The 72,089-nt window shown below is 40.1% G+C and overlaps 3 protein-coding genes across 3 annotated transcripts in view; all 3 read right to left on the bottom strand.

Moving 5' to 3' along the window:
* Positions 1-2,693: 2,693 nt before the first annotated feature.
* LOC137291366 (trypsin-like) lies at positions 2,694-18,702 on the bottom strand. Its single transcript, XM_067822683.1, has 6 exons — positions 18,542-18,702; positions 11,934-12,111; positions 5,720-5,853; positions 5,186-5,341; positions 3,931-4,100; positions 2,694-3,303 (listed from the first exon to the last, which is right to left on the bottom strand). Exons 1-6 carry the CDS (start codon positions 18,606-18,608, stop codon positions 3,103-3,105), a joined length of 906 nt encoding a protein of 301 aa, XP_067678784.1. The 5' UTR covers positions 18,609-18,702; the 3' UTR covers positions 2,694-3,102.
* An 8,883-nt stretch (positions 18,703-27,585) lies between these two features.
* LOC137291698 (patched domain-containing protein 3-like) lies at positions 27,586-50,266 on the bottom strand. Its single transcript, XM_067823136.1, has 19 exons — positions 49,905-50,266; positions 40,929-41,175; positions 40,404-40,477; positions 39,812-39,928; positions 39,435-39,558; positions 38,903-39,000; positions 38,526-38,646; positions 37,967-38,090; positions 37,543-37,715; positions 37,009-37,257; positions 35,542-35,719; positions 34,729-34,851; positions 33,586-33,716; positions 33,002-33,148; positions 32,574-32,699; positions 31,969-32,113; positions 30,803-30,924; positions 30,498-30,665; positions 27,586-29,899 (listed from the first exon to the last, which is right to left on the bottom strand). The coding sequence occupies exons 1-19, from the start codon at positions 50,015-50,017 to the stop codon at positions 29,717-29,719; spliced, it is 2,763 nt and encodes a 920-aa protein (XP_067679237.1). The 5' UTR covers positions 50,018-50,266; the 3' UTR covers positions 27,586-29,716.
* Positions 50,267-61,596: 11,330 nt separating this feature from the next.
* Positions 61,597-72,089, bottom strand: part of LOC137291390 (uncharacterized) — a 15,253-nt gene continuing 4,760 nt past the window's right edge. The window contains exons 2-3 of the mRNA XM_067822709.1: positions 70,316-70,465; positions 61,597-65,023 (exon numbers count right to left, since the gene is read on the bottom strand). Of these exons, the coding sequence (XP_067678810.1) occupies positions 64,779-65,023; positions 70,316-70,465 (395 nt within the window). The 3' untranslated portion in view covers positions 61,597-64,778. The remainder of the gene's footprint in view (positions 65,024-70,315; positions 70,466-72,089) is intronic.

Here is a 72,089-nt window from a genome sequence, read left to right on the forward strand (position 1 = left end):
GATAGTAGATTGTGAGAACATAGAGCTTTCATTTTTCTCAACAGCTTTCGCGATTTCAGGTTTGTACAAAGCTGTAAACGAAATAATTTAACCCTTGAAATGTAGATGAATTCTGCACAGACCCTCATTTCTATACCTACTATTACGTCGCGGAGACGCGCCGATCTGATTGGTTGAAATTTCGTATGCGACTGAGAATTGTGCACTGTTGACAAAAAGGTCGATTTAAGGTAATTAAAGATCGAAATGAGCAGTTTTAATGACGGGGTTTCATTTATAACGATGTCAGCAAGTGATTTTGCATTTGTACCCTATTAGAGTATAATGTGACCTTTAAGTGTTTGTCTGTAAATATATGCATACTTAGTGAAAAATGTACTTCGCTATCCTACCTAAATGGACCCTGTTTCACTGATGTACAGCGCCATTTTAGTTTGTTCAGGGATACTCTATATAGGCTCCCTGGTTTGTTTAAAACTTGGAATGTGTGAACCGGAGTGAGAGTTTTTTTCCTCTGCTTGTTTTAACCCGTTGTCTCTTATTACATTTGATTACTTACATAGCAGAGCTCCAAATAAGCTGCGTATCTGCGTAAAATACGCTACAGAAAAGTTTAAGTACGCAAGAAAAATAAATGCTAGCGTATGAAGAAACACCAAATAATTATGTTTACGTTCTGTCAAAGTAACAATGCGTATCTACCCAAAGCATCATAATCATGTTGCCTATCACATCAAGTCAGTCGAACTTAAAGCCTCTTCGTCTCTAAATAATCATGATTTAAAAAGTCTAGAATAATTCTGAAGGCAATTGAGATGTGCAACAGACACAGAATACCAATCGTGGTTTGTCTCCCTTCACTGATTGGCCCATCTAAAATATCGACCTATCAAAGAGCGACTTTCTGTAAACAAATTGAAAATGGTGAGCAAGCGTCATACGCTTCCACTTTCAAAGTACAAATCTAGCTTTTAATACCTTGCAAACAGGACTGCTAGTTGAATTAATTATCAAGTACTATGTTTCACAATCAGCATCAATTGCCGGCGATATTTAAATGAACTTGTAACACTAACTATTTGCAGCGTGGAACTGAAACAATACGATGGGAACAAGATTTGGCAGAAAAAGTAACCGACAGAGTGAAGATATAGCTATTATATCATTAAAGTGCCACCTTGGTATCTTGTATCACATCAAAACGGATGCAGACTAAGAAATATTTCTTCAGCACACATGGGTAATGAACGAGTGATTGAGTGACTGAGTTAAAGTTTATATTCACTGCGGCACTATTTCAGCCATATCTGAAATTAAGTGTAAATTCATGGTAAATTCATGATAATTAAATAAGTGTAAATTCATGATAAATTCATGATAATTATTGAATTAAACATGACATGTTTCGAAAGTTTTATTACAAGAAATTCAATGTTTGAATAGATACCTACCTTCACTTAATGCACCATATCCATGGTGTGTAATAATAAACTGTTAAGTAGTGAATGATTGTTTCCTTGCTGTTTCCAGACAGCATGTAGACTCATATCGATATCACGTATTGCCCTTCAGAAGCTGTGCCTTGTTGCATGTAAGCGAGACAGTAGCGTAGCCTAATGGTTAAATCGTTCGCTCGTTACTCCTAAGACCCTGTTCGATTCTCCACATGGGTAAAATGTGTGAAGCCCATTTCCATATTTACTCATTACGCGATCAATGAAGACCCGTGTTAGCATTGGTCCTGCAACACGTGTCTGTCGTATAGGCGACTGGCGAGATCGGGTTGTCATGCTGAAATTTATTACGTATTACAAACAGAAAATGGTCCACATTCGAATGTCCTTTAAGCTGAGTCAGTACTTAGAAATTACTTTGTCACGTAAAGTTACTACTGAGAGGTTTTTAGATGTGTATATTTTCGTATCCAAAATATTCCATATAAATATATTTTACGAGCCCTCGATGAAGCACACCCAAGCATTGGCAATCATAGATGCTTAAGCCCTACAACCTTGATCGATATTTATTAGGCTAAATAAAAAAGCGAAATGTTTAGACGGGCATCGGCGCCTCACTTTTATTTGTGCACGTAACACTTTTTATTGCCATTAGAAAAAAAATTTGTCCGCGTCCCGATCATCCATTTGTCCGCTATAAGGAGTGTCCGTAAGAACGAGGGTGACTGAATCTACAACTCATTAACACGTGCTATACTTGCCAATCTGTATTTCTGAGAGAAAAAAGATAAAATGTGTTCCTCCCTCGTTACCTTTTTCTATCAATTTTTTTAAAAGCCCTTCTGCCCTCATCACTTTTGGAAAAAACTAAAATTTAAGTTTCTTTATGCAGCCATACCGACTGGAGTTATGAGAACAACGCAGATGTACCCTTTGTATTTGTGTAATAAATGTACTGACGGTTAATGTGGAAACATATGTCCACTTTCAGTAAACACAGCGCTGACGCGCTAACGGTATCTGCTCCGGAACAATGCCTCCAAATGACTTGCTGTACAGTACAATAATACAACATATTGTCACTTTGGTACAAATGTTTTCATTTTCATTGGTATGTATATATATTATTATTATGAGGTATTTAATTGCAGCATGTCTATCCCAATGTAGATACTGATGAATTTCTGTCAGCTATCTCATAAAAACACCTGCATAATTCATGTGCAAATAAAAAAACCGGTTCATATTTTATTTTTACTTGAAACGGATATGAGCGATATCATGCGGAAATATGTCTCTCCATTCCAGATGTTAATAGTTAAAATAATCCGATCTAAAGGAATTTTCCAGACTCATTTCTATAAGGCAGAAAACTCATTTTGGTATTTTCAGAAAAATCTAAAAACCAAACAATATGCACTCTGCAAAGAAAACTGATTCAACAACAGACGATAGTACACGTTTTATAAGAAAACAGATCTATTTTCTGAAAACAATTGAAACTCTAAGCTCTCTTTTTACGCTTGACCTCTTAGCTTTTTTACAGCATGTGATAGTTTTAGAATACATCAAGATTAAAGTAACGGTTGATACTAGTAGATTCCGTGATATAGCTGATTAACTTGTCAATGTACTGTGTTCCATTTTACACCTGAATCTTATCCGTGTGGGGCTGGCCAGCCTGGTCTCTACCACCAATGACGTCGTCAATCCAGTCCTTCAGAAGAGACACCCTAGTGTAGATTCCATAAAGGTTTTCTCTGGCACAGCCATGACCGTGAGAGACGATACCACTGACGACCTCGGCGACATCGCAAACACACACCAGGGGCCCTCCGGAGTCGCCCTGAAGTAATCAACACGTGCTTGTTTTACATGCAAGCTGATAATCGTTTTTTATTCAGAAAAGTAGGTTCGAAACTTTACCTAGAAGCAATGGAAAGCAACATTTCCATCAGCACTTTCAAAATCACCAGCTTTTCCCTGTATTTTGGGTGAGCTGTATCTGTTTCAAGGAAACACGGTCACTGTCAGAGACACTCGCTCGTCACAAAGACTCACTGGTGACTGACCAAGCCTACGATGTAATCAAATGAACTCAGGCGGTGAAGTCAGTAAAAAAGGTAAACAACATATAGTTTTAACACAGGTTCATGTCCTGTCGAGGAAACAAGAAGGTTTCTCTGAGGCTATGGTACAACAAGAACATTCCTACTGGATGTGTCCACACCAAGCCTTGTGTGTACGAAAGAAGCATACGTAAAAGAAAACAGTACTGCCTCGTCGCAATTGATACGTACAGAACAAGACGAAAAGTTTTCTCTTAGCCAGACACAGATGCAATCACTTTGCTACTATTAAACGTCAGCTCCAGAGAACAGCCAGTTTCGGTTATAAGGATGGACACTAATAATATTATGAAATGACCCATTGATGGATGTCAACATGCGCCTGGCTGTGCATATATCCTCACCGAACAAGCATCCACCTCTCCCTCCACGTGTCCGGCACATACCAGGCTGTCGTCGATGGCGATGGTGCGGTTTTCCACGTTCTCTGGCTTCATCGCCTCCTTGCACGTTTCTGTGTCCACAACTGGCATCTCTGCCACCACTGGGATATACATCCCGTAGCCATAGGGTTCTGAGAAACAGAAACAGAGTGGGTGAGTTTAGTTTTCCGTCGCTTTGGCAATATTCCAGGAATATCATGTCCGGGAACAGCAGATACGGGCATTAAACATGGTACCGTGTCTGGAGTCGGCCCCAGCTTTTCAGCGTAACGTGTGAACGCTTTAACGACTCGGCTATTCCATTTTAGTTTAAGACTCTACCGAATGTGTTGCGAGGGTTTACGAAGTACACCTGTAGGGTGAGTCCTGATAACCTACAGGTGAATGTGGGTTTCATTTTTCACCCAGGTTTGTGTAATACATCCCATGTTATCGCACTTCATTTCTTGATAAACAACACCTAAGTCACACAGATCTATATAGTGAATCACCGTCAAGCCGAAGTTCAAGGTACATAGTAAATACTTTATGTTATCCGATTTTTCACCTAACTCATAAGAACTTCATCATAAATACTCAGGACAAACGTTCGTGCGACATATCAAAATATGTCACAACGGTGTTTGAATGTATTCAGGTGGATGACCGATATTGTATGACAAATCGATAGTGTTTCAGCGATACATAGACTTATAACATTGGCCTCGGCGTTAACCCAGTCCCAATCCAAGCGCTTCATTGGTACACATCGGGTCAACCCCATCCTCTCCCTATGTCACTATTACATGCTCATAACGTACGAAGGGCTATTTAAAAGTTCCAGTTATCACCAAGAAGTTGCTGAGCAATCAGTATAAAATTTTGACTGTAACATCAGTGATCCTGGTCTAGTTAATGGACCAAGAACTATCTACTTCACTCTATCCAGTCTTGTGCTATCTGCCCCTACACACCACTACCCCCAAGTATGGAGAAGATTGAGGCACGCAGTGTAGTTAAGTTTCTTGCACTTATAGGGCTGCACTGCATGACAAATTCACGATGTGATGAAATCTATTAATGGCGATGATAACCCATCCTATGACACTGCTGAAAGATGGAAAAAGGAATTCTCAAACCGTTCACATGTCGCTCACAGATAAGCCACGTAGTGGACGTCCCTCTCTGATTAATGATATGGACACCGTGAACAACGTCATCCCATTAATATACTCACCCTCGGTTACCTGTCCCCACCCCACGACATAACAATCAGCTCCTGCCACGGCGCACGATGGGTCGGTATCTGGCTTGATAACGGATACATCTTCCCTAGATAAGTCCACTGGTTCGTTCAGCTTCAACAAGGCAGCGTCTCCGAGGAGCTTTTTAACTGCAAGTTATTTTTTAACCGCTAGTATTTGGTTTGGCTTGCTTCTTAGTTAGTTGTGTATGCTTGTTTTTAACGCGGCACTGTATCGACATTCAGATTCCGTTAGCTGCTATTTGTGACAAGCATACTTCTTACTACTATTAGTATATATACCATTATTGCTATTTTATTTAATAGACACATACAATTATATCCATATATAATACATATATGTGCTTGTGTGTATATGCGTGCAAGTGTGCGCGCGCATGTTTGATCAGAAAATCCGTATCCACAAGAAGCCTATTTTACTGACAATCAATGTTTAAACATACAGTAGTGATCATGAGCCATATATAATCATTTGAATTCAATGATATTCATTTCACTGATACCCACTGTTCCAGCCCTTGTACTTATGGACCTCTGTGATGGTGCGGAACTGGTCCGAGTCTTCATCAGCCACCTGGTTGAATTTCCCGGCAACTACCTTCCACGACTCCTTCACGTCAATACCCGGCAACACCCGAGCACTATTTAGGGAGACAAAACCAGTTGTACGTAACACAACAGACTATTTTCCATAACTACTTAAATTCACCTCATGACCCCGTATCACCCGAGCACCATGTAGAGAGACAAAACCAGTTTTGCGTTACACAACAGACTAGTTTCCACAACGCCTTTACATCATGGCCCCCGTTTTACCCGAGCACTGAGTAGAGAGACAAAACACATTACTGCGTCACACTGCAGACTGTGTACCACTTAGAAATGACTAACGGGTGACGGGGAGTGGCAGATTATCTTTCCCGAGTTATATTAATTACATAATTCGCGAGTCTTGGCGAGAGAATAACATAATTAACATAACGAGGGAAAGATAATCTGCCATTCCCCCTCACGAGAGGGTTATTGCTTTTATATACATATGGAAATTAATTAAGCAACACCAAATTCAAAGACACATAAAAACTTAACAAAGTTTAACGAAGTAATTTTGATGATTGATTATTCAATTTTGATGTATTGACATACAGCATGAGCTTTTCATGGGTTGATATGACGCGCGTGAAGCTTGCACAGCGCACGTGCATTGCTTTAACCTCAACTTTCGAAAAATGCACTTTTTCCCTGGGGTGTTTACAAGCGCAGGTTGTCGATTGCATTCGGTTTTTCATTCATTTCAATGTCATGGCACGTAGGAAATTATCAGAGGCCACTCGTTGGCAAATAATCGGCATGAGGAATGCTGGTATGTCTCTAAGACAAATCGGGACTCAAATCGGACGACATCATTCCATAATTTCAAAACTTTTGAAAAAATACCGGGCCACTAATGAAGTTAAAGACCTGCCTAGACCAGGAAGACCCAGGAAGACCACAGTCCGGGAGGACAGAGCTTTACTGAGACTTGTACGGCGCAGGTCCTTCGACTCGAGCTCTCGGTTGAGACAGGAGTGGCTTCCAGGGAGACCCATCTCGAACAGGACTGTTCGGAATCGTCTGAAAGCTGCAGGATACCGGGCAAGGAGGCCAATCAAGCGACCCAGACTGTCTCCAGACCATAAGGCAGCCCGACTGGCCTGGTGTAATGACCGTTTGCACTGGAACATTGCCTCTTGGAGGAAGGTCCATTTCTCAGATGAGAGCCGGTTCTTGCTGCACATGGTGGACGGTCGTACTCGGGTCTGGAGGCAGAGGAACACAGCAATGGCTCCACGGAACATCCAGGAGACTGTGGCCTTTGGGGGAGGTTCCGTTATGGTATGGGGGTGCATTTCCATGAACTGCAAGTTGGATATCATTACCATCCGTGGCAACCTTAACGGTGTTCGTTACCAACAGGAGGTTCTTGACAGGGCTGTGGTACCTCATTTTGAGAACCATCCTCTGGCAACGAGACCCATATTTATGGACGACAATGCTAGACCTCACAGGGCGCATGCTGTAAATGATTTTTTGCGGCAAAATGCAATTGACAGAATTCCATGGCCTGCCATGAGCCCTGACCTCAACCCCATTGAACATTTGTGGGACTTTATTGGCCGTCGTGTGAGGCAGAGAGACCCACCAGTCCATAATCTCAACGAATTGACGGCTGCCCTGCATGAGGAGTGGAACAGGATCCCCCAGAATCAGATCCGGAGACTCATCCAAGGAATGAGGAGGCGTCTGGAATCGGTGGTGCGTGCGCAGGGAGGACACACTAGATATTGATGAAAGTCGGTGTGCAGACTCTCAGATGACTGTTCTTTCTTTCCATGTGACATTTGTGTTAATACACCTGACAACAACGTCTGTGGATGAATAGTAAATTGTGTCCATTTTTTCATGAATTTAAGACAGTTTTAAGAATTTGGATTTCGTTGCAATAAAGCAAAGTCTTGATACTTTTTCCCTTTAAGTTGTTTGTCAGAGATCGTCTGTTGAATAAAAAAGTGTCAAACTATATCAACCCGGCATATTTTGATTGTCAGAACACTTCAAAGTTGCTCCAATAGAAAAAATTGGGGTGTTGCTTGATTAATTTCCAGGTGTATATATTACCCATATCCGTTTTCGATTAAAACAAAACCGCAAAAATGAAAACACCAGTTTTTTTTCATGAGGAAATCCCCGTATTCCTTCACGTGATACGGTTTCATCTTTAAGAATTTATTATTAAACGGGTGTATTACGCTAGACTAACGCGTGATTGAAATTCAAAGATGATTGAAAAGGTGTAACCTCCCTTGGGACTGTCAGGAAAAATACTACCCTATGTCCTCTTTTCCATATGGATAACATATGTACATTACTACCCGAAAACTCTGTGGCGTCATCAGTCATGTGGATTGTATTGTCCAGACTGGGCTGCTGATAGATCACTTCCTATACCTGTAAAACTGCTTAATATGGCGTCAAACAAGCACAGATGCAAGACAGTCAAAACTGTACAATACCCAGCTTTCAGCGGACAGTCTTTATGAAGGCTTGTCGTCTGTTCTCGTTTACCCAGCTACATACCCGCGTTTTAGGTATATAATTGACCAACCTTTACATGTGTTTGTGACGCTAGACCATTAGCATTTTAATACTAAACTAGTGTCCAAAAGAAACGATACCACTTGTTTGCAACGACATAAAATGAAAACAGAACAGTAGACACGGTTAAGATTGGTGTCGTTCTTTTGATAAATCATTTCTCAATATTTGTAAAAGAATTTATTTCAGTCACATTTGAACACTGAAGTTGACAAGACTTTAAAGATGGGTGGGGTCCAAAAATGAACATTTCCTAAGAGCACTAATCAGAGAAACAATATGAAATGTCAACTGAAACGTCTCAAAGTCAAGTCAGTAGCGGGTATGTCCACCGTCAGCCTCAATACACGCCAGAACACGCCTGCGGACTGATGACGTTGGGAGTAATGCGTTGCCTTTCCTCTAGAAAAATATCGTTCGAAGTCCTGAACGTTTACTGGAGGCACACGGCGACGTCGGATTTGCCGATCGAGGTGGTCCCATAAGATTAGATTATCTTTATTTCCTCCAAGTATATGAAGATTATTACATATTACAAGATCTTGCCTAGTTAAATATACAATGAATCAATAAACAGTTAATTGTGCAGATATTTTAGAGTAGCAGATAGACATAAAGTCAGCCACTAATAACATTAGATTTTCCCACTCGGTCACATCTAACTTGCCAAGTGTTGTACAAGATCCACAAAGCAAGTCAGCAATAATTACATCATCATCATTTTCCCAGAAATCAACAAAATCAGACATTGGTATAACATCACATATCCTTTCAAACATTTCATTTCTCAAATCATTAAGATGTGTGCAGGACGTAATAACATGTTTAGCAATATCAGAGGCTACTATTCCCCATATACACTCTCTGGATTCAATCTTTTTTACAGCCAATGTGAATAATATGAGATATTTTGTAAAATTTAGGCTTATTAATCAGGGCTAGTTCCCACAGTCTACTTGGATTAAACGGTTCTCGGATAAGGAAATATCTGGAGAGATCCTCTCTCACTGCTATCTGATGACACAACAAACTCTCATAAACGTCACAGATTCTGGATTTAACAATATCATTCCATTTTGCTTTGGAGCATATACGACCTGTTGTGATATACGTATTAATTACGTCAGACAAACCGTATGTGTTCACGAGATTAACCATGCACAGGATAGGTGACGGGGATTTACCAATGATGGTCATACATCTGGATTCAAATAGACGGTGGAGAAATAATTGCTTAACAACATAGGCATTGTTTAGACGGCAGATTCTACCAAACATAAGCAAACAAGATTTTTCTATAAACCCTTGAATTGGTAATTGACCCAGGGTATCTATAACCACAGGAGAAGCAGTGCGTTTGGGGAGGCCTTGTACCTTTCTAGAGAAATATCTTTGCGTTGACTCCAACATGTCCAATTCTTTTGATGTTAAGCTGCTCCAGACAGTGCAGCCGTATAAAGCACATGGTAAAATGACATTGTTCCAAATACGACCAGCACAAACAGGATTGAGTGGACCATACCACAAGCCAAGGTCATGATACATATTAACTAGTTTACGGGCTTTTTCACAAGATGACATTGTTCTATCACATGATTCATTACATGAAGACAGCTGAACTCCAGCATACGTAACAGACTGCATGAGAGGGATGGCCGCAGAACCAAGGTGCAGACTATCTGGTGAAAGAGATCTGTGTGTATTGAATACAAGCAAGGCGCTTTTGCTGACGTTATACTTCAACTTCCACTTCGCACCATAATCATATACAACTTCAAGAAGAATCTTGGAATTACGTGGATTACTGGAGGTTAAAGTAGTATCGTCAGCAAGAAGAATACCTGGACAGTGTCCCCATGGAAGCTGGAGACCTAGCCCTGAGTTATCTAAACTCTGTATTAGATCGTTGATGTATAGGCTGAATAGCCAAGCTGAAATCACTCTCCCCTGCCCTACACCCTGCCTAATTCTATAGACATCAGACAGGAGACCAGCATAGGAAACACATGATTGCATGGACAAGTACGACATTCGAAGTAGTCTCCAGATTTTACCTCTTATCCCAAGGTTATACAGTTTAAGAAACAATCCATCCAGCCAAACACGGTCAAAGACCTTTTCATTATTGAGAAATACACAAAAGACTGGAGATTTTCTTTCTCTAAAGTAAGATATGGTTTCTTTCAAGGTCAGTGCGACTGTATCAGCTCCAAGATTTTTCTGAAACCCAAACTGGAGGCGATGTGGATAGTTACTTAGCTTAAGTGAAGCCCATCTTTCAATTCTAGACAAAATGACACGTTCAAATAGTTTACCTACAGTTGACGTGAGGGTTATCCCGCGGTAATTGGAGGGGTCACATTTACTTTTCCCTTTCCCTTTATGTATTCGTATGATATGTCCAAAATTATATATCTCTGGAATGTAGTCATACTTCAAGATGTTATTAAACAGGACATAGAGCTAGGATGGTTAATGCCACCCCAAACCATTAACCCTCCACCTCAAAACGGCCGGACTTGATGAACACAGTTAGGCGCCAACGTTCACCAACTCTTCGGTAAACAAGCTGCCGTCCATCGTTTCTGAAGATGAGTAATCTGTTTCCATCCGAGAACAGAACACGTGCCCAGTCACGACGTTGCCAGCGTCGGACTCGCCTGGCCCACAGCAATCTGTCGTGCTGATGTCGAGGCGTAAGGAGCGGTCCGCAGTAGGGATGACGGAGCCTGATACCAGGGGCCTGATACCATACTACTGCCGTAGTCTCCTGTAGACAGTCTGTCGACTGATCCGGTGACCCCGTGCTGTAGCCGCCGTGGACGTCGCTGTTGCGGTGCGATTCCTCAGGTGAATTAACCGGATGTAACGATCTTCACCGAGTGTGGTTACTCGTGGTCTTCCACTCTTGGGCCTGTCTGACGTGTGACCTGTCTGTCGTAGCCGCTGCATCAATCTGGTGATGGTGATGCGTGCACAGCCCAACCTTGTGGCGACGTCGACGTGTGTCGCTCCTTCTTGGATCATTCTAACGTCTCTCTCTCTCTCTCTCTCTCTCTCTCTCTCTCTCTCTCTCTCACTCTCTCTCTCTCACTCTCTCTCTCTCTCTCTCTCTCTCTATGGCTGTCACACGTGGCATGTCTTGTGTTCTCTTTGTTGCTTTGATATCAACGGGTAGACCCATCCGTGTTATACAGTTTTATGCACGTGCAGAACATGCTAGAGCGAGAAACGTCACTTTCACGAAATTTACGTTTTCCCCGGAAGTGGTAAAGTGTTCCCGGTATTTTCCATCAAATACGCGTTGTTTGGGATATGCAATACGGATTGACACGTATTTGTACCCCAAAAATCACTTAGTAATAAACTAACCTGAAAAAAAAGTTGGTATCGTTTCTTTTGGACTCTAGTTTATATTATGATAGTAATGCAAAATGCATTTTCATGATTAAATCGCAATGGTACAATGGACTGTTAACACGGTTTTAACAAAATGAAAATTATTTCTGTGATATTATGTGCTCTTATGCATTCATTGTATTGAACATTGTACTATACATGTATGTGTCCATGAAGGCATACATACTCGAAGCAATGAGCCGCAGTCAGCACCCAGCTGGGGTCTATCAGAGCTCCTCCGCAGACGTGGTGCATGTTCGTGTTGTTTGTGAAAGGATTCTCCTTCATGTACCACAGGGAAATGAGGAATGGGTAGTCTCCCTTGGACGTCAACTCTCCGCCAACCACACGTCGCTGTAATGAGACTGAAAATAACGTTAAAACATCCGGAATCATGGCGTGATTCGCTTATCTACAGCATTGGTTAACTCCTTGAAGGGCATTTAGAAGTGGAATGCGAGAGAAAAGCAAGATTTATGGATGACAACTTCTTTATTGTGAATAACACGACGTTCCTGTGCGTATTTTTTGTTCCTTCATCACACGACGTTTCGGAGCGTATTTTTTGTTCCTTCATCACACGACGTTTCGGAGCGTATGATTGTTCCTTCATCACACGACGTTTCGGAGCGTATGATTGTTCCTTCATCACACGACGTTTCGGAGCGTATGATTGTTCCTTCATCACACGACGTTTCGGAGCGTATGATTGTTCCTTCATCACACGACGTTTCGGAGCGTATGATTGTTCCTTCATCACACGACGTTTCGGAGCGTATGATTGTTCCTTCATCACACGACGTTTCGGAGCGTATGATTAATAATATTGTTCCTTCGTAACATGACGTTTCAGAGCGTATGTTTGTTCCTACGATATTTAGGAGTGTATACTTACTAAGTCTTGTGGTGATGAAGGAGCAAGCATACACTCGGAAACGTCGCACTAATCACAATAAAGAAGTTGACATCCATGAATCTTGCTTTTCTTAAAAGTCACATGAAACCAAAAAATCAAACATAATTAAAACACATCTATCACTTATTCATGACATATAATATACATTTCCGCTTAAAAAAAAAAAAAAAAAAATCATAAGCGTACAATCGGGATTCAAAAGTGTAATATTTTGTACTTGGGCTTACTTCCCTGGTCTCTGAATTTGCGCTCGATCCAATCAAAAATCATCTCAGTAGAGATGGTGATCGAACTACTGCGTGGCTGGAATCTGTCATGGTTAGCATCATTGTTTTATATTTGATCAGAGAAACATCAACGATCTTTAACAGTGACGTATCCCTATATTTTATATGATAATTTATTTCCAATGGGTTTCTATGTATTGTTTACAGTTCAATTTCCTTGCTGTCTTTGTATATTCTATGTATGTAAGAAACGAAATCTTCACTTTTCTTCAGTAAAAATTCTCTTACGGTTTCCATAATAAGATCACCATGAAAGAAATCAGTCCTTTATTTTGACACTATGACGCTATGATGACCTACGAACATGACTGCGCTACGCTAAATACACTCAGCGGGATATCTCGTTAACTCACTGCTATTCGCCAAGTGTCAGTGAATTATGGCACCGCGGAGAGGACGTTATTGCGCTGTCGCCCACACATTTGTTCAGTTTTTAAGGTGCTGCTGTTCTAACTACCTGACGACGGTCTGGAAATGACGTCATGTGTGAATATGGTTTGACGCTTCTTATAGCAGTTTTCCAGCAATATATAGAGAAATCGCATCGCACCGTGACATTCGCTCTATGTATGTATCCTTTGGCGTAACTGAATGAAATAATGTTTTAGCGTTCGCTTGCCTTTTCGTGTAATGAATTTTCATTCCTTCTCACATAAAGTATCATTATGGAGACTCACTCTGTGTGAATGAGTGAGTTTATTTTTACACCACTTCTTAGCATTGTTCATACATTGCTTCATACATAATGATTGTACTCATGCGGGGAATGGGTCTGGGGTCTTCGTCGTGACGAGCAAACGCTTTAACCACATTAACCACAAGGCTAGTTTCCCCTGGAGATATTGCCAAGAGAGGCGTAATTCCAGTCAGTCATTACAGAAAGGCGAATGCAGACTTGTGTACATGTGCATTGTTCTCATTATACAACACGCCTTGAGTGAGTTTTCTATGACGCTTTAACCCCGGTATTCTCACGTAGTTTCCTTCGCAAATTAACATAACTGTGATCACGGGTGGTCGGGCATTTCGTGGGATAGTTCCCTCGTAGGATTCAGTCCCATAATCTCTTCATCAGGTAATGGAGTAGAATTTGTCCTCTTAAAGAGGAAATTATGATATTTAAATTTTTATTGTTTTGGTTGATATTTAGGGCTACTACTGATCAGATAGGGCTACTTCAGCATATATGGGAGTGAGTGAGTTTAGTTTTACGCCGCACTCAGCAATATTTCAGCTACGGCGGCCGTCTGTAGATAATCGAGTCTGGACCGGACAATCCAGTGATCAAGATCATGAGCATCGATCTACACAATTGGGAACAGATGACGTGTGTCGACAAAGTCTGAGCACCCGATCCCTTTTGTCGCCTCTTACGACAACTGAAGGCCAATACGTTTAACCCCGACCCTCAACGGGCACTTTGTCCTGATGTGTTTGCTTGGCAGTTTGGAAGTGTGGAGTGTAATAAGAAAGTAAATCTGGTGTTTTTGTCGATAACAACTCTTATTGTTTATGATGGGGCGTTTCGGTATGGATTCATATACCGTTGTCAAGCAAGAGTGATAACGATATTAGAATCCATACCGAAACGTCGCATCATAAACAACAAATGAAATTGTTATCCATAAATGATGTATACAGAGATGTTGAGTTTTGTAAATACATGCATTTGTGTTCGATCCAATCAACAAATCCCGTGATGGTGAACTACTGCATGTCTGGAAACTGTCGTTTGTCCAAGAATAAAGCAGAACTCAAAACTGACAATTTGAGTTTACACCGGTTTCCGTCCGATCCAGTCATCCGAGAAAAAGGGATCCAGTTTGTTTGCGACCCACAGACATAAAGACATGTCATGTGTACAAGTATCACACCTGCCTGTCTGTGTAATTACGTAATGTGACAGAGACAGAACGCAGGTGAACGAGCCATAACTCAATGTATTTTGTTTGTGGTGTATAGCCTGATAAGTGTTCAAGTTCAAATTGCGAGTGGTCAATGTGAAGTTATGTATTTGCATATTGTCTTTAGCAGACATGCAGGCAGACGCATATGTGTCAATAAAACAGACGTTGACTTTTGTCAGCGACAAAGACAGTTTGTCATTATCAACATTCCCTAGACATGAATTAAACATTCAGTTTTTTTTAATGCTACACTTTCTTGCAAACTTTGTTTGCAAATCTGCATGAATGGGACCAGTGTATATTTATTACTGCAGACCCAGGATGCTTGTAATCACAAGAAACATCTCTGTTCTCCAACTTCGACCGTAGCGTTGATCCTTGCACGCATTACTTGCTGTGTTTGTAAGCGTTGCCTTCCCGGTTCAAGCCGAGCGAGCCTAATCAATGCGCATGCTTTATGGGCGCAGCGCACCACAGCCAGTAAAACCACTTTTTTCCCCTGCGCTGGGGGAAAATTAATGATTCGTTGGAACTTCGATTTGATGATTTATACCGAGAGGTGTCCGAATCTAACAAAATTGTGTTTTGCGTTGAATGTGACCTTTAAGCTAACATGTCTTTATATGGAAGAGGATTCATAAAAGGAATTATAACAATCTATGTTAAAGGTTTTAACGTTGTGTTTTGGTTTAACCCAGTAGAAGAATTGTCTTAATCGGTTCACAGTAAACACCTTCCACCTAGCATAAATAACGTGATATTATAATGTATGATTCATACGGTGTTTCCTGCCCGGATGATTGTTGGTTGCTTCTTTAACGCCGCAGTCAGTAATATTCCAACTATATGCCGGCGGACTGTAAATAATCGAATCTGGACCAAACAATGCAGTGATCAATCGCATGAACATGGATCTTCAGAACTGAAGTCAGCGACCACTGCAACCCGTCAGTCGGGATCCTTTACAAGAAGCATGAGTTGGTGAAGACCGATTCTAACCCGGATCTTCATTGGTATGTATTGATTGTAGTCTAGGCAATAGTGGTAATGTGTGACACGATAACTGAAGAAGAAAACATGCAGAAATGTCAGAAAGCAGATATGGACAGTAGATTTAATCTTTGAATGAGTATTTTAATTCGTACTTATTACAACTAAATAGTTTTACCTATCTCCGACTTCTGGATAAATCACTTTCATGTTATATAACATTTTGCAAACAAACAGACAAATATTTCTATTTTAAACGTACATTTTGTTTGCATTGATAATATACAACTGTGTATTATGTTATTAAACGCGAGTGTGTATAGCTTCTATGCTCCATGTTTCATCGGATAATTAGTGCCGGGGCATGTGTAATTGCGTGGGAATTACATGTTAATTGTTGGAACCAATGTGCTAATTGTAACCACCATTGTAAATGGATTCTTAAAAAGCATGGTTCCATTTTTCCTGTTAGCTATAAGTGTCTGAACTGAACACGACTTTCCATAATTGCTTGCGACACCATTTGGAGACAAAAATATTTTCATAAACGCATCACAACATAGTCATGTAGTATATCAAAAAGAACCATACGGTATGCCTCTAATTTTAAATTGGTGATATAATACAGTGTCTTTCCTAAATTAATCAAATATTGTCTTTCCTTCCTCCGACACCAATATTGCAAGCATTAGTGTGTATTAATGGAAACTGTTCATTCAGTTAATGTATATTAATACTACCATGACACACTGCTGTAATAATAGTACCCAGATAAGGCTAATATGACTGTCATACTGTCATGCACAAGTGTCAAATCAGGCATATCAGTATTGACACACTGACACTCGTGTCTGGGTAATGAAATGACACATGACGTAAAGTCATATCTGCTGTCAATATAAATTTAATGTATTAACCTAAAGAAGACATCAAGACACATCTGATAGAAATATTGTTTATTATACAAAATTTAAGCATTTACCAAGCAGGAAACAGAATCACTGATGTCGAGTCGATAGCAGTCTGGTCAAGGAAACAAGCACAAAATTGAATGTTACCCAGTCAAAGATCATTCACAAGATGTGTTTCAAAACACATTATGGAACTGCCACAGCCTTCGGTAGCGTGTGTGATGACCTCTTGATTCGACACATGCCAAAACAAAATCTCCTAATGGGTGACGCCAGCAGGAACTCCATGCCACAGATCTAAGAGAACTTGTTCAAGCTCATGTCGTATTGCAGTTGTTTCAGCTGTCTGTCAAGATGATCCCAGAGATGTTCTGGCCAGGGCAATACGCTGATGTTCACGTTGTTGAGGTAGTCTTTTACGAGCCAAACTCCTTGGCACTTGAGGCACAATTGTTAACACAACTGGTCTCAAATAATTTTCATGAAGGATGACAATTGGCGATCGTGTTCCCCGCTGCCCACAAAGCCCACCCAATGCCATGACACCACCTCCAGCACAAGGGTGCACCTTTTGGAACCATTTAAAACCAGGCAGGAACCATTTAAAACCAGGCAGGAATTCTTTAATGTGTTGTTTTTCATAATTTGGAAACTATAAGGTCCTTTCACAGCAATCTTTCACTGCTGCATTTTTAAGAGTACTGTCTACTTGTATTTTAGTGTACTTTAACCAACCCGTACGCAGATAGCCGGTGTGTAATAACTAACATGACCACCAAGATTCATTCAAATACATCCATCACATTTTTCATATTCCCCATTTACTAAACATTGTGATTATTTACCTCTGTGTACATGTACTTTAAGATACACTTTTCATTAAAAACGCAATGCCAGTTTGAAACTCGATATTGAACACAGCGCATGATATTTAACACGATAGAGTTATCTTTCGTGAACAAACAATCTGAAATGGTCTTTATGGCGCCATACCACTGCCAACAAGCACGGGGCCACGGGTTTTCAGTGTTATGTGGGTCCGCGTTGAGTTCTGGGCCAATGTGCTCAAAACGATCTTAGCGCTACGACTGTCTTTGGCATGTTGGAGAATTTGAGTTACAATCGCTTTGTGCAAGTGGGCCCTGGTTAGAGCTTGCATTCTGCTACGCATAGACGAGCACATTCGGTGATTTTTTGCTTATGCAAGGACAGTACCTTTCTGAGTTTGGATTCGAACTCAAAACATTGACCGTCACGTTGCCATGTTAAGAAACTTGTGTGGTTGTGTCAATTTAGTGTCGAGGACTCTCTTCCTTGTAATCAGAAAAATCGGTATTGCATTTATTATGCCACCGAGTACATACCATTTGCAATAAAACCTTCGGTTTTGGTAGAGGTAGTTATGTTCATAGTGCTTATTATACATACTTATATTTCTGAGATTCATGATATATAATGGTAGTTACAACACCCATCACAAGGTACATTTCTATATTCTACATGTTGTGATAGGTTTATAGAAATATGTTGAAAGTGTAGGTACCTTCATTCAGTTATCCCGGAATGACACTTTGTAATCATCAGAAAAAATGGAACCGTGATGTTTCCGAATCCATATGCAATACTGATTACAATTATCAGTTATCACTTTCAACGGAAAGCGTATTTGCCTCATCAGCCCTGTACCTAATTTAAAATCGTTAATGTCCACCTAGGATTTATGATTTACAAAGTCGTTAGTCTGTTCTTTAATATTCAATAGAAAGATGGATGTTTACACTTACCTGCAGTGCATGAAGTAACTGCAGCGAGAACGACAACAGCTGTTAACACCAAATTTCGATATTCCATTTTGAAATCTGTAATTCAAAATACAGAGACAATCATACTAGTAGACATGTAGATTTCACCACAACGTGGATAGTCAATGAAGATAAGCATTCACAAAGACGGAATAGTAACTATTTCTATATAATTTCATAAATAGCTTGTTAAGCAATAATTATGGTATGGAATTACTGGCCAATTATTGTTCTGATTCGACAGTATAACTTTTGACTCTATGTCACACACAAAAAGCCTAATGGTCCATTTAGAATAATGATAGTGACTGATAATATGATAATGATCTTGCCTGGTTATTTCATCGGTGCACATCATTGGAAAAATGTCCAATCAGCATGACAAACAAATCATTTGAGATAAATAAAGACAGAAACATTACTGGCAGATGGAATGGTGCCGGTGATTACTCAGGTACACGTAACCGTCAAGGTCCGGGGTAGAATAGGCCCTCAGCAAGCCATGCTTGCCATAAACGGCAACTATGTTTGTCGTAAGAGACGACTAACGGGATCGGGTGATCAGGCTCGCTGACTTGGTTGACACACGTCATCGTTTCTCAATTGTGCAGATCATGTTGTTGATCACTGGAATGTCTGGTCGACACTTGATTATTTACAGACCGCCGCCATATAGATGGAATATTGCTAAGTGAGGAGTAAAACTAAACTCACTCACTAACTCTTAGGTACGCGTAGAACATGAAGGAAAACGCCAGTAAAGTATCGGCAACACTAAATGTCTTTGTAACTTTCACAGGCATGAAATGTTCATGCATAACTCATCATGCATTATTACCGATGTTTATGGCAATACATGTTTTCTAATGTTTAGACAGTCGGAATAATTGTTCGCTTTCTTTTCGTCAAGTGTGCCTAATCGTGAATCGGCATTTACATAAATAAACTTAGATTAATAAACTACTATATATATTCACACTGACATGACCTTCAAATTTTAAAAGGAAAACGTCTTATTCAAGGAACTATATTTCCTACAGCTACACCAGCCCAACATACAATCGACTGAAAAGAAAACACGCCTTTGTGGCATCTATGTCACAGTGAAATACTATTTTGGTAGCTTTGCGCATACAATGTCCGATCATCAAAATATCCTTTTTGCGACAAATACAATGTAAAGACTGATACATATGTCAAATACATTCAACAAATAGATATATTTTTTCAATTTTATCCAATCCTCATTCAAAATGTAAACACGCCTTGTATATAACGGAGACTTAACGCATGCTGGGAGGAAATCTCGTTGAGCGTTTAAAAGTATTTTTCCAAATCAATTTATCATAGCTGTTTTTGTGTAGATCACTTGAACCACATATTTATATGCAGTAAAGACAATCATTTGTATCCAGAAATACGTAAACTATACATTACGTGATGAAGTAGCGATTTTTAAGAAACACTAACCTTCTATGGAGATATTTTAAGCATCATCACAGGTGGTGGCCGTAAATGTTCCAGCGATTATGTAGATCACGACATTTACTGGGGATCGTGGTATCACTCCATATTTTACAGTCTCATGCTTATCCAGTAATTTGCTTAATTGCTGCCTGCAGCAATAACACTCACGTGAAGCATTTAGTCAAATATATGTACGTGACTGAATAAAATATACATCAGTCAAGTTTGTGGAGATCCACTGCCTCTTGATTGTAAAGGATTAATAATGAATTTCATGCCTAATGTTTGTTTGTTACGCAATATTTAAAGGTCACATGCAACCAAAAATCAAACATAATTAAAACACAATTATCACTTATTCATGACACATAATATCCATCGCTGCTTGCAAAAAACAAATAAACAAAATAATAAGCTGATTGACTGGTTCATTTGCTGATACGCAGAAGGCTCATTGTGTGCACAGAAAGATGATCTCTTTGATGGGCATTTTAGAAGTATGTAAGATTCTTTATGGGTAACAACTTCTTTTATTGTACTTGTTGCGTCGTTTCAGTGTGGACTCATATACTGTTGTCAAACAAAATCATGTAAACTAGAAGAAGTTGTTATCCATAAAAAAAACTGTTAGGTAGAGATTTGGGTTTTGTAAATACATATCCACTGAATTTGCGTTCGATCCAATCAAAATCATCTCAGTAGAGATGGTGAACTACTGCGTGGATGGAAACTGCCATTCGTCCAAGTACAAAGCAGGACTTGAAACTGACAAGAGTTTGCACCAGTTTCCGTCAGATCCAGTCATCCAAGAGAAAATGGATGTAGTTTGTTTGCAACCCACATACATAAAAACATGTCATGTGTACAAGTATCACACCTACCTAATTACATAATGTGGCAGGCGTCAGGACTCGGGTGCACGAGTCATAAATCAATTTATTTTGTTTATGCAGCATATGTCATGTATGGGATTTCACTTTCTTAGTAAAGTACAAATTCTAGTACTTTTTTTTGTTCCATCCCATCCGGGATTCGAACACGCACCCTTATTTTGTTTGTGATGTGTAGCCTGATATGTGGTCAATGATTGAAGCTGTGTATTGTATATTGTCTTTAGCAGACCAAGATTAGACTACTGCTCACGAACTCATACTCTGGGCATGCATTCTGTTTGAAGCTCCGCGTACCTATTCACTGCGCATGCATTATGGGCGCAGCGCAGCATAGCTGTTGAAACCACTTTTTCCCAACGCTGGGGGACATTTTAGTGAATCGTTTTTTTCATGAGTTTGTTTCAGTTTTATAGGATGAATTGGCATTTTTGATGATTTGTTTCGGTAAGTGCATACCGAAAGGTATCAGAATCTGCAAAGTTGTATTTTACGTTGCATGTGACCTTTAAGTTCCTCTTGAATACTTAATATATTTCCATTTATTAAATAATAACAGCGCAATCAATTATTCATTGAACACTGTTAAGTGTTATTTATTGTGCAACACTGTTTCAAGTTGACTGTATTGCTTCTGTTAACACTGAGTAAATGGAGAAGTGGTTTGCCATATTTAGACGTGTGTTTAGATTGAATGAGTGAGTGAGTTCAGTTTAACGCCACGCATTCAAGCCAAATGGCGGCGGTCTGTAAATAATCAACAGCGAGCCCTGCCATCTGACCCGTAAGTCACTTCTTACGACAAGCATTTGTTACTGAAAATAAGTTCTAACCCGGATCTTCACGAGTGTGTTTAGACTGAGAGTCCTGGAAATCTAAACAGGAGGACAAACATTTTTTATCTCTCGAAGGGTACACAATGTAGCCATACTTAATAGAATTATGAGAGGCTATCTCACATAATCTAAGATACAAACTGAAAAATTGTAGAAGAATAGATACTAAAATATACAAGATTTACAGATATAAAAAGAGGTTTTTGGCAGTATACTTTATAGCAGTTTCATTAGATAGTAAAAAGAAGAACATGTGTACATTAGACAGACTTCGTATGCATCACATACCACTTGAGCTTGACATTCGATGTGAAACCGTGAATCAGTGTACATGGGACAACTCATTCAAACGTTCTCAATATTTACAGAATTTGCATTACACGTATTAATATAATATCTTGTAACCGAAATTCCTTCGTAGTTATTTTTAAAATATATAATAACTTGGAATACTATTGTAAGATATATATTATTTCTTTGTTTGCCGGTTTCCCTTCAAATTCTTATAGGAACTGATTTTGTGTTTACTTCATGTTTCAATTTGGGAATCGACAAGTAACAACAAGTATGACAATCTTTATTTGTTTGTTGTCTAACATCGCACTCAGCAATATTCATCTATATGGCGGCGGTCTGATAATCCAATGGTCAACATCATGAATATTCACCTACGCTTTCAGGATACGACATGGTCAACCAAGTCAGTCTGACCACCCGATCCCGTTAGTGGCCACTTACGAGAAGCATGGTTTGCTGGAGGCCAATTCCTACATGGATCTTCACGGGGCAAGTTATTCTGCTGGTCTCCGGGGAAAAAAAGACTTCATACGTACCTTCAGAAAACTTGGGAGTAAAAACGTCTTGGTTAAACAATGATAACGGTATTAAGCCAACAGTTCCTCTCTGGGGTGTGCAACTGTGAAGGACCTCCTTTTGTGCAGGCTTCCCTGCTCAACTGATGGTATAATCATTGTGAAAAGTTTTATAAGCATGTCGTTTATTCGTGTCAAATGAACTGTTAAGGTAGCCATTAGGCGTAACTTTATCTCTAGGGCCGTATAGTGTGTGATACACCAAAAGGATGGAAGAATGAAATAAACAGCTGTTGTATTATTTTTCTCAAAGTCAGTACACACCTGTGGTTTCCGAATGAAACAAAATAGCGATTTCCATTAACAGAAACGAACAAAATAACAAAAGAGGGTAATTGAAAATGCCGATATAAATTTATCCTCGTAGCCCAAAATGACCTGTTTATAGTACAGTCTATGCACGATTGTTTAGCTGGGGTGTAGTACAGTCTATGCATGATTGTTTAGCTGGGGTTAGCATTTAGAACTTAGATAACATACAGCGTCAATGATAATAACCTTGCTGCGTTGCACAAAATATCCTTAATGTTAAGGCGTATGTTTATGTTAAGGTATGGGAGTTAAGGTAACTTAAGCGCTAAGGTCAGTTTGTAAAAGGGCACTCCGGTCTATTGAATTAAGTGACGTTTTATCGAAGTTTATTATCCCTTTATCAAGGTGAAGTGAACACCGTCAAAAAGATAAAATGTAAAATTTTTTAGATGTTCTGATAAGAAATATGTCAACATTAAGAACAAAAGATAATCGCGAGATGTAGGTCTTAAAAGCATATACAACCCAGGCAGTAGATCCAGATATAAAAAATACGTTTTGATAAGTCGTATCAACATCATCAGAAAGTATTGAATAGAGCGTTTTAAATGTAAAGCGTCTTCATAGACTTAATAGTACCAAATAGCACAAATTCTTAGACTGATGCTGATGTAATGCAGCCGTGTCGGTCTAATCTCTTCAGATATACTGTAAGATTGTATAGGGTAACTATTATCAAGAATACTAATAAGTTTAGAAGTTTCACCATATAATATTAAAATGTTCGCCAAGACACGACTTGTGTGAAATTGTTCAGTCGTGCCAAGATGAAAGTGTGAGCAATACAAAATGACTGGTTTCTGTGTGAGAATGAAAACCCACTGTAAGAAAGGTTTTTCAATGTAAAATTTAACTGTTTGATAGAAATAAGTCATTAGCTTGCGCTCACAAATGACGTTTGTGTTGACTTAGACCATGAAAATTACGATTTTACAGAAACTCAAGACGTTTGCAATATGCAGATTAATGTCATACACTTCCACTTTAGAGCATGTTTGAGTTTACCCAGTACGAGATACATCATTTGAAGTTTCTTGAAGGTAACACTTAAGCCCAACTTCTTACAGAAAGTGCCAGTTTATCAACTTTCATGAAAACAAACACAGCGCCTGGAAGCAGAATTCATCAGCATTATAATTGTGGAAAGTCTTGGCCAACACGCATACCCTTCCGCCGTCTTCAAGTTGATAAATAAACATGGAGAATAAAAAATTACTCAATATACAACCTTGTGTGACACTACTTAAGAAATCAACATATCCTCAAATGCTAATGGCAGCCACTTCCACATCTGCTTTATAGTCTTGGAGTCGATGTAACGAACAATGTTTAACATTCTACCATGAATGCTTTCATTAGGCATACCTTATAAGGTCCCCATAAGGTCGATTAATAAAATCACAGCCTTTGAAAGTCCACATATAAACAACACAATATACCCTCAGAGCTATATGAATATTTTGAACCAGTGAAGTGTGAGAACTTTTGAGTATCCTTTACTAAAACCTGGCTCACGCTATGGGTATCTGGTATACAATTCTAATAAATTCTTTAGTGTATTGAGAATACATAGATTTTACCAGAACTGCCCATTAAGAAACACCTTGGTAACATTTCGTTCAGGCTGTTTTTCGGATTTCAACTTCCCAATCATCAAATTTCCTTTCACATCGAGTAATATTCCACCAATTCCAGAATTTAGTGTTTACATTTCACAGGTTTTGAAGTATAATGGATCATGTTTATTTTATTTTATCTGAAAGTTGTTCGAAGTATACAACATTTAAGGCATCAGTTACGGCAGACATGAGAGGGATATGTCATTTGTTTCTGTATCAATGAAAAAATGAACCTACGTGCCCATTTTTTTCAGATGAACAGTTGACTCGCCTCTGCATGTTTTTTGACGTTTGGCATCAGTGGGGCAGGATAGACATTTTCGCGAACACTCTGGTGTCATTGCTATCTCATAATGCTTCATAAACACACGCTCTGTCATCGTATCTCATACTGTCAGTCACTAGATTGTCTGGCCCAGACTCGTCTGTTTACAGATCGCGTCGTATATCTGTAATAAACCTGAATGCGGGGGTCAAACAAACACATCATGATAAAGTCAGAATTGCTATTCGCAGAGATTTCATTTGTATGCGGAAAAGGGACTTGTCGTTTCTCTAGCTTTGGCGACTGACTGTTATCTAGCGCTGATCTAGTGTTGTTGATAAGAGACCGACTATTCTGCAGAGCTGACAGTCTTATATGAGGCCTGTCATCATCTGGAGTTTACTCCACTCTACGGAAGAAAGCATCTCCGGGGACAGATATTTTTCAATACGCTCATTATACGAATCGATTTGACAATAGTCGTGTCATCCGTTTTGGGAAATTAACAGAGGTATCAGCCATTTCAAAAACGTTTTGAAACTAGACCGTTAATATAGTATTGTCTTCCAGTGATACCTGATGAGGATGTATGCATTTTATAATTGATGGTTAGCACGTAGATCCTGACACCGCTTTTTTACATTTTCATTGGAAAACGATAGCTGTAACTTAACAGGGCTGGAATAATGGGTGTTCGGAACACATGTTTAGTAGAAAGGATGAAATATTAACAATAACGGTTAAGGTCATCTATGTTTTTCTATCGTGTTGATTTATTTTCGTTTATCCCCACATGGGTAAAATGTGTGTGGACTATTTTTGGTTTTCTCCTCCTTCATGGTGCTTGGTCATTGCTGTAAGTGGAGTAAGGCCATACTCACTCACTCAATCAATCAATCAATCACTTATATTCATTTAACTGACCCGTGAAGGTCCCGGGTAGAATAGGCCTTCAGCAAACCATGCTTGCCATAAACGTTGACTCTGCTTGTCGTAAGAGGCGACTAACGGGAGCGGGTGGTAAGGTTCGCTGACTTGGTTGACACATGTCATCGGTTCCCAATTGTGCAGATCGATGCTCATGCTGTTGATCACTGGATTGTCTGTTCCAGACTCGATTATTTACAGAACGCCGCCATATGGCTGGAATATTGCTGACTGCGGCGTAAAACTATACTCACTCATTTAACTGCAACCTGATCTAAGATATTGTATTTACTGAATTTGCAGTGTACAAATATTACCACGTAGATTTGAGCAGGTGTCGTTATACTTTTGTCATGTATACACTGCAGCCATTTATAACAGCTTGTTTTCTTAACTTGCCTAATTTAATGAAACACCGGCATTGCATTAACTTTGCACATTCCAAATTCCTAGTGGTCGATGCCAACCCTTGCAATACAGAGTTGCGTCCCTTTGCTTTGTTAAGATCCGTTGCTGATGATTATTACATCCATTGATCAGACTCGGGGTCTGAACCCAGTGAATTTCTCGTCACCTATTGACTTATTCTGTTGCCATGGGTACAGAAAGAGTAAAAAAAAACCTCGCACGAGTAAGCTTCACATAAATAAACTGACGGGTAAAAGTAAGTACACACTTGAAATCTGGACTTGACAAAAATACGTCATGTCACTAGACACGACTATTTATAGACCGCCGCCATATAGCTGGAATATGAGCCCAGAACTACAGTCACTCACTCATTTTTCCGCTTGACTAGCAGCTTTAATTCTGCGGTATACAGATGTTAGTCCTGGAATTCAGGTTAATATGCTCTACTAATACCGATGAGAATTTCCAATAGTAAACTCTTCTGTATTGACAGCTAATAAGTTCTCATGATGATGAACCATAATTTGATTGAGTACAGTGCATTTTGAATCTTGATTTTTTCTAAATGACGCCAAATGTTTGAAGAATACGTTTAGCCTACTCTTCTTGGTTTGCTTGGTTTTGCAGGTATTGTAATACGAATGAAGCACATACTGACACAACTGTTCAACTATTGTTGTCCTTTACAATAACTTCGCTTGTCAAAGTTTTTGATCACTTAAATATCTGAAATATGCCATGGTCACTGGCATATTCTAATTTTCTTTGTAGTCTTGCCTGTGTACACATTATCCTAGGCCTCTTTGTGTTATTCATCAACAATTATATACGTACACAACAGTTAGAGCATGAAGGGAACTGCACCAAAGTTTTCTGTGAGAGTCGAACACATCTACCATTGGACCCCTATTGACCAGGAGACACAAAAGAACAATTCTGATGTCTAAATACCTGCCGTGTGTTGACACGATTCGTTAGACTGAAGCTGGCTGAGTCAAATCGTAGCGAGGAGAGCTCAGATCCCATTAACCTAACCTAATACCAACCATACCTAGAGTTATGTCCCGTCGTGTTGAGTGGAATGTACACACTGAACAAGATAACGCATGTGTGTTTACTGACACATAAGCACCTTCGTGATTCAAAATATACTGTACAGCAATAGAAACACAACTCAGTTGGTTTATTCAATAGAAGACGTGAACGCTTACTTTTATCAGATTTCATGTTTTTGTTTCTTTCGCTGTTCAGCATATGTTTCAACCACATAGAAACACAAAAACACGTTTTTGTAAGAAGCGATAACAACGAATACGATGACGACGATGATGATGGCAACGACGACGATGATGATGATGACGACGACGACGATTTAATAATCAAGATTCATGTTTTCGAAACAATTTGAAAAAAACGCCATAATATACATTCTGTAAATCCTTTAATTACTGGTTCATGCAACATTAGTGTCATGATAATATTCTACTTACAAATGTTCTTGAAAAATGTCTCTCGTAAAAACTGTAGATGTGAATGAAATAGGAATATATGTCCTGCCACCAGCAAGTATGTCGCTGGAAAGTACCAAGAAAAGAAAATGGCAAGTATTCAAAAGGAACTAAAATTAAGGGGCCAGCCCTTAATATAACACCGCAAATTAATCACGTCTACCGCAATCGTTCTCTCCATAATGTCACCATTTAAATTAAATTAAATGTAATTAATTAAAATAATTCGACAAGGAAACAATGAATAGTCTGTAAATAACGTTTGCATATTCCCTACCCGTAGGATTCTGTGACAAAACTTATTCAGAAAAAAAAAATTCAGAAAGTTCAACGCGAAAAGTCAACATGAGATTCGTAACAATATCAAACTTTGAATCAAATATTTACAGAGACAGTTTACACATATACAAGACTGTCATTATCCCAAACCCATGGAAACGGACGAGAGACCCCACTGGGCTGACACAAATACATGTTAATTGCTTCTGAATCAGCGCTGCCAGTGATTGAGGAGGATTCGCTGTCTTTGTCAAGTGGGTGATTACCCCGTGTAATAGGGGACGTATGTTAAATAGATCATTTCGTCTATTTTTATCTCTCTACACGTCTTTGAACTTACACCGACTAATGTCACAAGTACGAAGCACATTTGACGAGGCATAGTAGTTCTGATCAGGGATATCATGCATAAAAAGATTTGAATAATTTTATATATACAGCTACCTGTTTTTTTGGAAATGTTTAATAAATGCTCTCGTGAAGTGCGAACCCGAATTGACGTTTCAAATCAATTCAGTCAATGTATGTTTCCTCTGGGATTTATAGTGGGCCTGATCATGTTAATTTCGATAATATACATGTTTAAGTTTTAGGTAACTTATGTATTTGTACAAGATGGTCAATCATCATGTTATAGGGTAGTTATATTTCAAATACCGCCACACGATCCCTTCATAAAATAGACATAAATAAGGATGGTATATTTATTTACCCCCATCAGCATGGGTTCAGTATAGCCAGGAAGTCGACCATATAACGTTGTCATGCTTATAGCCATTTCACAACGAGATCACTATATCTAATAGTGAAATCGACATTGTAAGGTTAAATCACCCAAACTGCTATTCTTACCAGTAGCAGCATCATCGGATCCCAATGTTCACGACACTGACATTTGTACGTTTGTCAATCACATTTTGAAATTATATTACCAGGGGGGAAATATTTACATGCCATCTCTAGACGTGTCATGAAACATAATTAATCAGTTTTACTTCACGAATTGTATAAGTGATAACTATATCTCCTGAAATGGACAAAGACTTATCGTTTTGATATTATCGCCCAGAGGATTCTTTCACGAAGTAACCTTTATATAAGGTTAACCTTGACTCCAATTCTTTAATATGATACTAAGGTCACCTTAGTGACTTACGACCATCTCTGTCCTTTTTGTGAAAGGAGGCCCAGGATCGAACAAGATCAAACGGTTAGCAATCACCCGTGCATTTCTCTAGTAAATGCACAGACGTCCTGACACAGCATATTACACTAAGGTCACCTTAGTGACTTACGACCACCTTAGGATTTTGTGAAAGGAGACCCCGAATCGAACAAGGTCAAATGGTTAGCAATCACCTATGCGCTTTTCTAATAAATGCACGGATGTCCTGAAATAGTAGTCCGTTACTATGCACTGTACAGTAGCTGCTGTGATGAACATGCAGAACATCTGTTCTGCACATCAACAAAACGGCAAGAATCACACATATCACAGAAAACATGACTCCAGATACACCTGACATGATGTCATGCAATATACACAACTGTCGTCACTCTTTGCTCATTGGTATCTTCCGCAAAACGGTTTCGGTTATGGCGATCTTGTTAGTAAACAGCCGTAATGACATCGTCCATATGTCATTTGAGTGAATGGTTAAGAGCACTTTCACTGCTACCACTCTGAAGATGCAGTTATACAGATTGCATTCACACCAAAGATATTGATAAAACAAATAGCACGTGAATGTCCTCTGCCCATCCTGGCCAATCACATGCTTACACGTGGTATAGATCTCCGTGCTGACATTGGCGGGGTGTAGTCTGGAGGGGGAATGGGAGGACTGCTCGTGTATGGAGATATGCCATTGGGGGTCACCCTCTTGGGGAAGCCGTTCATGGCTGGTTTATCGTAGTCGGGAGGAGGTTCCGGGGGCGGTGGCCCAATGCTTACCTGAAAGGTATACAAGCATATCAACATTATTCAATGTATACAGATGTTATTTAACATGTCACCTTATGTCTCCGGAAACTCCGATCGTAACACTTGTTCTCCTTCATCAAAGCCCATGGGCACAGTCACTGTGGTGACAAAACGAGGATCACAACCGGCGGATCCTGACTGCAGAAGGTGAAGTTACTCTACTGTAACTAAATTTGATGCCAGACGGCTTATATTGTTCAACTATTGAATTTTATGGTTTATATACTTTTCAACCGAATCTGATCCATTAACCGAGTCAATCAGATCGGTAAATATACTGACCAGCTACTCTGGCTGTTTCCAAATAGAAGACATAAACGTGAATGCTCACTTTTGAGAGTTCATTTTTTCCGGAAAGTGCGTTTCTTTCGCTGTTCAGTATGGGGCATTTTCTGATGTAAGACAAATGTTTCTGTGGTCCATTTAATTAGTACCTCTATTGGCCACTTACTCCTTGGTCTGCCCTGGGTGTTTCAAATTCAAATGTCTACTGGTATTCAAGATATTCACCCTACTGTGCCTGACACAGAAGATGTATAATTACCATACAGTGTATTAATAGACTTACAGCTCCTCGGTTGATGTATCCGGATTTGAAGGCAGGGTTTACTTCTGCCTCATTCGGATGGTAGTCGTGGTCAGCAGACAGATAGGGACTTGGACCTATCCAGCTGAGCACGACGGGGAGGTAGATCAATCCATGGAACAGCCCGAAACAGACAACGAGGAGGAACACCTGCAGTGAAAGAAGGAACCAACACGTGTACGGTTTTTATGAAATAATAAAACGGGTTCTAGATCAACTTCTTCAAAGGCATGTTCTGGATTTCAGTGATGAAGCCTCTGACATGGAGCATCGGTCGTTGTACGAACCTTGAAGAATGTCGTGAAGACATAGCTGTTGCTGGCCACAAGTAGAATGAAGGCGAGGAAGGTGCTAAAGCCACCGTTAAACACTGGCGGGCCCATCTCGGTCAGTGTCTCCATCATCCGCTCTGAAACCGACCCCGTGGATCATGAGTGAGTACAAGATCATCATACCTCCACAAGTTAAGGTTAATCTGAACCATGGGAGCTGACATTAGTGGTGATTTCTTGTGGAGTTGGTTCTTCCCATTATGCCTGCTAGTGTTGATGAACATATTTATCTGGGTTACATCTTCTTTGTATTCTTGCTTACAACAGTTTAGGACCTCTTCTGGACCCATCGTTAGGTAAAACAAAAAAATCTCGATGGTCGTTATGGACCATTTGGACAGATCAGTCTATAACACTACCTGCCTTGTATATTTCCTGTTTAAGTTCACTGATGTCTTACTTTGTGTGTTTCCCTGAATGTCAAGAGTGATGTCTTATACTGTGCGTCTCCCCAGATTGGCATAAAGTGATGTCCTATAACTGTATGTTTCCCCAACTGTCAAGAGTGATGTCCTACAACTGTATGTTTCGCCAGGTTGGCATGAAGTGATGTCCGACAACTGTATGTTTCCCCAAATGTCAAGAGTGATGTGTCATACTGTATGTTTCCACAGATTGGCATAAAGTGATGGCCTACAACTGTATGTTTCTCCAGATTAACATGAAGTGATGTCCTACAGTGAATGTTTCCCTAACTGTCAAGAGTGATGTACTATATGGTATGTTTTCCCAGTTTGGCATGACGTGATGTCCTACAACTGTATGTTTCCCCAACTGTCAAGAGTGATGTCCTATACTGTATGTTTCCCGTTTCCACATACTGGCATAAAGTGATATCCGACAACTGTATGTTTCTCCAGATTTGCACGAAGTGATCTCCTACACCGTATGTTTCTCCAACTGTCAAGAGTGATGTCTTGTACCGTATGTTTCCCCAGACTGGCATGAAGTGATGTACTACAACTGTATGTTTCCCCACCAGTCAAGAGTGATGTTCTACACTGTATGTTTTCCCAGACTGGCATAAAGTGATGTCCTGCAACTGTATGTTTCTCCAGACTGGCATGAATTGATGTCTTACACTTAATGTTTCCCCTGGTTATCATGGAGTGGTGCCTTACCTTGTCTGGTTCCCCTGATTGTCATGAACTGATGTCCTATGTGAGCGGAGTAGTCAACAGCAAGACCGATCGCAAGGATGAGGATGATGCTTGTCACCGTGTCTATGGTGAGTCCCCAGAAGTACATGCAGCCACCGACATTCACCTGAAAAGTAAAGGTGGGAGAATGTACCAGTTACATCAACGTGTGCAGTGAGATAATTATAGTCTTCACCATGTCGATTACAGAGTAAAGGTGACGCAGGTTTTCATATTCACCAGGGTGAATGTGACTCAGGTAAAGAGGAGAGTATTGACATCAATAAGGTGAAGTGACACAGGTCAAGATGATGTTTTTGTACTCACGAGACGCAGGCGAAGACAGTTTTTTTTTTATATTTACAAGTGTGAATGTGACTCGGGTAAGGAGGAGAGTATTGACCACAGTAAGGTGAAGTAACGCAGGTAAAGACAAGGTCTTTGTACTCACGAGGGTAACGGTGACAAGGGTAAAGACAAGTTTTTGTATATCTTCACCAGGGCGAATATGACTCAGGTAAATAGGAGAGTATTGACCTCGATATAAGGTGAAGTAAGGCAGCTAAAGATGAAGTTTCTGTACTCACCAGAGTGAAGGTGACGCAGGTAAAGACGAGGATGCTGGTGAGGAAGTTAGCGATGAGGATGAGAGTAACGACAAACACACAGGCAAAAGCCAGACCCAAGTTCCTGTACAGTTCCAGCTGGATCACCTGGGGGAGATGATAACACAACCATTCACACAAGGCCTGTGGTCTCCTGGTCTAGGGCCTCTTAGAATCTATGAGGATTAGTTATATTCTACCCTAACCTAACTACACTACATAAACCACTAGCCCAAAATGAGATGTGTACTAGTTGGACAAAACTCAAGCGGGCAAATTTGATACTGTAATACAACTGGGGACGGTCACACAAAGCAATCTTATCGCTACAATGTTCATAACAGTTATACTTTAACACAAACACAGACGCAATACTGAGATGTCTTAGTGCTTTCTGGCATTTAGCTCACCTTGTTGGTCTCCCAGCCTTGATACCGCCTGGAGTAGGGAAAGCAGCTGGGAAGTATGCTGGAGATGACTTCCCTGATGGTGTCCATGGCCTTCACCTCGGACTGGGAGTCGGGGAAGTCAATGTGCTGGAAGGCGATCCTTGTCGCCTGCAGTAGATAACAGTATTGATATAGCATGTCAGTCTGTAAACGTGGTTTCGCAGCATTTTCAGTCAAATATCACATCTTGTCAGGTGCATGTGGCGGACGGTCCGAAATGAAGCAGGGCTTTTATATTGGGTATAAATCAAGAAACATTTCAGGACGAAACAGGATCTAATTCATTATCATAAGTTTCGGCACGCCAAGAGAAATAAACACAAAATGTTATGGCTATGTTAATCATGGCAGTGTAGAGACTTAGATAGAGACTAGGATGGTTAAAGACTTCTTGCTGGTTGTCCTGAAAATGTGTGTGAAGGAAAACCTGTCTAACAGGCACGATCTCCACTCCACCTCCTACCGATCACGCCCAACACGCTCTTGGATTCAACATGCAAATGCCAGTTAGTATTAAATTTTATAATTTTATACAAATGGCATACCTCAATATCGGTAGCTATTCCTGAAGCGTTCGTGAACTTGATGTCTCTCAGAACCCTGCTGTTGGCCGGAAGGTGGGCCCAGTCGAATACTGACTGGATAAACGTAGCCTCATCAGTAACATTGCCGACCACTACAAAACATTAATGACATTTTCTATGTGAGTGAATGAGTTAAACCATTATATAAGTCACACCAGCAGTTTCTCAGCTATATATAGATGACACGTACAGATCCTAGTTAGAACTATTTTTAGTAACCCATGCTTGTCGTAAAAGGCGACTGGCAGGATAGGGCGATCAGGTTCTCTGACTTGTTTGGCAAATGTCATCGGTTCCCATTTGCGAAGATCGATGTTCATGCTGCTGATCACTGGATTTTCTGATCCAGACTTGATTATTTATAGGTGGAATATCGCCGAGTGCGGCATAAAACGCAACTCAGTCACTCAGCTACATGGTGAGAGGCGAGTCTTGTTGATAAGCATCTATCTCCAGAGAACGACCGTTTGTCCACACAGTACGTGTGTGTTGGTGTGTGTAGAAGACGTTCAGTGCCCTCATCTATGCCAGGCTCCTTTCAGTGAGTGAGGGCAAGCCTAAGGCTGCATAAAATATCAAATGTTTCTCGGGCACAAACGAGGGACTTCATTTTTAATTATTGATAAAGAAAAAAGTGACGAGGGAGGAACACATTCTGGGTTTTTTTTCTCAGAAAATAATACAGCTTGGGAAGTTTAAGATGTAATAATGAGTCGTGGACTAAGTCACACTCTTTCTTACAGACTCTCACTCTTATAGTGGACAAATGGATACTCGGGGCTCGGCCAAGTCAAAAATCATTTTACGCGCACAAACAAAAGTGACGCGCTGACGCCAGAGAAACATTTCATTTTTTTAGCCTTAGCGAAGCTCCGAACAATCTAATTTGAAAGTAACAACGAATGGGTGCCGGGTGTATTCATATACAGATATACATTTTGGGGTTTTTTTCTGTTCATGTAACACCGAACGCTTTATCAAGTAAATTGTTTGTCCTTTCCTTTAATGGGTTCAAGAACACCAGCAGATTAAAATACTCTAATACTTGATGTGAATGGGGACGTGATGACCCCTAGATAAGGGTGTGTTCAGGCTATCGCTCACCAGGTGCTACTCTGTAAGCCTCATACCAGCTGTCCACAGTGCCGTTATATGTGTAGGGGTGTGAGCTGACCGTATCATACAACTGTTTTAGCTTATCCTTATTGGCATAGTAGTCCAAGTTGGCTGAAAACAAATATAACAGCTCCAGTGATTTTATACAAGTTTCTACATACTTTGGCTACAGGGCCTAGATTTTCGAAGCTGCCTTAGTGCCGAAGCTGCCTTAGTGCTAAGATTGTCGTAAGTGCCATACATTAACATCACCTTACGACGATCTTAGCGCCATGAGAGCATCGAAAATCTGGGGCAAGGTTAATTGACAGACGTTGACAGACATGTATGAGACTATCAGAAACAGATATTGACAGTCATGTATGAGACTATTACAAACTGAGAGATTGACAGCCATGTATGAGATTGCGACACACTGAGACATTGACAGCCATGTATGAGACTATCAGAAACAGATATTGACAGTCATGTATGAGACTATTACAAACTGAGAGATTGACAGCCATGTATGAGATTGCGACAAAATGAGACACTGACAGCCATGTATGAGATTGCGACAAAATGAGACACTGACAGCCATGTGTGAGATTGCGACAAAATGAGACACTGACAGCAAAGAGATTGAAACGTATTTCCCAAATTTAAGGTACATGTAATCACACTTTCATCAAAACTGATAAAAATCGGATTCGATGTTTCAAATTCATAAATATTATCATTTCAATCAAACTTTGTCTCATGATATGGTCGACATAAGTCACTGTGTTAATACCATGTATTGTCAACACATTAATAACATACGACAGTAGATGTAGCCATCGGCACCGTCGTCAGGGAAGTATTTGTCTTGAGCCTCAAAGAATTTGAAAGCGTATCCATCTGACGGCAGGAACCAGGCTGAGTCGAAGTCCTGCTTCAGGTTGATGAGGCCATAGATGTTGGCAGCGAATATCCCCAACGTCAGTATCAGCACAACGATCTGGGAAGGGAGACAACTCTCACATTACCGGGACACTGTGGCGTGTTGCTGAACTCCAATGTCAACAATGTCTCCAAGTGTTCGGCCTCTTCAGTTCATAGACTGCTGTTCACCTATGCTGATCCTCACTCCCCCAATGACAAGGCCAAGAGTACGATTTCTTATATATTCTGATATCGTATTTTGAGTGAGTTAATTAGTTTAGTTTTAAGCCACTTTTAACAATACTCCAATTGTACCCATGTGGGGAATCGGACTAGGGGCTTCAGCATAACGGGGAACGTCTTAAACACTAGGCCATTCCACCGCCCATGAGTGAGTGAGTGTGTGAATGAGTAGGTGAGTGAGTGAATATGGGATTCAAATATAATACGATGTGATCCAAGTTAACCATTAAAACACCTCCAGTTCGGGAATTGACAATGTTCATAAGTAAATGCTTGTAAACACATTTACCTAAATTCGCCTAAATTTGTACAATGTACAAAACAGGTTTTTATGAGAAGAGTAAAAACATCAGTGGCTCAGGTTTTGGAGAGTTGTCTATAAAAACTGCAACCGTTTCCCATTTACGATATTAAATCCATATTCAAAGACCTGTTTCGTTGAGGCACAGCTAACGTCTGTCATTGCCAGTTGGACAGAAAGAAGTAAGCTACAGGACCAACTGGCAGGTTAATACAATTAAACGGACAGCGGATTACCACAGCAAGTAACAGTGAGATAATCTGAGGCAACTAGAATGAGATTAACGCTTTATCTGAAACAAGGCGCAATATCAGATTAGTACACTCATATATATCCCCTAGGCTTTCTCTTCAACTTATGTACATACAAAACATGGACAAGTAACATAAAAAGAAACGAAATCTGTGAACCAAAATCTTTTACGCTACGAGCTGTTCAGGTCGTGCTGCCAAACAGAGTTGCAAGGGAGATAACCCTGTTAGCCTTAATAACACTTCCCCAAAGTGGTTATCTCATATTATCACCATCCTTCCGTTTCCGTAAACCCCAAGAAAAGCTTGTCCCGGAATAACACTTGATCACAAATGGTCACCTCACATACGAGTAAGGTCACAAGTAAATTTGTCGTTAAAATTTATTACACAACATCCGTATCAAATTCCAACAGAAAATAAATAAAACAACTTAAATACTTGCTTCCGTTTTGAGGTCATCATATTACCATATTACCAATCTCAGGTACATGTGTAACGCCTAGTTGAACATTTCTACTGAAAAGACACAAGATTAAGGTACAGTAGAGACTGTTCCTGGATATATACCTTGACCGGCAGCTTAGACAAGATCGGTCCAAGCAGCTTCTTGAAGAACAGCGGGATGAGCTCAGTCTGGCTACACTTGTTGGGGCTCCAGTTCTTGTGTTTGTAGCAGCAGCAGCAAGCATCTCTCATCCCTGACATTCGGTGGAGGTCCACTGTTAGACAGGCGGTGAAGAACACTGTCTGCATGACGTAGAGCCCGAGGATGCCGAAGGCCGCAAATATACAGAACGACCGCAAAGCCGGAAGAATCTGGAAGTCCACATAAATACAACAAACTGTCAAAAACACGGATACGATGAATTTGTAAGCTTTCGTTTCATTTTTTTCAATAAAAGCAAAGACAACGTACACAGTCTCTTGTTTCATTGTGTTTTAAAAAGTATTTCTATGATCTAAAAATAATCCGAACCGAGTAGAGCATATCATGCGAATTAGAAAAGAATTATCGAAAGGGACCACTGAATGGAGAGATGAATGAAACGTGTTAAGCTGGAGAGACATACTTTCTTGTTATATCAGGCATATTAAACTCACCGTCGACGCACCAATGGCAAAGGCGACGATGTCGGTAAGGGAGGTAACCGTGACCGAGACCCCAGCGTGTCTTAGTACCCGACCGACCTTCTCGGGGATTTCCAAGTCCATCTCTTCTGGCGTCAGGTTGTTCAGGGCGCCGATGATCACAAACATGTCATCAACACCAATACCTGCATGGCGTGAAAACAGGTACACACTTAAAAAGATACTCTCATTTCATGTCGTAATGACTGGTGAGTGAATAAGTGAGTATGGTTTTACGCCGCTCTTAGCAATATTAAAAATGAAATCTCATAAGATTAAGCACTCATGATAATTTCTTTTAGGTAAAAGCTTGACAAGAAAACAGCGTTGTGTTTCCTTTCCTGTTCAGTATATAATGAGGCATGATGACACTGATGCTGGTAATTGGGTCACCTACCTAGCAGTAGGAAGGGCAGGATGGAGTGTAGAGGACCATACTCAGCCCCCACGAGGGACGCCAGACCAAAGGACACCAGAATGGACAGTCCAACGCATAGGATGCCCGCGAACGCCAGACCAATCTGTTAAAACGTGAACACATCAATTCATTAAAGCTCATATGCACCGGGTATGTTCAGTCAGAGAGACTGTCATGACTTTTGTTAAGGTGACGTGTAACTGTATGGACAAGTGTGTGAGTGAGTGAGTTTTGTTCCGATCCGATTCGAACCGTGTTTCATTTACTCCATGACGTACGTGTCGGGTAAATGTTTACGACTGGCGATGGTCGCATGTGTTAGTCACTTTGATAAACCCAATATGACATTGAAAATCAAGAGAACTGGGGCCCTTGAAATCACAACACAAAGTCAATCTGTCTTGTTGTGTTACCTTTGGCCCACTGCGAACTACATATTATAGCATTTCTTGGAGCAAAGTGATTTGTATGAGAACGTAATGGAAACCGACAATAACAGTTCTACGATGTGATGCTTATGGAGAGATAAATTATGTACCCGCTGCTCCACTAGGTTGAATCTGCCGAGGACGGTGATGACGAAGATGATGAGGATAAAATAACCAGCTGACAGCAGCGTGACATCACCCTGGATGGCGTTACCGCCTTCATCACTGAAACTATAATACAGCAATTCTCAGTATACTCACCTTCTCAACCAGAGTAATATATAATGTTGTAATTTATAGAATACGATTTCTGTAACATTGTGGTATCCTCAAGCCCATTTCTGGTGTCCACCGTCGTGATATTGCCGGAATATTGCTAAAAGTAGGGAAAGATTATTAAAATTACTGTCCCACTCCTACGTATCAATGCATACTACCACATGGCCACCGACTCCCACCACGGGGTAACTGCGAGAGGTCAACGTACCTTCTTCTTGTGAAGACGTACGATCCAGTCAAGTCGGAGTGCCCGTTCTTTCCTATTTCTATCAGTTGAAGTTCCCAGTCCTCTGTCCTTGCCTTTATCTGTATAAACAATGGTCAAGTGTGGAAACAACCAAACAGTTATATCATTTATTTTATTTATTTATTGAGTGAACCAATTATTGATAAAAATGTAAGGCAGCTGAAACTCTACCAAGGACATTACTACATGCAGTTAGTAGAGGACCGCCTGAATCCTTCAGCTGCAGACAGGTATGGACACAGCACCTTGAAGGAAAGGGGTGGTCCAGCATCTAATTCCTTTGAGCTGCATACTTGGAGTACAACATACCATCCCATTAAATGAAATAAACTTAAGAAAGAAGACAGAACCGAGGTATTCTTGTATTCTATGGAGTATTATTATATATTGACTCAAACATTTTTATCATTTCAGGTATTTAGCACACCTATAGCTATCGGGCTATGAACAAGTACAAATCAACAGATAATTTAGTTTAACAAAAGCTACGTACATTGTCATCCCCAAGTAAAAACCAGCTAGATGTCATCGCCCCTGCAGCAGTGATGTACCCACTTCCGTTTTCAGTGCGTACGCCCAGAAGAGTCTTCACGTCAAGAGCGTTGCCGAAAACAGGGCTGAAATTACATGGCGGCAACCGTTACGATCTTCTGAGACTAAATTGTTGAATGTCATTTTGATCAACCGGAAGTAATAGACTCAATATTTCGCTATATCATGTGTACTTATAGTTTATCTACAATTAAATGCTTATATTAAGGTGTATTTAACAGAGAAAAGGCTAGATACGGGATATTTGTCATGAAAATTGCACACTACAACCAATTCAGCTGTAATTAGAGTATTCACTGATTCATCCATCGATATCACCTGAATTTAATCGTGTTAACATCGTCCAAGATGTCCTGTTGAGAGAGGCCATCAATTGTCGATTTGTTGAATGACCAAAGCTCCAGTATACTGGACACTCGGCAGTTGGCCCCGATCCTGTAATAGAAATAGAGTTAATGGGTTGATATTTGCCATACACGGCACTTGTCATCTCAGTTATATATTGATATATAAAAATTTAATTTTCGTCATGAGGGTTTGCACCTGGTCACAGATGAGATGCACACAAGGATATAATATTCAGACCAGGAGCGATGATCCGCGTTCGTTCACCACGTGGAAATAACGTATGAAGCCCATTTCGGTTTACTTGCTTTAATATTGCCCGAATAAACCTTACTCACTGTACTTATTTTTACCAAAGACAAAACATCAAAGACACCAACTTATTTCGGTTTTTTATTGCTGTATTGTATCACGTTTTAGCCTAACCGTACCTTTATTAGTGTTTTGAAGTTGCGGATGATTCAGTTATGATTTTTTAAGTCAGAACACATATGTAGAGGTACAGGTATCCAAAGCTGTTTGTTTCCATGACAACGTTACATAGCTAAAGGTTTAAATGGCTTACTTGAGACATACATCGGTCATCTTGTATCCATTTGCTGAGGATGCGTTCAAAGCAGATTCATACATCGAATACACCTGTAAATAGGTAGGGAAAATAATCATGGTCACCCTTGGGGTATTGGATAACAGGAAGATGTCATACCACGTCGCTTATACCACGTCGGTATTTGATCTGGAAGCCATATTCAAGTTAGGTGAGCTTTATATGATTTATACTGAACAGGAAAAGAAGCGCAAACTTCAGAAAAAGAAAACTTATAAAAGCGTTCATGTTTATGTCTTTTATTTGAAATTTTGACCAAAAGTTGCGTTTCTTTTTCTGCTCAGTTCACATGTGCAAAGCTTTCTCAAGAACCATGCAACTTTCACAAAAGTCGAAAGAAAACGTCACACATCTGGACACTTTGGAGACCGTGAATCACCAGTATATTGAACACACCTGGATCCACAGAAGAGAATTAAAATTAGTTCCTGCTACCTGCTTATTTATGGTATCGACAATACAATTAATACACGAGACAAATACCGCTTGTAATGATGGTCTTGTGAGGAGGTTGTTGCCCGTGACGATGACTGTAGCAACCCGTAAGGTAGATGGAAACTGCTGCGTCGCCCATTTCCGTTGATTAATGATATCGGCGCCAATAGGTATCCAGAGCTTGTCGGGGTCAGTTGTTTCGTTGAAGCGGAGAAACCCGATGCCGACCAGCCCGCAAGCTATGGCACAGCACAACATCACAATCCATGGCCGCTTTCCGATATTCAAACCAAGTCTGAAACCACAAATACTCTAAATTGTAAAACAATTCACTTGAATTCACGACCTTATGTTAGGGGGAGTGGTGAATGTTTATTGAGTGATGAGTGAGTATGGTTTATCGCCGCTTTCAACAATATTTCAGCAATGTGACTTAAAGAAATGTCACAGCGGGTAACAGCAAAAAAGAGGTCCATACTGTACTCATACTGACATCCGAACCCGGGCCTAGGATATGATGACAGAGTACTCCAGCCAGTAGGCCACCCCGTCGCAAGTTAGACCCTGATTTGTGTCTTTATTAAATAAACTGGGTAGGCGTTTTTCTGTATCCTATCATTATTATTCTGTTTTCTAACTTTACTTTTATCAGGGAGCCTATATAGAGATGTTATAGAGTATCCCTGCTTTTATCTTTACTTTTTATATTTTTTAATTTATTTAATTTGATTATTTGTTTTAATTTATTTCATATTATTCTCTTTTTTTCTTTTTTTTTGAGCGGGAGGAGGTTCTTTTGGGCTTTGGGGGGCTTTTGTTGTTGTTTGTTTGTTTCTTGTTGCTTTTTATGGTTTGTCTAATTTCGTTGTATTTTATAAGATGCCCTTTGTTCGTACATTTTCCAACCAAGATCGAGCATCTACACAGTGTCACGTAACGAAGTCGATTAAGAAGAAACATCGGCTAGCACGAACAATATTCAGGTGCCCAACAGACAGCCACGTCTAGGGTTGACAGACAGATACTTATAACGTCTCTTGGAGGCCGTTGAAGCCATATATGATACGTGACTACAGTTGAATCAGGTCAAGTTGTCTAAGCCATGTCATAAAATATAATTTTACAGAACGTCCCTGTTCGACACGACAGTTAGAGAATTACAAACATTTACTAGTTAAATATATTGAAACTGAAATAGCTTCGGCTTTTTCAGTTCTTCAAGACAAAGCGGAGGGTATTTTCGACTAACCAACACACGGCATGAGTTTCTTTCTTCAGTTGTTCAACGAAATCACCTAATTGACGTAAATGTGTTTACAGTGGCCGTCTGCTGTGAACAGGATGTTAAATCAAACGTTGCCTAGGAAACGAATCTGATAATTATCACATAACATTCGTGACAGGATGAAACAGGAAGCGGAAAGCACTCTCATGCTGATATTTTTATCAGTTATATTATTCCAAAAGAATTCCTGACGAAATACATTTAGTCATTACTAGACGCAGTTCCTGAATAGTTTCCATGGTAACATTCGTAAACATTCGCGCTGATGTTGATGCACGCGTCGATATGGCCTGTACTTCCGGTAAAGGGGTTCCTACGCTCATGGATATATACCATTCAAAAAAGTAGGGGATATTCCGTTTTTCGAGCATGCCTCTAACTAACGCCAATGCATATGAGAAAAAAATAATACATATCCATACCAATGACACATTTCCAAAGGAATGGAATTAACTGTCATTTTTTTCCTGAACTCTTAATTTCACCATCTCTGCCCTCGTTGGCGTCATCATTTTGCATTTTATCAATCTATTAAATCCAATATCCCCCTACGTTTTTTAATGGCATATTCTCTGTCGTTAATGTTTGTGGTTTGTGCCATCACTACGTACGTTCACTCTGGATGTTTTTCGTTTTGTTTTGTTTTGTTGTTCTGTTTTGTTTTTCGTGTTTTTGTCTGCTTCTTTGTTTTATTTTGTGTTGTACTCTATCTTGTAATAATACTAGCATGTATCTGGTTTCATAAATAAATGACGGCAGTGATCAACAGCATGAGCATCGATCTACGACGACTTTGATACGACGACTTATGTCAACCAAATCTGACAATCCCATCTCGTTGGTCTCCTCCTCCGACAAGCCTGGGTCTGATGACCAATTCTACCCGTTTTTCGTTCATCTGTGTTGTTGAAAAATGTCTTGAATGGAGACAATGTAACCTACTTCTATTTAAGAACATCTAAACCGGCACATGCAACTATAGAACTGAATATTTAGTGGGGTTCTACCCGAGGTCGCTTGTGAGGAGAGCATGGGAGCTCAGATTATCTGTCGTGACTGAAATCAAACAGACGTATTGTAACTAATGGCTTTAAAGGCAGTGACCGCCAGGGTGATGATAAGATAAGACTGGCCGGCGCGTTACTACTCTACTACCAATTAATATTCTGTGCAAGCCAACACTTTGATTTATGTCTTTGGAGTACAGGAGTTCAATGAAACCTGTCAGTGATTGTTAGAAACAGAAATATATAAGCACACCCAACGCCATATTGAGATTTACCCGTCACGCTTGACGTTACACTACATGAATCTCAACTTACAATTAAAACATCTTTGACTCAAGCACAACTTTTACCCACATTTTACAGGACAAACAACATGATGATGAATGTAGTCTGGTTTTCTTTTATTTTTGTATTTTTGTACCAGCTAAGACCAGTTTTCTGTCCCCAGTATTATCGAATATATGTGACTGGTCCGACCTCCCGTGTCTCCTCTACCGTGATTTATTGCCAGCTTGAATACACACCGGGTAGACGGGTATACCCGATCATCTCCACCGTAATTCAACCACCCGCTTACCTTTGATAATGTGAAACATTCCATTAACTACATGCGTGTTTGTATTTAGTCACTCTGGGTAATGAATACAACGTTTATGACCCGTTCTATATTCCACGTGACATATGGACACGTGACAGTTGCCTTGATCAGATATAGAAAGTCCCACCATGATAAGGAAATTCTCGAACCGAGCAGCTCAACACGTGACACAGCTGGTTGTGTAACTTGTAAATGTGAGAAAAAATTATAGCGTCTTGAAGCCAAAATACTGCTTATATTCACATTTAGACATTTTAGTTTGGGTAATAGTTCATTCTGTTGCGGCATGTGTTTATCATGAGTGAGTGAGTGAGTGAGTTAGTTGGGTTTAAGCCTCTTATAGCAATATTCCAGCAAAATCGCCACGAGGGACACCAGGAATGGGTTTTACACATTGTACCCATGTGCTAACCTTTCCTGCGATCAGGAATAAACCAACATTCTCAGGCAAGTGAATTTGTTCAAATATAGTCCCTGTAAATATTAAGAAGGGGAACTAGACCACGGTGGCCTTAATAAGACAATACCTGCGGGGGGAAACAAAAAGATGCAAGATTCGAACTGTTTGGCTGAAGTGTAGGTGCCGATACCCATGTTGCTGACTCAGAGACCGTAAGCATACATCGACGGTACATCAACCCACGGGGCACCCTTGAACATCATATTTATCTTACCGAACACCTCAATGTTAATTTTGAACTGTTAGAAGTATGGGTATCGGATCGTAAATCCCCTTCTCCATATTCACGGGGACAACAGTTGAACGTTTTGTCAAAACTTATTTATTGGAATGCGAGTCAGATCTTTTCTTGGCCCTTGCTAGATTTTGCAGACGACACTACGGGCTCAGACAACGTAAACATACATCGAAGGTACATACGCACCCTCCTCGTGACCAAAGAACAACCTACAATATATTTTATGGTTATCTGAGTATCAACGGTGTATTGTTTAAGCTTAATTAAGACATTAACCTCTCGCCGAACGTCTTAAATTTGGACATTGATATGGGGTATTATTATGGATAGATGAGTTGCTTTGCCTTTGCTTGTGTTTGTGAACAGGCGGGTGAACTTACGCCTATCTTTTCGTGGACACCCAGTGTCATCAGTATTCGACAGTGATAAATATACACACATTTGTGTCACCAACGTACAATAGACATCCCTCCTTGGCTACAATTCATATCATTTGGGAAATATTGTGATCGTGTAATGTACATTTCGCGGTCACTTGGCGCCTGTGGGCCCTCTTAGGATCCCATAGACGACGTCAATGTGTAATTCATTAAATAAAAAATATAGGCCTTGTGATCTCTATACGTTCATTCATATCTGTAGTAAAATGGACACAGAACAATAGGTCATACAAGGTGTGATCCCGGGCTAAGATCAGTCAAGCAAATATATCTGCTCGAAATATCAGGGAATAATGGTCCCATGGCCTGCAGGCGTGTTCAACACCGTGAACAAAGTTATTCTGGCAGTGTATATGTAGGTCACTAAATTCTCAGTAATTTTAATCATAATTCGAAATTTGACAACGGAGAAGAATATCACCGAGATCTCTACATGATCAACATATAACGTTCGTTTGTTGGTCAACGAGTTTCTTTAGTACTCCTAGAACAATGAGTAGCTCTGGCTTATCGTCGTCTGTAGCAAATATTCCATCAATATCGGGGACCACCAGAAATAAGTTTCAAACGCTATACTATGTCGGGAGTCGAACCCGAATCTTCGGCGTGACGAACTAACGTTTGAACCACTATGCTACACCGCGGCAGTAGAGTAGTGAACATTGATAGGGCGTGAGAGTAGGGTACGTATACACAGGATACATTCTCCAACTATACTAACGATGCAAGATCCAGAGAAATGGTATATTTTACACACCGCACAATATATCATAGCAAACGTGCACACAGCGTTATGATCGCAAGTCTACTTTTGGTGTATCAGAATATCATTGAGGCTGCACTGCGCGATGATCCATTACCTTATCAGCAAACATTGAAAAGAAGACCATTTGTGTATATGAAAATTTGAAAAATTTTAAAATGTTCATATGGAATGATAAAAAAACCGACAAGTTACAGCGATTTAACCTTATGGGGAAATATGAAGATAGTGAGAATGGTTGCTGTCAACACTTTCATTAATTCAATAAAAATTGCTTGTTAAAGAGATACGTGTCACATTTTAAATGCTATGAGTTTTTAAGAGACATTCTTCCATTCAATACGCTATCATGCTCAAACATTAGTAAACAGCACAAAAGCGTTTTGAAAGAAGCACTCTTTGGAAACATGCATGGAATACATATGTTAAAGGTAGTGGATGGAACAAGGATATATATGAAGTTTTTACACCACACATTTGGCTAAATGACCGGTGTAAACACCCGTATTTGATTTATCAAACTGGTTAAAATGAAATAATATACATTAAGGATATTTGTGATGACCACGATTTCCTTACATTTTCAAATTTGATGTTAGGGGTACGGTATTTGATCTATTTCGTGTTCTTCTCAGGGTTATAAAATGGAGAGAGGCTACACGAACAACACAATATCAAAAGCAGTCAAAATAATCAATATGTTCCCCTTGGAATGATTTGAACAAAACTAGTTAGGTTCGAACTTATTTTGTAATTATTTCATTTCTGTGTTAAATGGGACAGGGAACTTAATGTTCATTTAAATTGGAATATAATTTATACAATGTAGGCAGTCTAAAAGAGATACAAAGCTCAGAGTTTCCATACAAATTTATACATAAAGACATAAAATATTAAGGTTAAAATTAAAAACTGGTTGCTAATGATAATGTGGTTCAGTAAGTGCGAACATCTATCTTGTATACTGAATGTCCAACTATCAAACGGTTTGAAAGTAATTCATCAACCTCGTTTACAGATTATTCAGTATAACGTATGAAATGTTTACTATTGACGTTTTATCATGCTGCAACAGCAACCACCTACTCAATCACGTGCGTTTTGGGGCAAACGCCATAATTTGTAATAAACATAAAGGGTTTGAAACCCAGTATTAATATCTACAAATCAGCATTTAAAATGTGTATCAAACTGAAAAATATATTAATTTGAAAACAAAATATCACTATGGATTCATTTAATAGAGAACAGAATAAAATATCGCCTGCATGCGATGTTACTGTAATGACTTTATCGTGCGCTAAGCTACTGGCATTTCATTGAGATTTAGACAGCAAGCCATGTTTGCCACAAATGGCGATTTTGCTTGTGGGAAGGGGCGACTAACGGGATCGGGTGGTCAGGTTTGCTGTTGCATGTCATCGGATCCAAACTGCGCAGATCGATTCTTATGCTGTTGATCACTGGATTATCTGGTTTAGACTCGAGTACTTACAGACCGCCGCCATATAACTTGAATATTGCTGAGTGCGGCGTAAAACTAAACTCACTCAAGATCTTGTACTTAGTCTGCACATAATACGGCAGAATATGTAATGCATAAAGCGTCTCTATGTAAGTTGTGTTTCGCTTTAATGCTTGTCCAACTATAAAGTGAATAAACAAAACTATTTTAAAAACATTGACATACTAAAGCTTCTTAATCCCATAGTGCCCAGTGAGGTTTTCAAATGCAAAACTATTTACTTGTGGGTGAGCGAGAGAGTTTAGTTTTACGCCACCCCTAGAAATATTCCAGCAATGTGTAGATATTTGGCTTCACACCTTGTACCAGGTGGGGAATCGAAACAGGGTCTTCAACGTGAAGAGCGAACGCTCTAACCACTAGGCTACCCACGGCCTAAATCAATTGCTAACATGTAAATGTTCCAGTCAGGGCCAGACAAACCAGTGTTTGATATTATGAGAAACAAGCAACGTCGCTGTGTACATGAATAAACGATTTTTATCACATCGTTTGGTTACTGGGAATTACCGTTGACCTACAAGTATGTGTGCAGAATATTATCCCGAGGGTGTATATTTGTTACAGGGAGACCACAACAGCGTTTTGCTTGAGATGCATGCAGTGGTCACTACTCGAAATAGTGCCCAAATGGTTCAGTTCAAATAAGCGAGGATTTTTAATATTTATCACCGCCATTACTCGCACACGCGCAACTGCCAAATAACAAACAATCCGTTACACCTGAAGGTGCTAAACTAAGTACATGTATGTATGAAGTGAAGCTACCCCTCTCTAACTGAAATACTTCATCCAAGCAAACATAATACTCGGGTCTTCAATGTTGAAATTCCAGCCACCTTTTATAAGAACTCTATTACCTATATATACAGTGTCCTCACTATATAGGGTATTTACTGTTCACACGCTCCGAAAAGCACAAACTCTCACAGGTTGTCAAAAAAAAACGTTTTGATTTCAAACATTGTTTGTTTACATCCGATTTGATATCCCGATCTTGGGGATGTGACACAGTGACGGGATCGCCTAATCGCCTACATCTATATTCGCCTACGCCTCCAATCGAACACAAAACCAAAGCTAACGAATTAGGATGAAAACATGTACCCCTACCCATATAATGAAACCGCCTGACCGGGGCTATAGTGATCTTGATTGACTGTTTTAGGAATATTTAGTGGAGTAGGAACATAAGTATAACCAATATTTATTTATTTGTTTGTTTGTTTGTTTGTTTGTTTGTTTGTTTAGATGAAAAGCATTGGCGAATGAACGTTCCGTATTTAGTGGTGATTATTTTTATAAATGGCCTATAAGCAACCTTTTACCTATTTTGTACTACCATGTTAGCTTGGCCGCTGTGTGCAAAGGCAATACTTTTACATGATTTGTAATATTTTTCTATCTCACTTTTTATCTGGTGAAAGTTTTAAGATTTAAGTCCTTTTCTGCTCATAGCGTAAATATTCTGCTTTATTACCGGGCAGGTAATGCTTGGAGAGTTGTTATTTTCCCACTTAAAATAATATATTTTCTACTGTTAAATCATTTTTGTCCTTCGCCCAGTATCCCGAGCCATGGGGACAGTTCTGTCCACATTCCCTTTACAAAACTAGCAGTAGCAGTAGATGCCATACAGACTATCGCGCCTGTGTACAAAGTGACATGGGCATAACTGTGATTCTCTAATTACAATATTATGTAAATAAATATTAGTTGTTAAAATATTCTGAGTAATATTGTATTGAAAATATTTAAATTTACACTCTGTGTACATCTATTGGGCATTAGATGTATACATCCTAGTCATTCTGGGGAAATCGTCTTCCTAATATGTTTTCCCCCATTAAGACATTAAATATCACTTAATATCAATAAATAAAGTTATTTTATAACTCTGTATACCTCTTTTTCTTATTTCAAATAAAAGAGTCCAGTTTCAGATCACAGGTTTGACTCTCATTTATCATTGCGTAATCTGTGGTCAACAGACCATGAAGTGCTGTTTTAAAAATGTAGGCGAATAGAGAACAACCCGACGGGACATGAGTACCACCCATGAATGCGGTCGAGTGTTAATTTGCGTCCAAGCAGGACTGACCTAGTCAGATACACGATACCCGAAATGTGTGAGTTCACGCGTTTAAAACGCTTAACATGTGCTCTGAGCTGTGAGCCTGAGATACCCGGTGTGAGTCACTCAAAACTCCCATATTGTAAGAAAGTAGTCAAGTAAAGTTTAAAGTTCTGACGAACCAGGCCTTTAACATACCATCAAGCATCGTTATAACACCCTGTTATTTGTTAACAATGGGGAGTAGCGTAATAAAGAGGACATCGATCGGTTACGAAACGGTTATTCTGTTATCAACCGTAGCTTGTAAACGCTGTATTCAGTGTTGTATAACCCACATATATACCACGAATGACTTAATATCGGATCTGTTTGCCATGATACGGAAACCCCAAGAATGACAAGAGCAGATTATTGATTTCCGCTGGTTTACGCCCAATATTTGTGAAAACATCACAGTGAAAACGTGACTTAATTTTCAACAGAGAAATGTAAATAATGAGGCAGCTACATAAATACATCGTTTGCCATCGTTTTATTCAACCATTCACATAATAATACAACAGCACAGCTGGTAATGGCGTGCTGTCATCGTGGTGAATGTTGTGTGTAATTGTAGTTTTCAGTCACTTACTTGTAAAACCCTTTCTCGAGGGTCTCGATGATGGCATTGCTAATTCTCTTCAGAATTCCGTGCTTCTTGGGAGTCTTGTCCCTCGCTAACTGTTCCCTGCTTCCAGAATTCATTCTGAAGAATGATGATCCTGTTCACCATAAACACCGCTCCGACCTGGCCGACACACCTGGTCGCTTCGGCACACCTGTAGACAATAGTACACCACGATGTACGTTATTACAGGTAAGGTGATATCTCAGGCAAATTAGCCGAGTCACTGTCATAGCAACACTCCGACACCTCGTTCTCTCGAGGCTGACCTGGTTCCAGTCTCTTACAATGTGAAGGGGAACCACGATGTATTGAAGACGGATCGATTGATTGTATCGCGCCGTTTGGCTGTGACCGATCTCTAGTCACGTGATGAGTCACGTGGCAACAAGGACGTCTGCACATGTACTACCGATACTTGAATAGGTATTTTTTACGACGGGCGTTAAAGAGGATTAGCAATTGTTAAATCGAACAAGCGAATATTATGCAACATGGAAACAGTGGCGATTCGCCAACACATGCGCTTGACGGATAAGTGGTCCAGTTTTGGGACAGGCGGTTACAACTCGTCTGTTTACAACTGCTCATCCGTGTATGAAGCTAGGGTTGGGTCTATACAATTCACGAAGTAGTTCTGAAGCTGTTGTATGTTTGCGAGCATGGAAGTTTGTAAATATTTAAGCCTTGTATGAATCTATTCGCCTGCCCATATTGAGATTTAGACTATCACACTGCATGAACGTTTATATCAACAATGTGTTCATAGCGCGTGATATCGATTTTTGTCCTTTACATAAGTACCGAACTAGATGAACTGCTTCCTTAATGCTGGCGCAGTGAAGCGGAATCTAGAGGTCAGAAGCTGGGACGAGGAGTGAGTATAGTTTTACGCCGCTTTTTGCAAGATTCCAGCAATGTCACCGCGAGGTAACCAGAAGTGGGATTCACACATTGTACCCATGTGAGGAATCGAACCCGAGTATTTGGCATGAGGTGCCAACGCTTTGACCACTAGGCTGCAACCCTCAGCCCCCCTCCTGCAAACGTGGAAAAAACAGCTTGGCTAATGAAGATGTAGGGCACGGGGTGTTCGATCTACCGTTTCAGCTGATGATTGATACTGACAGAAAGGAGTCGAATCTCAGTTCACAAAATTATTGCAGATTTTGTATTTTAGTTGTAACTTCATTTTTGTTTTATTATGTTTCAAGTAAATAAATTCTTACATTCTTTAACCTTGTTCGTATTTTGCAACAATGTTGCAAGTGATGCGTTGGAGAGTCGAAGGCGTGGCTTAGTTCAGCCAATCAGCATCGACTCTAAGTATGTGAAAGCGAAACCGTGGTCTTTGTGATAAAAAGACCACCGGGAAGATGGAAGGGCCACACCTAGGCATGCTACAACTAATGATAATTCTGAAATTCTGAATCGGTTGAAATGTTTGCTAAAATACACTTACACGGACGCCAAAGTACGTTTTCTGCCATACTGGATAGTGTTTACAAAATCACGTTTCAAGAGGGCCGGCATTGAGTCACCTATTACATCAAGTATATTTCATGGTCAACTGCGAAAAATTCGTCACTGAATTCCCCATACATTTAAAAATCACAAGCGGGTTTTGTCTCCAATACCAACTGTCTGGATAAAATAGAACGAAAGATACCGGGTGTAAAAACGAATGCTGTGTTCGATAGACTGCGCTTGTTTCAAATGTAAACAAAGAAACATTGCAATTTTACACTGTGTAGCATTTACGGCATTTTCCTGACATCCAGCCGTCTGTTCATTGTTTTGAATGGTTCAATGCCTTTAGAATATGCACGGTAAAGCATCGTAGCAAGATACAGGAAATATTAGAAATAGATACAATGTAATGATCTGATAATTCAAAAGAAATTATCAAAGTTTCCGCGCAGCGCGAGGCCATGACAGACGCAAAACCATGCTGAGCGACAACGGTCTTCATTTCTGACTTCTCCTCTTACTTACAGTGAAAACGATAAAAACATATTACAATACACAAATAGTCAAATTCATTCTGATTACGTACACCTCATATTTATGTACAAACGATCCTTGATCCTTGAGTTCTCGCAAAATCCTGTGTACCTTTTCAGCGAAGCCTCCATTTTGCAAGGCATCGGTCATTGATAGTGATATCATAAGTCAATATTTGCCGTACATATTGGGCATTTTCTTTGTGGTGAAGGTCACCTGAAAAAAAGTAAACACGATTGCCCTATGATTTCGATTGCACCTTCAGCATTATGATGTATATTATGCGTATCGATCAGATATTTTTGGGCGTAGGGCTAATATAAGGGTAACGCTATTTTTCAGGACATCATCATTTGCAGAAGCCCGAGGACTTTCATTAAATGAAGGAGGGCAGTTGAAAAGACCGAGGGCTCCTGCCAATGATAATGCCCTGAAAAATAGCGTTACCGTTATTATAGGTAAAATAAATAGAATTTTTAATAAAATAAGAATAAAACAGCGGCATCGGTTTAGAAGCATTTACTGCCAACAACAAACGACGGGGGTCACTGACACACATTTTACAAATATAGACACGTCATAGAACAACACAGATGACGTCACTATTGAGAGTGACGGCATTCGACCTTGACCTTTGCCCATACTACCAGTCGTCATTGTTTTCAGTGATCAACAACGTTAGACTTCAAGTCGATATTTTCATTGCTGTATGTTGTCATTTATGGTACAATTGGTATGGTTGGCACAGGCAGGAAAGTGCATAATGGTACAGGCACATGTGACAAATGTAAGCCTGTATGGCTATAAGATCGGTTAGTGGAACGGGACCCAGGCCACCCCTAACATTTATTGAGATATGCATATGGTATTTTACAAGCCCTTTGCCAATAATGTACAATCTGGAGACAGAAGGAAGAAAGAGGTAGCTGGCAAGGGAAGGGTGGGAGGGAATATAACTTATTGTTGAAGACAAACCAGATGAACATACCGTGTGAAACTCAAATCAATGGACGAAGGAACGATGACGCAATCTGGAGTAGACACCTGACGTCATTAGGTGACGTAAGCAAACATAAAAGAGCGGGAAGAGTGAACTGAAAGAAAGCGTTGAGCTCTTCTGGTACACACGTATAAGATGATCCACGACCTGACAAATGACCCCAATTTGCATACTTGGGAACGTCCCACAGAACGATCCACTTGAAACAAGAGGGAGACAAGTTGTCTGAGAAATATCGAGAAGTTCATTTTCCCCGTGCGTTTCACGCATGAATTGTTATAGCACACTGATTTGGGAACGAATTGAATCAACACAATATACTGAGCAAATATGTTTAGGACCACCGATCCATTGCACGAAGCAAATCACATTTTCCTGGGTTTTTATTAAACAAAATTGTTGAATATCTAAAATGCTTGTCAATGCCCCAATCATCTATTTGTCTTCGTCTTAACTAAAGCCTAGCGTGGAATATCAGTATCTTATGCCTGAAATTGAAGTCTTATCATTCGAAGGAATATGCGGTGTTGATTTCATGTCACGGTTAGCATGTATTGCACGTGCATAATCGTCAAGCTACCTGTAGCAGCCAAGTGTACTCGCCCAATTCGTTGTAACGCCTCTCTTGTCACAAATGCGTTTAGTGCGCAGGATCATCTAATATGTGTCTAGCAGGAAATGAGATTATGTCACAGTAATGACCGCAACTGTGTGTTATAACTTCGATTTACAGGGGCTAATGCGGCATCCCCTTTGGATCTGCCTGTGATTGACTGTCGCTTTGTTTGACAGTAACTGTGACAGAGGTGTTCCTACGTAAGGTAGGTGTAAGAAGAACACTTGTGAGGGTTTCCAGGGATTTATTCCAGCGCTGGTATCATACGGGATATGGGGATCCCCAGTTGGCTGTCAGCCCAGATAACTGAACTAACAAATCGCCCTGAATGATAAAATATACATAAATTACAACATGTCTTTCATATACACACATAAATATGCATATAGGCACTAAACCCTTATAGTAAATATGTATGATACACATTACTGTATCATACCAACTATAAAATAGCTAATCCATATACATATACCTACTGCATATACATATACATGATACATATACTTGACACACCTTACAACATCATGGTTGTATAAAATACCCCACTCTTCAAATAGATGCATGCCAAATACATCATATTTTTGGACTAAAATACTAAGTATGGATATATTTACAGACAAACACTTAACATGCGCTAAATATGATGAAACACTAATCCTAAAAATATGTAATCTAACATACTAAATCCTAATAGCCCTACTGTAATTTGATATGAAAAGATCTAACTTAACATACCCCGAAATGTGCTGGTGTTGTGCTCTGATGGTGCTGACAAGGGGAAAATGTGGATTGCCACAGCTGAAAGGCAGTACAGAAGCTTTAAATGTGATAAGAAGGTGAACTCGATCAAATAATAGAACTCTTGACAACAGGCCAACGCAGACACAAATTACTTACTCTTAACAGTAGACCCCAAGCTACCTGCTGCAATTAGCTTGCCAGTGAAACTTATACCTAAGTTAAAATAATGAAGTTTAACACATTAAAATGACATTTGTTTACACACTGTTACATAACTGTTGTTCAAGACGCAGACGGAGTTACGTCCTCTTGAGCAATTCGTGATCAGTGAATGACGTGTCTTGGTCCTCTCATTATGACGAGAGTGAGTTAGTTTAGTTTTACGACAAACTCAGCAATATTCCAGTTGTACGACGGGGGTCTGTAAATAATCGAGTCTGGACCAGACAATCCAATGATCAGCAGCATGAGCACCAATCTGAGCATTGGGAACCAATGACATGTGTCAACCAAGTCAGCAAGCCTGACCACCCGATCCCATTAGTCGCCTCTCACAAGCATAGTTTCCTTTTGTGGCAAGCATGGTTGTTGAAGGCCTATTTTAGCCCGGTCCTTCACGGATAAATTATGACCAGAAATTCATGTTATTTCAAAAAGTAATTTTATAGCATTTGCTTCCCATCCAAAGTGCGATCGTATTTATGGAAGAGGCATTGCAAAAAAAAATACAACAAAAAACACGTGATCACAAAATGAAACGCGTGTTTGTTTCAATACATTTTTTCACATATTTCCTCATTCAATTACCCCAAAATTGTTATACATTAGTGTCATGACATAGGACAAATCCCTGCATTATATATATGCCGGGAAAGGTAGGTATACGGTAAAGTGTATTTCAGGAAACGGTTGAAAGTTGGATTTGAGCAAGAAATTGTGAACGTTTCTGGTGTGGAAACAGTCTCCTGATACGTTTTGATATGATCAGTGATAGGTCTCATGGTGGGGTAGCCTTGTCTTTAAAGGGTCCGCTCGTCAGGGTGCAGCTGAAGTTCCGAGTTCGATCCCACATCGATACAATGTGTGGCACCCATTTCTTGTTTCCCTCGCCTTAACAGGCTTGCCGAAACCCGCGTAAAGACCTACCCAGTTGCTCCCTTTCATGTACATAAAAAATAACCTCATTTGTTGCAACCAATTCAAGCCAACATCAAGCAATCATGGTTGTATACAGTTCAAAAATTCGATTTGATATGATTTTGATCCATGATAAGTGTCATATACAAAACTGAAGTGGGATGGCTTAGTTTATTAATGGTTAAGCGTCCGCTCGTCACGCTGAAGACCCGGGTTCGATTCCCAAAATGGGTGAAAGCTCAATTCTGGTGTCATCCTTTCTCCGATGTTGCGAAATATTGGTAGAGAGCTCTGAAACTAAACCCGCTTGCTGATACCACCCACGAGTTTCGGTACTCAGTACCCGTATTGGGAATGGTGCCGAATACATTTTATGGCTGCATCCCGTAGCCATGATGGAAGCGCTCGTAGAATATACATGGAAAGTGTGCTCAGGCAACGGAACTCAACTTCAAGGTGACGATTAATGACTGCGTCTGTTTCTCAGCGGTCTTACAGAATATCGAGCCAATCCGTCAGTGTCCACGCAATACAATGAGCCAGATCACAAGCATGGACAACCAAGGTGGGGAATCTGGGTGTGCGTGGTGATGACTGTGTTAACAGAAATGTCATTTACGCTTGATATCCTTCACCAAGAATAAATAGAACTCCTATATTTTGGACATTGCTATCAAATGTTACATATCCTGTCATTTTTCTTCTGGCGAGGCAGCTTATACGTCCCTGTTACATTAACACAGGCAATGTGTGGACGTTCGATATTCCAGTTCCTTTGGATTTTAAATCCCACTAGCGAGTCTTGAGATATACTAACCCCATAGTGAAACTGTGCTTTCTCAAAATAACATCCCAGTTGATAAATACTATGACAATGTCAAAGGTACATATAAACTTTAATGGAGGGACCATGAGACCATAACAAGTCGGGAGAATTTCAATTGAAACGTCAATCACAATGACGTCACGAGTCCACATGCGGGACAGGGGTCAAACGACCAAGTCACGAGGTGAATAACGGGTATGTCCACCATCGGCATTGAGAACAGAAGTGCATCGACGACGCACAGAGCATATCAAACATGCAAGGAAGGCTTGTGGGATGTCATGCCCGATTCTGTTGCAAGAATGTAAGATTCTCTCAAGTTCTTTTGCAAGGTCAAGGACGTTATCTGGTGGATGGGGCAGACGGCTTAGACGTCGATCCATCTCGTCCCAGACATGCTCTATCGGGGAGACATCCGGTGAATTTTGGTCGTGGTCTGATCTGATGACGTAAACATTATTGTCAAACTGTCTTGAGGTGAATACGGCGAAGATCTGGAATGATCCGGGCTGTCATCACTGCAGTCGGAAACCTGTGCCGAAGATGGGTCACCCTTATCCATCTGTCCTGCCTTGGCAGTGTTACACGCTGACGTCCAAAACGTGACCGAACGATGACGTCATTTGTGATCTGGTAGCGTCTCACCAATGGAAAAATGGTGCATGCACGTTGGACACATGTCATTAGCTTAAATCCTTATGTGTCTACACAGGTTTGATAAATTTAGATTTTACATTTTTGTATGCACAGTTTCATTATGTGCCTAGTATAGTTGAGGACCAAACGCTCTATCACCGAGACCTTACATTCTCTTGCGTGCTGTAGTATTAGACAGTCATATCCAAAAGACATTTATCGTCATGGTTTCCACAGCCTTTTCCCAACATCAGTGGCATGATTCGCGTTGCATGATTCACGTTGCATGATTCACGTTGCATGATTCACGTTTATCACGCAACAGAGTTGTTTCGTGACTGATGCATCTACACGTGTGTGATACTGTGGTTGGATGTGAGAACTACCAGCAACTATCAAGTAGTTGTACACAGGAGAATAGACGTGTTCCCTGTTTGATACCCTGACTGTTACAGTATGTTACCGCATCCTGCCTCTATGCGCTGATGTCTTGTCTGTATATAGTCTTTTATCGCACCTTGACGTTGTTGGTTGATACTCTGACTGTTACAGTATGTCATCACACCTTAACATTGATGGTTGATGCCCCGACTGTTACAGTATGTCATCACACCTTAACATTGATGGTTGATGCCCTGACTGTTACAGTATGTCATCACACCTTAACGTTGATGGTTGATGCCCTGACTGTTACAGTATGTCATCACACCTTAACGTTGATGGTTGATGCCCTGACTGTTACAGTATGAGGCAGCCTGTTATCGCACCCTGCCTGACTGTTACAGAGTGTTATCACACCTTGACGTTGCTACTTGAAAATTGATGTGCATATTTCTCAAATCCAATAACTGGGTAGAAGAAAAACACAACCCACAGGCATGGGAACAGTTTTAATGAATAACAGGTTGACATTATTGCATTTTTATTTGAGGTTAGACAACAAAGCAAAGCAGTGACTGTAACAATGGTACCAAGTTTATGTAGTACTATACTATTTGGCGAACTGTGTTCGTTCAAAAATATAACATCGTCGCAGGTAGTTTTATTGTCATTCTTGACTACTCTCAGCCTTTAAGCCTGTCCTGTTATGAGGAGGTCCGAACAGAATTCCACGAAACGAACACTGATGTGCAGGGCTGAATCCAGGAATGGATATCTTTCAAAGATGAATACATTTCTAATAACATAACACTGTTTATGAATGGTTGAAGAAATGTGTATCTTTCAAAGACAAATATGTTTCTAATAACATAACACTAAGCATGAATGTTATGTTATAAGGAATATATATCTTATAACGATAAATATATTTATAGTAATATAACGGTATTTGTGAATGAATGTTGGAATGGATATCTTTCAAAGATGATTATATGTCTAATAACATAACATTATTTATGAATGATTCAAGGAATGTGTATCTTCCAAAGATTATTATATTTCTAACAACATAACACTTTATGTCAGTGAATCCAGGAATGCATATCTTTCAATGATAAATATATTTCAAATAACATAACACTTTTTCTGACTGAATCAAGAAATGCATATCCTTCAAAGATGAATATATTTCTAATAACATAACACCATTTGTTACACAGAATATCCAGTATACAAATAAAATAAATACAGTGACTGCTTACTGTCCGCTCTACTAATCACGTAAACATTTACTTGCCAACAAAAACGCTAACATGAATTATAACCTGTATACTCACTGCAGAGGCGATGGGTTTAATTTACAACATGAATCATGAATTAAATAATAGCACCGCTGAAAGCACACATATCTACATTTAAATACAAAGGCCTGATTGCACAAAGCGACATCAGTATCACGACTTAAGAAACTTCAACTTACGATCGTTTCCTGCACGTAGACAGCGTATTGTAAACTTACGACTGTATCAAGAGGACGTACATACAATATATAGAGGGCATGTGCATATAATTCATCTACAAATGACTAGGGTTATTTTTATTTACAGTTGAAATCCGTTACGTTACGATCCTTGCCGTTTAACTTAAGAGTCGTATGCAAATAGGTAGAAACGACAAAACAAAACTCATCATGTCTATATGTAATCCCCTTGTGCCCTGATATGTCACAATTCAGCTATTGTTTATAATAAACGAATGGCTGATCTGTTAATCTTTTTCAGTCAAAAGCCATATCCAAATAGAAAAAAACGACATGTCTGTGATGAAATGCAACCGCCATAACCTCCGCTATGTCACAATTAACCTATTGTTGATTATAGATAAATGTCTGATCTTAACTTTGTTATCTCTTTTTCAGTCAGAAGTACCAAACATCTGCGTACGTTGTATCCTGTCAGTATATATGTATAACCAACAAAGCTGCTTATTCAACGCTTTCCCCATACACTGCAAAACTGGAACGACAAGCACGACTTCACAGTCAACGTTGTGAAGTTAGTTCTTGTTTATAGTTTGTGACGTAATGATCTGAATACTAAAAACATCAAACTTGAACAGCTGCGTCTTTTTAAGATATACAGACTGTTTTAGCATTACCTGTCGCCATTAGTTCCAAGGTATTACTTTAAGATTAAAAGGCTGATCTCCGAGATCTTCAAGAAGCTGTTATCAATTCCAGGGAAGATTTCTACACACACCTTTCTCATTTCGTCAAATATTGTCGTTAAACACGATTTCGGTAAAAGCAGAAATAGTAGATGTCATAAGACGCATCCTTTGTACAAGAGCACTTACGATGTAGAAAACTGAATCTTTGTAACGAGGCATATGCTACATAATATGGAGAAAAAACTAATTTTCAATAGAACATATGTAAATCGTGTTATTGTGTCTCAAAAAACTCGTAAATGACTGGAAACACCGATCCTCCTGGGTAGAGTGAAAGCATAGTGTGGAGTTTAAGAAGACTCCGTACACCGTCGTCTATACGAAGACAGGCGGATAGTGGTTTCAGTGAAAGCACTGTGTGGAATTTGAGTAGACTTCGTGCAAGGTCGTCTATTACTTCTTTGACTCACACACGTCTTTGAAATCAACAACCAGCACACGTTATAATTTGTTTACAATTAATCGAAGATGCAGCTTTCACAACCCTTCTCGTGTTCTAAATCACAACCATGATCGACAGCCATGTAGCTGTCATACTCAACTGGAGGGGGGCGCAAGGGTAACCTAGTGTTTAAAGTGCTCGCTCGTCACCACGAAGACCTGTTCGAGTTCGATTTCCCACGTGGGCAGAATGTGTGAAGCGCATTTCTGGTGTCCCTGCCGTGATATTGCTGGAATATTGCTAAAAGCGGCGTAAAACCCAACTCATTAACTGGAGAACACTGGTGCAAAAACAATAATTTCACATATTTCACATTAAAACAGCACCAAACAAAGGGACTGAATTAAGATATGAATGTAATACTTTAACTGAGAATCTTTCAGATGCTTTTAGAATCTTTCAGATTTTGAACTGTGTGTAGTTGGTATGGGATAGGCGATAGGATTACCTACAGTGCAAGTGTTGCTGTGCCCTGATCTGACAATATATTGACAATTACATTAGCAATGAAACAACCTTACTCAGCACGAATGTCACAGTTAAGCATAAAGCTTACACATGACGAAACATGAGATTTACGTAATACAGTTATCATGTGGCATTCAAATACTAAAACCGAGTATATGTATCATCCGCGCGAGTATTTTGCATAAATGGCTTGAAAAAAATAGCGTGGAATGTTTGTGAATGACACGAATTCCAACACAACATCGTTTTGTGTACCCAAATGAATGCACATCTACATACAAGACATACACTTGGGTTCATACACATAGACAGCCATCTTAGATGATGGTACACATTCTAGTACATATGTACTACCGACACTGCTACTGAAGCTCAATACCATGTCTTAAATATCCCTTCCTTGTCTGTTTTCAGGGGGCAGTGGGTGGCCTCGTGGTTAAAGCGTTCGCTTGTCATGCTGAAGACCCGGGTTCAATCCCCCACATGAGTACACATTCACATGTTTGAAGCCCATTTCTTGTCTCCCGCCATGATATTGCAGTAATATTGGTAATGGCGGTATAACACCATACTCACTCAGACACTCTGTGATAAGACAAAACGTTTAAATGAATGACTCGTCAGAAAAGGAAACTTAGCGAATGATATATAACTTGGAACCAAATGGATTATAGAAATGTCTTGCACATGGAAACTACATCACTGATCGAAACTGAAAACAGTTAAAGATAGTAATTAATTGAAATCTAGCCCCAAAGGAACTAAATTTTGCGTATGTTCTTTTCATGTATGTATGCTCTTGAGCTAGAATGTGTAATCACTGTCATATCTTGACAATAATAATTTCTCAGCATCGTGGTTAAATATGATACTCAAAGTTTATAACATGACGGTTAAAAGTTCGAAAGACAAATTGAAGCACAGTTTTATCATTATGAATGTGTGTGGTTAACAAACAATTTTCAAATTTCGCGAATAAGTTCGTTTAAAGTGATGCCCCTTTGACAGCGGGCAAATAATAAAAATATGTAAACGGCAAGACTGGAAAAAGACATTAAACAGTATAAAAGTATGCAGTGGTAAATGGAATACGTAGGAGATGGTATTTACCCTCAGACATTTATCACAACCTTGTAACATCAAATCAACAAGTTATCTCAACAATAAATATTCTAATAATTTATAACATCATGAAATATGGATTTATTACAAGTTCAGTGCTTATGTTAGTGGCCCTCATCGAGGAAACCGTGAAGGCATGACCACGGACGTGGATAGGCTGACAAGTCGTGGTTGGTAGTGCGACAAGGAATAGAAAAGGAATCTTGTGCTTTTAGGGGAGGGGTGAATGTGTGGTGTGAATGGGGACTTGTGTTAGAGGTAGTGTTCGGGTGACGATATGATGAAAATCTTGGTTCTATCGTGACATAGGACAATATCGAAGAAACCCTCTTTTTGAGAACAAAACAATCGCGAAAACCCCGAAAAATTATACCTTTTATGAACTAATAACCGATTAAGTGCGTTCTCTCTGTTCAGTTGCATTTCTGTAAAATTTATTTTTAAAATATAACGGTTTTTCACCAATGATGCAACATATTTTAAGAAAAATCAAATGCTTGGCTTCGGAAAATCTTTCAAAAAATTAATTAGAGAGATCAAGCTGACCTGAGAGAGCAAGGGAAGAAGCACATACATTTATTACACAGGGCATACATTTTCCGCTGCCACGTGGAAAATTGAGATCAGAAAACACTATAGTTTTCATATTGGAAAATTCAAGGCGGGCAGGAGAAGGGAAACACAGAAATAAATACACACAGGCTTACAACAGTCTGGTGTGGTGCTGATACGCTCGGTATTATAATCAAGTCAACCGAATATTCCCACCTACGACATCTCCAAACGGGTGGAGCTATGAGTACTAACTGAGGATAGTATAAAGAATTTGCGCATATTAATGATTCCAACGTTAGAGGTCTGACCATGAACATGTCTGATATCTGAATGACACTTCATCTGAGTTTTAGCTAAAGATGCAAAGAAACAAATCTTCATAATCCTGCTGATCACAATGTGTATGAGTATTTGGAACTCGATGTATATGAGAATAATTCGTTGGAACTCGTGGAGAGTAAGACTTAACAGTGAATAGATATTAAGGTGCAAGGTAATGGTCACCGCTATTTCCACCGTGTAAGAACTGCGACTGGTACAATCATCCCTGATAAATCTTATATAGATTTTGATTGAAATTGTCCCAAATTCTGAAGAACCAACTTTTTGCCCACTTCAAGAGAAATACCATTTTCAGCGTGTGTCGATAAAATATGCTATATATTAACCGTCGAAGTTTTTACACAAGGAGATATATTTAACAACAAGCATATGTGTTAATCATTCAAACATACACTGTAACAGTTACGTAACAGCAAGTGTTGTCGGAATCGTTAAGAAAGATAAACAAGAGTGATTTTGTCTTAGCAGGACTTGATCCATTATGGTGGTTTAGCAGGCCTTTATCAGACTAGGGATAAATTGATACTGTGATGAGACATTAACGGAAGCAGTAAAGCACTGGCACCAATGAATCACTGTCCAGGTATAGTGTAATTAACACTTTATCGCTACACTCTCCATCCAATTTTACCATCGCACAACGCAAGTGTCTTCACAGATTGCCGTTTATCATACCGGTTTTAGATACTGGTTAATAAAACCGGTTGAAGATAACGGTGTATCAAACAGGTTGAAGATAACGGTTTATCAAACTGGTTTTACCAACTCGTTCTCGATTCCTATTTAAAGACATATTACTGTGTCTCAAATACCAGTACTGTGATCGTAACTGAAATGTTTCTAATGAGAAACTGATATTTTCCATATTTTCACATACAGTGAATGTATGGCACTCAAACGAAGAGTTCCCGTACTGGATGTTGACACATGCATGTATAAATGATTTTCTGATGGTACCTGATATGGTATGTTCACGCGCATACATGGTAAAGATGTATGTTTGTCAGGTCCTAAAACACATCCAAACTGAGTCATCACCAGGGGTATATATATACAATGAGCTTTCCCTTAACACTTCACGATATGAGCCATGGCTGAATACATTTGAACACATAAGTCCCATTCTGTTCGAGGTCATTAGAAACATTCTATTTCATCGTCACAAAAGATCCTAATGTGATATTTCTGGAAATGGGGTTCCAAGATATGTTGAGCTTTTCCACAAAAGTTGATTAATCACCATGCGACTTTAATTACCGGCATAACAGACGGCCATGTCTTCTTCATCAGAATGACCTGCGTCTCGAGACTCATGTCTGGCTGTATTCATGCTTTCATTCCATGTTGACTGTATTGACCCTAACGTCAGTTCATTAAAATCGCTATCATCTGTCCATATCCATTCAAAGATTTTCCTTCCGAGAGCCTTCCTATAAAATGATATCCATCTGCGGCCCTGAACACACATGGTGAATGGTCTTTACAGTTGGAGTTCATCATAAACCAGGAATCGAGTGGTAAGCAATTTTTCTTCATCCGAGACCTTTCGGAATCCTTCTCGCACTTTCGCTTTTATGGCTGGGATGCTTGCTGATGTCAACATACATGTATGGATTTCCTTTTCTGCGTTAAAGAATTGGTAGGGTAGTATCATCCATGTAATTTAAAAGATGAGCAATTGTCTGATCTAACAGACCATCTGACTTCCCTGTGTAGGAGACAGTACTTCTTTTGATTCTTAACTTTGTAGTCTATCGCCATTGGCAATAATGTGTTGTTGATGTCATTAATATCTATGACCTTTATATATGTTTGGGGCTTTTCGGGTTTGTGACGTGATACCAGCTGACTCCATACTGTAATATTTAAGACCAAGTCTACTGGGAGAGGCATTCTCGGTATATGTACTAAATAATTATTACATATAATTATTCCATGGCCAGCTACCTCGAATTAATCTTGTTTCCAGACGTTTCTCACAAAATGGTCATAGAAAAAATCAGAAATAACACCAATGTTTGCTGGCAGTTGCTGTTTTGTTCTAAAACACTATTTGACCAGTCGTTGAGTTCAAGGTGGACTTTGAGTTGACAGCAAAAGCCATGTTTAGCATTGGTGGTAATGGTTATAATAACATGCCTTGATGGGAAACCAATAGGGGCCGGGTTAAAGCACACCTCAACGTGACAACGACTGTAGTCATCAGGAGTCCTTATATCTCACCAACGTCTCTCCTTACACACGCGTAGACCAAAGGTTCCATGATGGAGGTCTGTGCATGTTTTGTACCGGATTTCACACAGCTGTTTGAGCACACAGTTTCGGCAAATGTTCTGCCAGACTCAATGCTGTCTAACAGGCATGTCGTTGACCCTGATGAATTCCAGCATACAGAAGGCAAAGCTAGCTAGAGTGACGATAGAGGACAGGATGGCTATAACAAAGGACCAACCGATGTAAAAGGAACCATATGCGTTAACTCGTAATGCAAAGTAATGTAGCAGCTTCGTAATATCTCGTCGTATATCTACACAGAAGTCTTTGCCTTTGATTCCCATGACGATAAGAGCCATCAGCGTCATGCAGCCTGCAAGATAAAAAGAAATTGAAACTTGACTGGAAACAAAGATATTGACACACTGCTCCCGTATTTTACCCTATTTTCTCTAATATGCGCTGTGTTAAAGCAACTGTTAAGAAATAATTGATTACATTCCGTAAGCGAAATAAGCGGGTCTGGAAGTCCGTGGAAAAGATAGGTGCCCAGACACGTAATTAGAGGAAATACGGTAGTAATAATGTAATAATGTTACAAACGACGATGACGATGGTGATGATATATTAGCACATCTCTGCGTGAGTGAGAGAGTGAGTTTAGTTTTACGCCGCACTCAGCAATATTACAGCTATATGGCGGCGGTCTGTAAATAATCGAGTCTGGACCAGTGATCAACAACATGAGCATCGATCTGTGCAATTGGGAACCGATGACATGTGTCAACCAAGTCAGCGAGCCTGACCACTCGATCCCGTTAGTCGCCTCTCACGACAAGCATAGTCGCCTTTTGTGGCAAGCATGGGTTGCTGAAGGCCTATTCTACCCCGGGACCTTCACGGGTCACATCTCTGCAGACAAAAGGAAACGCCGTTCTATATGCTGAAGAGACAGGTTCTCAACATGTGTACTTGTGAGGACCGCCGTTCCTATATCTATTGAGTCAAAAATTTCCTTTGAATATTAATGTTATTCATGTCGTTTTTAGCAATGTTCCATCACTAGTACGACATTTGACAACAGAACTGGGTCAAAGACCCAGTTGGGCTGTCAGGATCTTGCACGTAGATGACTGTAATAGATATGGACTGCATCTTCGTCGATTAGGGAAACCATTGCTGCCGTGGAAGAATTCAAAAGTTTCAAAATTTTCACAACCGAAAATCCTGTTGTAATAAATATTCTGTTTTACAAATTCCATATACGAAATGATTCTCTGCACCACACAGAGCGATACAGTATATTGTCATCATTCCTTATAAAGCTCCTGTCTCATTCCGGTACGTCTTCCCAGAAATAGCAGTAATAATACCACCCAAGCCTCTTACTCCAGCTATAAGACTAATTATACGGGTGAACTATTGTGTATACGGACTGAGTGTAAGTGTTAGACAATGACGAATGGCCAAGCACCAGCCTCCGTCACAAAGATTCGGTCAAGGATATAGAATTCATGCCACGGACCTAGTAAATACTTACTCAATGTATCGGGTACCATTATTACATTGATTTTTATGTCGCGGCACATGGGTATCATTTGGACTTTTCCGAGAATATCCAAATCCTGTCACATTGTCTACAAAGTTCCACGAAGCTCTTAGCGTGATGGATAGCATGCCTGATCTAACACGTTCACGCTCTTATCTTGGCTTGTGGCTGTAATGCATCCTTTCTGGTCGCCATGTAATGAATTGCTGCTCAGGTGCACTTCCGGTTTGTCGAACTCTCTTGTAACAAACTGCATATCTTAAAAAGCAGCGACTTCGTGATCAGATTTCTATTTTCTAACTTTGGCAAATATTGATCTGAATAATGACCACAGTCGCAGTCTGAAGGGTGAATGAATCCCAACCCCAAGCCCAATCTTAACATTAACTCAAACCCGGTATTTATTATTCTAACCTTCACTAATCGGTAGTACTAACCTTAACCTCCAACCCTAACCTTATCCTGTCACGTAGCCTCAACTCTCACCCAACATGTAACCCTAACCGTAACCTCTTGCCCCGACCTCCACCCATTATGTAACCCTAACGCTCACCCAACATGTAGCCCTAACCGTAACCTCTTGCCCCGACCTCCACCCATCATGTAACCCTAAATTTCACCCAACACGTAGCTCTAACCGTAAATTCTTAACTAAGCCTCACCCAACATGTAACCCTAACTTAAATCTACATCAAGCATGAAATCGTACCTTAACCCAACGCGTAACCCTAACCCAGTTCTTTATACTCAACCAAACCCGGCACAACAAACACCAAACACGAATCTTCATCCAACCGTAACCCCAGAGCTGTAGAAGGTATCTAACTCTTTCCCGATCCGCAAGCCCTTTCCTCTACATCTTCCTCGTATGGTAATCGTCATATCGCTGGCAGGTTGCCCCAGTGGTGTACTAGACTTGTGAAGTGTGGACTTGTAATGCTCAAGAGTGGAATGGATGAGATCCGCAAAATAAAAACCAAGAAACGATCACTTTCGCGTGCTACATGTAACACGAAGTTGACACGTCATTTTGATGTCTGTTCAACCCATAAGGAGTTTCGATCATGGCCGCTTGAGAGTATCAATAGATGCGTCAATGGGTTGCTGGCGAAAAGGCCGAACGGATGTATATTAATACAGCTTCGTGTGATTTCAACACGTCATACCACTCTGAGAAGATCGCAAATACCTAAGAGGTTCAATGTCGGTAATAGGCCAGTTTTCCTTTGTGTGGCAAGTTTTCACTTCGAACTATCCCACGTGGCATTGCCTATTAGCTGGAGCGTCCCTGCCAAGATTACCCGTGAAGATGAACGGCATTGTGCACGAGACGACAGGGTCCCCGTATACGAAGCTGCTGCCCTGCCCGTGACCACGGTGGTTATGACGAAGCCGATATCACTTCTAGGGCCATCGATTGCTCAGCCGTCTTCACCAGATTTCCAATACTGAGAAGAAATTAAATAAAGGCAGTGTATGCGGTGCATGCCGCCATCGATTTATGAAATAGGAAAAAGCTATTAAAATCCCCGTGTCTTCAGATCAATGTAGTTGAGCGTCCTTGATTACGGACGTTGAGTGTACGGCAATAGGTAATTGTCCCGGGCCAGCTGGGACCTGCTGGGAGACCCACAGCCTTCTTTGATAACCAACCATTTCAAACATCACAGGCACAAAATCAGAGACGCAGGGAGTTCGACAGGGGCCACAGAGCGCAGGAGGCATTTGGTGTCATTCTCTTAATTAGGATGGCTGTAACTGCCATAACCTGGTCTTGATGCAACTTGTAGTTGCGTGGAGAATGTCGGTTATTCTGTTTCTGGGAGAGATACTTCATAAGGACTGTCCGTATGACGTCATCGCAAATGTCTTTTATTGGCAGAAGCACCATGCCACTTAATTGCCTCCGAGTAAATACTGGTGTTTTCAGTTCAAATAAAAGAGGTCAATATTTTTCAAGGGGATCGATATGGGGAGATCATATCATGCCCGTGGCGAGTTAAACCATCGCAAACAAATATTAAGTTTGCCGCCCACATCGAACATGATGTGAGGAAAATAATTAAGCACGTTATTGAGTTCTGGCAAGTGATATGGTGCTTTGTGAGTTGCTATGTATATAGATGGGAATATTTTGGGAATGGTCAACTGATTACAATGTTCCTTATTTTGCCATTTTAAGCATTTGAATGGGAATTACGAAAAGGACTGGCGTGTCCATGTATTTCACTGGAGGAACTGAGCACAAAAGAAATACACTGCTCTGTTTTCATTAGTATGCGGCCTGGGAAAGAAGTTCGAAATGTCAAATGTAATAACTCTGTTGACGATGATGAAATTGAAATATCGTGGTACCTGGGTCAGTCAAACTACCCTTCTACCAGAACTCTTTGTTTGGGTACTGAAGTACCATGGGAAACTTGGGGAGGAAGAGCGCACTTTCTTTAACACCTCCTACAATTCTTCGTGACTCGCTGAGGTAACACTGATGACACCAAGTGGATAAGCCCACTCTCTTATACCGCTGCAAGTATTCTACATATATCTCTAAGAAAATATTGATGCATTGTGTTGATCAGCTCACTCTCTTATACCGCTGCTAGAACTCTTCATATATGGCTGAGGTAACACTGAGGACACCAAGTGGATGAGCCCACTCTCTCATACCGTTGCTAGAACTCTTCATGTAGCGCTGAGGTAACACTTATGACACCATGCTGATCCGCCCACTCTCTCCTACTGCTGCTAGGACTCTTCCTCTATCGCTGAGGTTATACTGATGGCACCGGGAGGATGAGCCCACTCTCTTATACCACTGCAAACTGTCCTCATGCATAACGTGAGTGGACCAACATGACATACCTGACAGCCGATGAATCTGCACGACCTCTTCCACTAATACCAGAACAGGACATGGACATCGTTGTAATGTTGGTGCTGACACAGTAAAATCAACCCCACACCCCACCCTCCCACCCCCAGACACCCCACCCTGCATTTGCTGCATAGGTGATAGGTAAGTCAGATATTTCCCTAATTTCAGTTTCAATCAGCATTACTCCAGCTCTATGGTGGCGGTCTGCAAATAATCGAGTCTAGATCAGACAATCCAGTGATCAGCAGCATGGTCATCGTTCCACGCAACTGGGATACGATGACATGTGTCAGTGTACCATCACGCATGGGTTATTGAAAAACAATTATTACCCGGATCTCCACGTTTCAAACCCTTACGTGAGGCCTGAGAACCGATACTTATGGAGCCGAATCTTCATGAACTATGAACGTGACAAATGCACTTTATGAAAATTGTGCAAGACTTAAAAACGTTAAGGTTTGATATAACTCCAGTACTAGTATGAAATACCAGTATGAAATGTCCTACCAGTATGAAATACATCCCCATCGAATTACCATTTCTTGTTTGATTCAGCCTTCATCAAATATTGGTGTAAACGTTTGGACAGGTAATGTATTGACACACATTTACAAGACTCCAATACTTTGCCCAATAATGTATTTCGTTTGATGAGCTCAAGTCTAGAGATGCAACAATACAAACAACGGTGTATATACCCATAGTTCATCGACGAAACACATCAATTTTAATAGGCCCTAAAGATTCCTCGGGCATATGAGATAGTATAGTTACATACGTACGATAAGATTAGAAAATACTATTGGCACTTGCTTCGTTAACGACGGTATGTACATATATTGGGTGCAGTGTTGATCAGCATGGTTGTAATTTGATAGTTGCATATGTCGAACGTAACAGTGAAATGCAACGTGTCATATTTGGGATTTCACTTTTTTAGTAAAGTACGCGGGCTAAGGCGGCTGACTTTGGATGCTGGCGATTAGGTGCCTGACCCTGAGGGTGCGGGTTCGAATCCCGGTTGCGACTCAACCAAAAAAGCACTAGAATTTGAGCGCTTACTAAAATGGCATTGTGTAAGCATAACAGTGCACATGTTGAACACACAAGTAGAACTCTTCAGGATTACTTATCATGGTTATTTGGTGAATTCGGTGTTCTCGTTGAATACCCTGAAATCGTTTCAGAAACTACCCCTTTCCAGGAACATCGGGATGCAGTTACATGACATGGCTCACCTGCTGAAAATATGAGTAGACATAAGGCTATAAGGACCCCTCTTGTTTCCTGCAGAGTGGGCACAGTGATGTAGGCCACCAGGATCATCAGGGACAGGGCGTACGTCAGGATGCCAACCACGCAGAAGCCTTGGGCTGCTCTCACGAAATCTGCAAAAGGAGTGGGTGAGTGAGTGAGTGGTTTTGGGGTGGGCGAGTGAGTGAGTGAGTGGGGTGGTGGGTGGATGAGTAAGTGAGTGAGTGTTCTTTGGGGTGGGCAAGTGGGTGAGTAAGTGAGTGGGTGAGTGGCACGCTAACTTATTTCAAGGCGTTTTAGTTAAAAGTGACAGGGTTACCCAATCTGACGCACGTCACACGTATCTCTGTGAATGACAAGATCCAAACCATCGTCGTTGTAATAACAGATCTGGACTCTTTGGGTCAGGTTACGTGGGTGGCTGGGAGGATAAGAGTTCGAAATGAGAGCTTATAATACCTGCAGCTGTAATACTACCTGTTGTTATAATACCATTGGTACAAGCATTCACCTTTTCTGTGTCAGTTCCTCACTTCTATACACTGACAATATCAGCTAATGAAAATAACTGTATTAAAGCAAATTATGCAACTCATCAACAGGATTTCATGTTTTGTCATGAAATATGTTATAACTTCTTGAGCTCCTGTTCACTTTAACCTTCATAGGTATATATAATATTGATGAACAGCATTGATTGATACAACAGTAAAACCATATTTCGAGAGTCATTAACTTGGAAATGCTATTGGTTTTGAGGACGTGAAACTATTTATAGATTTTAGATCGTTGATGATTACTTTTGTGAAGCAATATTTCGGGTGTCATATTGGTAAATATTGTGATGGTTACTTCTGGTACAGCAACATTTAGGGTGTCATATTGGTAAATATTGTGATGGTTACTTCTGGTACAGCAAGATTTAGGGTGTCATATTGATCAATATTATGATGCTATATATAATATTTAGGTAAATGAATACGTCCCTGTTACAGCAAAGATCAGACAGAGCTTGGTCCATGTAAGAAAAGAGATCCAGACAATTTCAGAAAATCGTTCATATTACAGTAAGGGTACAGGTTTTGTTTCATATTATCGACTCTTTCCTTTTATAGGCTGACTTTGACATGCAACCATTCCGACCAAGCGCACGCAATGTAACGAAGATTTCATATTGTGACATCGTAATATAATTCACACCAGCAAGAGTGAGTGAGTGAATGAGTGAGTGAGTCACTTCAAGCAGTTTCCAGGTTAGAATAACTCGAGACTCAGATTTCAAACGTACAGGAACACGTGTCTATAATCCGGACGAACCGAAAGTGTATCAAAATATTCCTGTTCCTTCCGACCCAGAAGATGAGCTGCAACACAAAGGAATATTCTGACTTAGCATCAATATGTTTCAAAATTCAAATCCTCCACATTTACGCCGTGCCCTCCTTCCTGTTTTCGAGGTGGACCCCCCAACATGGGTACAATGTGAAAAGTCCATTTCTGGTGTTCCTTGTGATACTGCAGGAATATTGCCAAAATCGGCGTGACACACGCACCCACTCCAAGTGGGGTTCACAGACAAGGAAAAACTGACTAGTGCGTTTGAAAATTCAAACACTTAGTGGAAACATCAAATTAAATCTATTCCTCTCGCTGACATGTTTAACGATAGCATGTGCCAAAGGAAATGCCACATGAATTTGGTCTCATCAGAGTCAATCAGGATTTCAACTTTAGTATTTCTGTGTAACGTAGAGGAGT

Source organism: Haliotis asinina, chromosome 7 (genome assembly GCF_037392515.1).
Source record: "Haliotis asinina isolate JCU_RB_2024 chromosome 7, JCU_Hal_asi_v2, whole genome shotgun sequence".
NCBI classification, from domain to species: Eukaryota; Metazoa; Mollusca; class Gastropoda; order Lepetellida; family Haliotidae; genus Haliotis; species Haliotis asinina.

Bases quoted from the DNA above. Each gene is read 5' to 3' on its own strand.
- LOC137291366 (XM_067822683.1), bottom strand. From the start codon at position 18,608: ATGGAATATCGAAATTTGGTGTTAACAGCTGTTGTCGTTCTCGCTGCA. The intron at 5,342-5,719 runs GTGGGTATCAGT...AATAACTTGCAG, and splicing joins TAAGTACAAGGGCTGGAACA to TTAAAAAGCTCCTCGGAGAC. The intron at 3,304-3,930 runs GTGAGGATATAT...TGATTACTTCAG, and splicing joins GAGAGGTGGATGCTTGTTCG to GGCGACTCCGGAGGGCCCCT.
- LOC137291698 (XM_067823136.1), bottom strand. From the start codon at position 50,017: ATGAATTCTGGAAGCAGGGAACAGTTAGCGAGGGACAAGACTCCCAAG. The intron at 40,478-40,928 runs GTATTTGTCTCG...ACCTATTTACAG, and splicing joins CAAGACCATCATTACAAGCG to GTGTATTCGATGTATGAATC. The intron at 29,900-30,497 runs GTAAGTCTATTA...TATACCTTTCAG, and splicing joins GATACATCAACCGAGGAGCT to GTAAGCATTGGGCCACCGCC.